This window comes from Dioscorea cayenensis, chromosome 1 (genome assembly GCF_009730915.1).
Source record: "Dioscorea cayenensis subsp. rotundata cultivar TDr96_F1 chromosome 1, TDr96_F1_v2_PseudoChromosome.rev07_lg8_w22 25.fasta, whole genome shotgun sequence".
NCBI classification, from domain to species: domain Eukaryota; kingdom Viridiplantae; phylum Streptophyta; class Magnoliopsida; order Dioscoreales; family Dioscoreaceae; genus Dioscorea; species Dioscorea cayenensis.
The window spans coordinates 26,758,769-26,830,857 of record NC_052471.1 but is presented as its reverse complement, the minus strand read 5'-3'; the positions used below and the strand labels follow the sequence as shown (position 1 = coordinate 26,830,857).

Here is a 72,089-nt window from a genome sequence, read left to right as displayed (position 1 = left end):
GAACAAAGAGAAATAAATAAATAAATAAATAAAAGGCATAAAATAAGAATAAAAACTCCCCTAAATGTCTTGACTTTCATCTATTCACTATCATCCTTTGGTGGTGGGTGTTCTTGGAAGGTTGGAGCTTATGAGAGCTGAACTACAAAATAAAATAAAATAAGATAAGAAAATAAAATAAAATAAAATAAAATGTTAAAAAATGCATGGGTTGGCTCCCAGTTAGTGCTTTTTTTAACGTCCTTAGCTCGATGACTCTTTTCTCATGGTGGGCTCCAGATGATTTTCTTTTTACCCTTGTCAAAGCTGAATTCCTTTCTCTAGATGAGTGACTTTCGCAACACCATATGGTAACATCTTATTGATTATGAATGGTCCATGCCACTTCAGCTTGAATTTTCCATGCCCATCTTTTGTTTGCTTTTTGTAAGTTCTATCATCTTTATAGCCTTCATTCCGAAACTCATCGAACTCATTCAATTGCAAAAGATTTTTCTCATCAATACGAAAGCAACATTCACATGCTTGAGGATATTTTATAGCATTAAAAATGTTTAAAGTCACTTCTTCCTCTTGGACCAGAAGACGCAATTCTCTTTTTACACATCAATAATCATTCTCCCTAGTATCCAAAAATGGTCTACCTAGTATAATTGATATGTCTTTGTCTTCTTCTATGTCAAGTATAATGAAATCAGCTGGAAATATGAACTTATCTATCTTGACATAAAACATCTTCAATTACTCCCCTAGGGTGCTTCAATGAACGATCTACTAATTGCAATATGACTGTAGTAGGCCGCGCCTTTCCCAAGTTAAGCTTCTTGAAGATTGATAAGGGCAATAAATTGATACTTACTCCCAAATCACATAGTGCCCTCTCAAACACCACATTCCCAATCGAGTACAGGATGGTAAAACTGCCTGGATCCTTGAGTTTAGGTGGCAACTTCTTTTGCAAGATTGCACTACACTCTTCAGTAAGTGCAACTCTCTCATAATCCTCAAGTTTCTTTTATTTGAAAGAATTTCTTTCATAAACTTCACATAGCTCTGGATTTGTTCAAGAGCTTCAGCAAATGGGATATTTATGTGAAGCTTCTTGAATACATCTAAGAATTTAGCAAATTGTTAGTCAAGCTTATTCTTCTTCAGGCGCTGAGGAAAAGGGATTCTAGTAAATCTATCTTGTGGTAATCATACTTCAATCTGAGCTTCCGACTTGTTGTGTTCAAGGTTTCCTTGATCATGCTTGTGATCTATAGACTCTGAATTTTTCTTTAGGGTCTTCAATTCCTTTCCACTCTTCAAAGTGATTGCATTGCATTGTTCATTATCACTTCTTTTTGAATTTGCCTCAAATGTGCTAGGCAAGTTTCCTTGTTGTCTCTCTGTTAGCATACCTACCATTTGACTTAGCTGAACCTCCAATTTCATGATTTGTGTAGACTGATTTTGTAGGCTAGTGAGAGTTTCATTCATGAATTGTGTTTGAGTTGTAGCCAACTGAGCCATTGCTTTCTCCAGATTTATTTTCTTCTTTTGTGGTGGATTACTCTATTCCTGGAGTTGGGGTTATCTTGTTACCTGTTGAAATTCCCCACATATTGAACTAGCTCTACTGTCATTTGTGAAAAAGAACTACCAGCTGGACATTCAAAGCTTTGATGAGGCCCATTACACATTTCACAAGCTAGAGATGTAGTCTTTATTCCATTTGCTGCCAAATTACTATACTATAACTGCTTTGAGAGAGCTGGTATCTGGGCCGAAAAGTTGGTAATGGCATCTATCTTGTGTACTCCAGCTATCATCCTTGGCATGTTTCACTCATTAGGCCATTAATAGTTGTTAGCGGGCATATCTTCTAGCAATTCATACGCCTCATCAATAGTTTATTTTCATTAAGGCACCACCTGTAGATGCATCCACTAGTGTTCTGGTGTTGTTGTTCAGGCCTTGGTAAAAGTTTTGAATTTGCATCCACTTATGCAACCCATGATGAGGACATTTTCTTAATAATTCCTTGTATATTTCATATGCCTCATATAAATTTTCGCCTTCATATTGAGCAAAATTATTGATTTCAATCCGCATCTTTGCTGTTTTGGCTGGTGGAAATAATTTGGTAAGAAATCTCTGAACAAGATCATCCCATGTAACAATGGAATCTGATGGCAATGAATTCAACCAGTTTCTTGCTTTGTCCCTCAAAGAGAAAGGAAATAGACGTAGATGAATAGCTTCATCCTCCACTCCATTGTACTTTACTGTATCACAAACTTCAAGAAAGTTTGCAATATGAAGATTAGGGTCTTCATTAGGTAGCCCACTGAATTGGATAGCTTGAATCATTTGAAGAGTCACTGGCTTTAGCTCAAAGTTGTTCACTTGAATTACTGGATGCCTAGTCACAAGTTGAATTCCAGCTGATGGCATCGTGTAATCACGCAAAACCATTGGTTGATTAACCACCATTAGATTATTAAATACTTGCTCATTTGTTGGTGTATTGTCCCTAGCTCTTGCTTCCTCAGGATTATCCATGCCTTCTAGTGATTGATTATTTGTAAGTCTTTTCTCCTTCTTGTTCCCGTGACACGTACATTATATTTTAGGGTCAAAAGGTATGAGACTTTTATTACCAAATTTTTGCATTCAATTTTAACAATTTTGATTAAAAAAAATCAAGAATAATGAATTATGAAGTAAAACCAGAATTTTTTTTATCTTGGTATTAATAAAGAACACAATCCCCAGCAACGGCACCAAAAACTTGTTTGTTGTGATTTTTATAATGCAAGTATATGCTATCGCAAACAAGTAATATAATGATAAGAGAGTATCATCCCACAAGGATTGAGTTTATTAATTACCAAAATCAATAGCCTTAATTCTACTTTACTAATGAGATTGAAGAGATTTAATCTAGAAAATCTAATTCAAGAACTAAAGAAAGATAGTTAGATGAGACGAAATCATTGTCAAGTGATTCTAGGGTTTCTGAGTTCACCTAGACTAATTCCACCTAGATCATCTAATTCAATCAATCAATGTTCGTTTCTTTTGTTGGCATTAAATTTCCCTAAATTACATATTGATCTTTCTCAAGCATCAATAGCATATTCCACTAGATAAGTTAACATCATCTCTGAGATAACTGTGAACCAATGAAACTCATTGAGCTCTACAAATTTATAATGATGCATACAACCTCATAAATATATCTGTTTTACGATGATTGTACGATATTTCAACCAAGACCTAATTCAATTATCACCTCTCGGTCTCAAATCAAATTACTAATCATGCAATTGGAGATCAGGAAATCACAAGCATTAAGTATAGATTAAAATATCCAATATAGTCTTGAAACAAGCATCTATTGAATTAAATAAACATGAATCTAGGTTTTCATAGTCGGGCTACATCATAAACCTTAGAAAAAGTATTTAGAACATAATAATTGCAAAGTTTGACATATTAATAAGGTTCATAATCAAATAAACAAAGAAAAACTAAAAACTAAAGCCTAGAAATGAATCCGCACCGAATCTTCGCTCCCGGTCTCTTGATCTTGAAATTCTCCTTCTTTTTAGTTCCCTTTTTGTTATGCTTGTTCCCTCATAGCGCCTAGGTGCCAAAGAATGTAGCGTTTAAGAGCTACACTTTCTGTTTTGCACATCTTGATGTTGTAGCACCTAGGCACTAGATTTTCTGTTTTGCTTGTTCTCTCTTTGTTAAAACTTTGCTCTTCTTTCTCCAAATTTGTGTTTTTTACATGTTCTTCCTTCAAATCATTCTCTTTCTTTCCTACAATACGTTAAGAATAAGATTAGAGGTAAAATTGATTCAAAATCATTCAAATTAAATTCATTATGAGTTAAAGAAGGTCAATATATTGAGAGCACATTATACTCATCAACCTCGTGTTGTGTGCAAGATCAGAGTAGTACGGTGATTGGAACTAGCCGTCATTAAAATGGAGTTTATGCATTGGATTCCCTTCATCTTCCATCTTCACCTAGACTCATTCATCACTGTTATACTGTCATTCAGTCTCATCATAAGTGGCATCATTGTCTTGGTCACTTATGTATGTCTCGTATATCGTCCTTTGTTCGTCATGGTGCTTTACAAGCTGTCTCTCCTCCTTCTGATATCATCTATTTTGGTTGTAAAGTTGGTAAGAAACTCCAACGTCGTTATCCTTTGATTGTGTCTCAAACTACAGCTCTTTTTGAACTTATTCACTCTGATGATTGTGGTCCTGCTCCCTTTGTCTCTAAAAGTGGTCGTCGCTATTATGTTTTTCTTATAGATGACTACACTTGATTCACCCAGTTTTATCTTATGCTTCACCATAGCCAGTTATTGTCTATCTATCGCTCTTTTTCCGCTATGATCCACACCCAATTCTCTACTTCTATTAAGACCTTTTGGTTTGACTCTGGTGGTGAGTACACATCTCACGCCTTTTGTGGTTTTTTGTCTTTTGAAGGCACCTTGCCTCAGTTATCTTGTCCCAGGGCTCATCCTCAGAACGAAGTCACTGAACGCAAACATCGTCACATCTTAGAGATGACACATGCTCTTCTTCTAGGCACTTTTCTCCACCCTCATTTTAGGGCTGAAGCTATTAGCACTGATTTTTATCTCTTTAACCTACAACCCTCCTTTCACCTTAATGGTCGTAGTCCAAGTGAGTATCTTCATGGGACACCTCCCCGCTATGATCATTTTTGTGTTTTTGGTTGTCCCTATTTTGTTTTTCTCTCACCTCGGGAGAGAACAAAGCTAATATCCCAGTCTGTTTCTTGTGTTTTTCTAGGATATCTCCTTCTTCCACTGAGTCCCCATCTTCCTCTGTCCCTCTATCCTTCCTTTTCCTTATCCCTTCAACTGATAATACTCCCCCTGTATCTTCCTCTCCTCCATCATTCGATCCTCCTGCAGAGTTTCTTTCTCACTCCTCTCTTGATAGCTCTCCTCCATTATCTGTTGAGTCTCCTGCAGTGTCTTTCCCTACTCCCTCACTTCCTCTTGCTCACCTGTCTACTCATTTTACATACCACCGTCAGGATCCCGCAGAACCTCCATCTCGACTGGTCATCTCTAGCACCTCTCTTACTACTGATCTGGCTCCTGAGGTACCCTCTCATACTTATTCTTTATGCAATCGCTCTACTTTACATCCCCCTATCTGTTATGCTTCCATTATCACCAGTGTTTCAGATGTCTTTGAGCCAGGTACCTACAGGGAAACAGTTCGATTACCTGAATGGTGGGCTGCTACGGTAGAGGAGCTTGATGTTTTGACTCGGACTTATACCATTCCCATCACCTATCACTGGATCTACCATGCGAAGACTTGTTCTGACGGGCCTCTCGAGCGCTATAACACGCGTTTAGTTGCTCATGGATTTCAGCAGGAGTATGGTCATGACTATGAGAAGACTTTTACTCTAGTAGCCCACATGCACATTGTGCGCACTTTGGTTTCTGTTGCGGCTGTTCGTGGTTAGGTTCTTCATTAGCTTGATGTGAAGAACGTGTTTTTTCATGGGGACTAAAAGGAGGAGGTCTACATGACTCCTCCACTCGACCTTAGGGTGTCTCTGAGGTCTGTTTGTCATCTTCATAATGCTCTATATGGACTCAAACAGGCTCCATGGGTCTGGTTTAAGCAGTTCAGTACAGTGGTTGAGGCTGCTAGTTTCACTCCGAGCATACATGATCAGGCAGTCTTCATTCACTCTTTCCCTCACAGTCAGACCATTCTTCTTCTATATGTAAATGGCATGATCCTTATTAGCGATGACTCTGCTCACATTACCTTTGTGAAGTAGAAGTTATGTGAGACAACTGATCTAGGTTTGCTTCATTACTTCCTTGGTATCGAGATCACTTCTCATCCTGATGGTTACCATCTCTCTCAGCAGCGTTATACTCACGATCTACTATCTCGCTCTGGTTTGACTGATTCCCATACTGCCGCTACACCGATTGAGTTATATTTATAGCTTTATGCTTCTGATGTATCTGATCCTTTATCACTATGGACATCTGGTTGGCAGTTTGGTCTACTTGGCCGTCACTCGTCCTAACATATCTAATGCAGTTCACATTCTCAATCAGTTTATTGCGGCACCACTTCTGTTAATTATGCTCATCTTATTCGGGTATTGCAATATCTTCGTGGCATTATATCTCATGGTCTATTCTATCCATGCCAGTCCACTCTCTAGCTGCAGGCCTATTCCGATGCTACCTAGGCTAGTTCTCCTGATGATCGTGTCTCTGTCACTGGTTATGGTATCTTTCTTGGATCTTCTCTTATTTGGAAGACCAAGAAACAGCTTACCATTGCCAAGTCTAATGCTGAGGCTGAGGTTTATGTGTTGGCTTCTACCGTTCTGGAGATGCTCTGGCTGCGTTCGATTCTACAGGACTTTGGTGTACCGATCACCTCTTCCATTCCTATTCACTGTGGCAGTACTGGAGCCCTTCAGATTGCTGCAGATCCGATCAAGCATGAGCTGACCAAACACATTGGTGTGGATGCACACTTCACACGATACCATGTATGTGCCCAGACTGTGTCTCTTCACTATCTTCGTAAAGAGGTCCAGATAGTTGATTTCTTCACCAAGGCTCAGACACGTGATTAGCATCTATTCATGTTATCCAAACTCAAGACGCACCGGAAGATCCGCCTTGAGTTTGAGGAAGGGTGTTAGATATATTGTTGTATTGTATATGTATGTATAGACATATATGTATACTTATCATGTTCTATATGTAGACCCAAAGGGTCACTCATGTTTGTTGTTCAAGGCATGTACACTTATTCCACTCTCTTTCTTTCTTCTTCTTCATCTAACAGATTGAACTTACCAAATCCTATCTATATTCTAAATTATTCAAGTATACCCATCTCTCTCTCTCTCTCTCTCTCTCTCTCTCTCTGCATATATATATATATATATATATATATAAGCATATATACATAACCAATGACTTATGACCAATCTGTGGAAGACCCTTCAAAGAAAAACTAGAAAATAAAAGGATCTTATTGCATATCTTTAAAATATAAAGATCAAAATGAAGAACATATCAAAATACATGAAACAAGAATCTACGTTAACCCTACGTAAAAAGAACACATCATATATATCAAAATATAAATGAATGGCAAATAAGTTCTGCCTACGTCATTCCTTTGACTAGCTCCTAGTGTTTGGCTTAAATTAATTAGAGCAAGCCAAAGTTTTGGCTAGACTGGCAAAATCTCGTAATTAAAAAACGTATATATATATATATATACAATTTTATAGTGCATAGAAAGAGTAGTATTGTGATTGGAATCGGCCAAGTAATTGAAGTAATTGAAGAATGCAACAAGAAGAGACAGCGAAGTGTCTTTATTAGCTTTGAAAGAAATTGCTCTTTGAATTAGAGGTATGGAAAGTGGATGGGTTTTTCCATGCAAGTGTCTAATAAGTGCACATATATATGGGCTTTAGTAAATAATATTAATCAAATGCATTTATGGCACATGTTGGTCAATAATGGTGGAGGATGATCATGTGATTACATTATTGCAATTCACCATTTGTCGTTTGCCAATTGCCTAAGTAATCTAATATTTTATTAGAAAATAAATATTTAATTTTTTTATTACTGTGACAGTTTGTCTCTTAACTGAAGCCAAAGCTTTAAAAATCTTAATCAGTGCTGTTCTGGATTAATATATTTCCATAATTTAAAAATCAAAACAAAAAAATAGAGTATAACTCAAGCAATTATGAACTTTTACCTTTATTTATCGGTGATTTTTTTATTTTACATAAACATCAAATCTTCTTAAATTTTCTTATTTTATGTTAGTATATTTTCATTTATTTCTTTATTTATTGTGACCTAATTTTAAAACTATTTTATTTTATGATTCTTAATTTAATCAGTATATATAAAGTTATTCCAAGTATATACAGAAAAAAAAAACAATTTTGTAAATAATTTTCTTGGCCTAAACAAGAATTTGCATTTGCCCTAAATCCCAATTAAAGAATTTCAAGGCTAATAAAGAAAAGGGTTAAAATCATGGGAAATAGTAAGTTTACCAATCCTAACGGTTGCTATCCGATGTACCAAAACAACAATATTATTGTTAAAATATTAATAAATAGAGATGGATTTAAAATTCCAATAAAAAAAAAAGGATAATGAACTTCATAAACAGAGATATCTTAACAATCATTTTGGAAAAAAAATAAATTAAAAACATAGAAAGAAAGGCATCCATACAAAATCAGTAAATGAGACAAATAGATAAATAATAGAGGAGATATAATAAAATCTCGACAACCTAAAACGTGCAAGTTATTGAAAAATAAGATCTCTAAGTTTTTTATTCTTGTAAAATAAGTTCATAACGTAAGAGATGATAACAACAACAACATTACCTGAACTTCAATAGCTTTGATCAACAAATCTTGTCAGCCAGAGGCTGAAAGTTCTCTAAATTCCAGCACTAAAGCAACAACTTCTCTGGAAAGCAAATTTACGAGGATTAGTACACAAGGCTATAAAAATTAACAATAGTTAAAAATATCCAAATAGAAACAGCAAGACACACCTAAATAGTGTTCAATATCTTGCACTTCTAGGATGTGGTGGTTAGCAAAATTTTAGCCTCATCTGCTTCAGGTTCCTCTGCATCTTCTCTAATCTATATACTTCAAATCATTAGTATAAACACACACATAGAAAACATTAGTATTCATACATAATAAACTCATAAAACATTTAAACCAACATCTAAACCAAGAAGTTGTTTGTAACCAAGGCTGGTGAGAACTCCTTGTAGTGCTTTATCATCTTCAAAAAGCCTGTAGATTTCCATTTAAGCAATTAAACATCAAGTTTTCATCAATTAAACTTGGAAGTAGAAAGGAGGTTTAGATGTACAGAGGATATATATACCTTACATGAGGTTTGGATCCAGAGGATTAGAAAGGATGCGAGAAGAGAGAGCAATAATTCATTATCAAAATAACTATTAAAACTTGCTCCATTCTTTGAATCATTTCATCAAACAATTTAAATGCAAGTGATATGTACAAGTATAAACAAATGTGTTCAAATTTGCATGCACTAAATAACATCAGTAATTACTACATACTCACCAAATAAAGTTACCCTAGCCTTATATGAGAAAAAGTAATCATAATTCGACCAAAAGAATCCATCATAATTGATTTTTATGTTTTAAGTTTTCGAAAACCCTAGCCACCGCTTTGCCTACTTCTGATTTAGTCTCGCCGTTTAAGAAAAAAATTAAGATCTATTCCCTCGTCACAATGTAGTTCTGGTGATGAAAACAAGGAACTCACCTCCATGGGTGCTTGATTTTCGAGTGTTTGAGGTAAGATCCGGATTTATTTTGTTTCTACTCTTTCTTATGCTTGTTTTTGGTGTGATTCTAGGGTTTGGTGAGAATGTTGAATTGTTTTCTTTGAGGATATGATTTAAAACTTTTCTGTTTGCATAACAGAGACCCCTCTTTAATTTTGGGAGACCTAGAGACAGAATTTGGAAGAGATCAAAATAAAAAAATTGTAGATTGAGGTCTTATTTAGCTTACTACCAAATTTTAGAATTGTTTTACAAGTATCATGTAAATTATAAGCTTTAAACCCAAATGACACGATCAGATTTTTGTGCAGCCTTGATCAGTTTTTGATTTATTTCATGATTGTAAGTTCTTATTTAGATTTATATTTATATAAGAAAGTTGTATAATATGACTTTATATTTATCTTTACCAAATTTTAGAATTTTTACTACTGTAATTTATGAGATATGATCAAACTTTTGTAGATGTGCTCAATGGTATTTCTGCAAGAAGCATGAAGATTGATTAGAGAATTTGAGGATCATAGAAGTTGAATCAGGACTCTTGTTTAATATGAAAGTTGTATATCTTGATGCTACCTAAAGACCTAAAAATATTCAGATTTATACGCTTGTATTTTATGAGATATGATTTTATTAGTAAACTATCTCGAATGGGATATCTGTGCAAAACATCAAGACTGATGGGTATTTTTTATGGTCATAAAGATTGAATTAGGTAAGGTGAAAAATATAAAAGTTGTTTATTATTAAGATATCTGATTCTTTGTAAAATATCACTAATTTTTTAGTTATAGATTGAGATATATGCATGTTTAAATGGGGTATATCAAAATTACAAGTCTGAAGTAATAGCCGGGCATTCAAATAAATGTTATACATTGAGTAGTGCTCGAAACCATTTTAATTTTGGATATGTCATAGCCTTGGCTGTCTAATATTCTTAGAATCTATAATTTGGTGATTTGGAAAAAGATAGACAAATTTATGTTTAATTTAGTACTCATGGGTCATGATAGAATTCGAATATGACCTTCAGAGTGGTTAAATGCTATTATAACCCTTGAAAATAACCAATATTTGGAAGAACAAAGTGATAGCTTGATCTTTTGCATTTGTATCCTTCTTTCAATTTTCTTGCTTGTATTAAAAAGATTTTTGATATCCTTGAAAATTATTCTCAAATATAGGATACTATGAAGAAACTTGTTCGATATGGGATTTGGAGTTTTTGGGCATTAATCAAATAATTACACACATATAAATTATATTATATATATATATATATAATATATATTAAACTTGTGAGAAGTGTTTAAGTTTCACAAGGCTTTATACGCTTTGCGGCAAGCCCCGAGAGCATGGTATGCAAGAATTGATGCATATCTCCTACACAAAGGCTTTATGAGAAGTGTGAATGAACACACGCTATAAAAATTGTTGGACAAAGAGAATAATGTTATCTTTATGAGCATATATGTCGATGACATTATTCACATGAGCTCTTCTTAACGCATGGTGCAGGTGTTTGAGCAGGAGATTGAAGAGACATTTGAAATGACAGACTTAGGCCTTCTTTATCATTTTCTCATCATTAAAGTGAAACAGAGCAAGGCAGGAATTTTTATTACTCAAAGATGCTACATTGTAGATAAATTGATGATGTTTAACATGCATAAAAGCAAGGCAGTAGGAACCCCAATGTTTACAAATGAAAAATTACAAGCAGCAGATACAAGTAGGGTTGTGGATGCTATGATGTATAGAAGCTTGGTGGGAATATTACTATATGCGACGTATACATGACCAGATATGTCATACGCAGTTGGAATTCTCTCAAGGTTTGTCAGCAGACCTAGCAAGCTACATTTTGATGCTGGGAAATGAGTGTTGTGGTATTTAAGGGTAACCTAGGATTATGGCATCTAGTATTCCAGGAGATCTGAGTGCAAGCTGGTGGGGCTCTTGGATAGTGACTAAGCTGGGTGTGCAGAGGACAGGAAGAGCACAACAAGGATGATCTTCAACCTCGGAACCAAGGCAGTCTCATGGGCCTCTAAGAAATAAGACATCACCGCACTATCCACCAATGAAGCTAAGTACGTGGCTGCGTCAACAGCTGCCTGTCAAGCTGTATGGCTGGTGGAGGATATTGGAGGATTATGGTATGAAACAACTTGGAGCATTGGTTGTGTGGTGTGACAACAAATCAACGAACATGATCTCCAAGAATTCGGCATTTCATGGAAGAACAAAAGCACATTGAGTTATGTTTTCATTTCATTCATGACATTCTCAATGACAAAGTTATAGAGCTTAAATATTACAGCACTAACCAGCAGTTAGCTGACATCTTCACAAAGCCACTTGGAATACAGAAGCACAGCCACATCTAGTCAAAGTTAGGAGTGAGAGACTTTGAGTCAATGGAAGATGTCAACGAGTGACTCAAATGTCCAAATTAGAAAAAGGAAGGCTTGAGTTGCAACTAAATAATGCTTGCAACTCTCTTCTATTGGTCGATCTGCAAAGTTTGAAAAGGAGCTGTCCTATGAGGTAGAGATTAGTCTTATCTTTATCATGTTTTGTGTGTTGAAAATTGTTTCTGTTTTGTACTAAGTTAGCATGCCATCATGCAATTGGTCCATGCATGCATCATGTTGTGTGAAAGCCATTATGGCAGTAATATGATGTTATGCCTTAAAACCTCTCATAGAAGAAATAAATGAATTAAGAGAGAAATCTATACAACTGGTTCTTTGACTCTCTTCCTGTTGGTTTAGTTCTTTCACTGTATTGAAAACTAGTGATGAGTGCATTTCATATATATATATATATATTTGCATACCTTTCATGTATTTATCTTGTCTTTAAGTGTGTATTTATAGTGATTCACTACTACTATGGGTATTATTGTCAATTTTTACAGGAGAACAAGTTCCTGTTGACAACGCCCCTTGTGTATGTCCCGCAAGTGCACGGGTTTATCGAGTAATAAAATCCTAGGTGAGTGGGTATCATATCCACAGGGAGTAGGGAGTAAAAATACTTAAATTGTTTCTTAACCAATTGAAGATGAATAATGATTGTGTTGAAAAATGTAATGTAAACAAGAATAAAAGAAGCAAGAAAGAAAAGCACAAGTAAGTGAGAGATAATGCAATCAATATAAATGGGGTACTCGGATATTGTTCCGCCTAGGACAATCGTTTCAAGTGCAAAACCGACTATTAAGCCTCCTAACTAATGCATTAATGAGTCGTGGAAATCCTTCAATACACGGTCCCAAATCTAAGGTCAACAGTGACTAACTCTATACCAAGTCCCAGAGGAGAAATTGATCAATCTCAACACCTCACACTCGAATAAAATCGCATGGAGTTCTAGGGATTCCAAGTGATAAACCCTCTTCCTAGATATAGACCTAACCCTTTGGTCCAGGTGAGAGGTCCCTAGTCACAATTAAGCCCTAGGTGCTAAAACCACTTCAACGCTTCACTCCGTTGTCTCTGCAACTGAGCCCCAGCGAAAGGTTATCACTTAGCCCATTCACTCTACTATGATCGCAAAGAACTCAAGGAATTGGAGGTAGGATAAATCACATCAGAAGAGAAAAGGGATGCTCCGCTACCTCTCGACTCACCCTCTCGACCCTCTCCATACTAGCTTTGTCTAACCCTCGTGGTATGTCACTCACTCACAAGGATTGCCAATATGAACTCTCAACCCTAGTATCACTCTAAAGGAGGATTCAATCAATCAAAGCATTTAAGATTGGAACTCAAATAAAACATCAATTAATGAAATCATAATAGAAGGTTTAATGAAACAAACACATCCTAGGGTTCACAAATCCAAGTACCCACTAGGGGGTTTAGCTCTCCATGGAGCTAGTTATAATCAACAATGAAATCGAAATATAAAAACAAGTAATCCATAAAAAATCTCCTCGATAGTCATGACGATGGTCTTGTGGAGAAGCCTCGTCTCCTCCAAAGGTCCCCTTGTCTAGCCTAGGACACACCTCATCGAATCGGTGCTGACGAAAGCTCTCCCAATAACCTTCTTCCAAGTGGAGTGTGATGTCAAACCAAAAAATTCACTCCAGAAAACCCTGCCAATAACTCTCAAAACCCTAGCCGCAGCCCCTCTCAAAGTTTGGGAAAGAATGGAGAAAAAAATGCTGAAATCGAGACTGAATCATGGCTTAAATAAGGCTGGAATCGGGGCTGAATCACGGCTTAAATAGGGCTAGAATTGGGCATCAACACGCCCCTGTAGATTTGCCACATGGGCCTGTGGAATTTTCCTCACGGGCATGGACAATTTTCACACAACCGTGTGGATTCTCTGGAATTTTCTTTTTCGGCCGACTGTGAACAATACCTGCTGCAATAATTTGCTACAGTGCTATAGTACCTACTACAGTCCGGCCCGAAACACTCCCGAATCCATGTTTTCATCGAGGTAATGTCAACGGGCACACGTTTACGTCGTAGATCGCTTTGCTTTTTTTCAATAACAGGCCTCATTGGTGAAGATCTTGCTATCAATGCACAAGCCGAGATACTCGAATGTGACTATCTTTGTGCCCCTCCAAACCATTGTTCTAGCTTGAATACATGGAGGTTGGCACACATTCTCGAATCTTGAACCCGACTTATGTCTTCGCGTTTGACCCTTCTCAAGATTTCCTCCAAATATTGCGCTCACGATCTACATTGGCTTCCTTCTTTAACATTCGGCTTCACAACCCTATATGCATGAAAGTAACACAAATGCATAAGTATTAGCGCTAAAACCTGATAAAAGTAATGCTCATCATAAGGAAAGAACACTTCGCATTCTTATCACACAAGCACTTATCAAACTCCCCCACACTTAAGTTTTTTCTCGTCCTCAAACAAAAATTAAAACATTAAAGAATAGATGAAGGAAATATTGGAAGTGCATGGCCTTAGGTTCACCAAAGCATACAAAGATAGCATTCTACAAGTAAAGGAAATTTCAACATTAAATACGAAAAATCAATACTCTAGCTAAAAATTTGAATAAAAAAGGACAACAAATCCGAAATTGTGTAAGTGTGTGTGCAAACTCACTCAAGTAAACCCAAAGTATGCTCCTCAAAGTTCTAAGTATAAAGGACTTATTTATCTACACAAAGTAACACAAATATAAAAAAAAAAGATGGTAGTAGCTTCACACATCCTCTAAGGTAGCCCTTTTCCAAAGCGGCTGCTAAGGTGGCTTTCACACTTTCGAGGTGGTAGCTCTTTCTATCGGGGTGGTAGCTTTCACTCATCCTATAAGATAGATTTTTCTCTCATTAGGGCATAACTAGTATCCGACTTATAAGAGTAGCTTCATACTTCATAGGTGGTAGCTCTTTCCACCCAACAAGCACAATTAAACAATAAAACTATTTTGTTCTTCCTTTTTTCCTTTTTCTATTTTTTTAATTAACAAAAGAAACAACTATAACTAGTCCCTTTAACATCGAACTTGAGTTTCCAAAAGAGTTTAATGAGCGAGTAGTGCAACAAGTGTCAATCGGACAAAAATTCCTAGAAATTCAAGCAAGAACTAGAGCATGAGAACATTAAATGTTAAAAATTCTCCTAAACTCAAGAATACAATCATTGTAACTAAGGTGAACAGCCATTGGCTATGTGAGCATGTATGTCAATCAAAACTAATATAAAAGACATGTGCACTATAAAACTCCCCCCCTCCCAACACAGACACTTAAGTTGTACATTGTCCCCAATGTACACATGTAAGCTCACTTATAATATATATCAATCGAGAGTATATATGGGAGAAGCAATCAAAATAATACTCCCCTGACTCCTAATGTTGCATTTGACAGAGCTGAATCCTTGGGAGTGATGTTCCGACGGGTTGTGAAGCACACACGACCAAGTGCAAAAGCACCTCGGTCGTGTCTATGACTAGTTCTCAATTCCCATACTGATAAGACCATCTGCACGCATACACGAGGGGTTCAGTGAAGCTCAATAAAACAAAAACAACTCGAGTAAATAATAGGTAAAGCAATGAATTCAACTCGAGACCACAAAATGAAAAATAAACTCAGAAGAAAAATCCTTTTTGAGTATACAAGTCCAAAATGAAATGCAAAAGTAATAAAGATGATGAAAAATAAAGTCAAGTGTCAGTGTCATCAGCTGTTGGCTCTGTTGCTACTACTAGATAATCAAATGGTGCCGGTGGATCAGGTGATAGTGAGGCCGGATGAGCCGGAGGTCGGCTAATCTATAACTGCTGTATCCTGTCAAACCGGGCCATCACATCGGTATACTGTGCTGACTGTATCGCTCAAATCTCGGTGATTTCAGACCATAATACACTCACAGCACTCTCAAGCCTCTCAATATGATATGATCTTAGAAGGAGTAAAAATAGGCACCGAGTGCCAGAGTTTCTCCTGTGCTGCAAAGGGTTCTCTAGTCCCCGTCTGTGCAAACTGAGGCTCGGGAACCTGTCGAGAATCCTTCACTGCATCCCTTCCACCCTCAGCGATCTCTACGGTGATCGTAGCTATAATGTATGCTCCAGGCCCACATTTATGCACCAAATCCATCATCCTAATCGTATCAAGTCCAAGATGGGAAGGCATGACCGTCCTCTCAGTACCTCATATAGAGTCTAGAAAACCCATCCCCAAGATTAGTCTAGTGACGTATGGACCAGCAAATAATACTCCCACTCTCGCAAATTTAGCCCTAATGCCTCAAAATGTCTGCCACTATGTGCCCCTGGTGAATCGGCACATTGTAGACCATGGAGTATAAATAGAGTAAGTCCTGCCTGCTGCGGAGTATAAATAGAGTAAGTATCTGTAACTCAGCCGAGATAGGCTGGTGGCCTTGGACACTCCCCGTTCATAATGGCAATGTCCACACAAAACTCAGTACGCTTACTACGGAGTCGATGTACCCAGAAAATCCATCAGCAAGCGTCCATACTCCTCTGTACCTGTCTGTCAATCTCGTCGTACAAGCCCATAGGAACCGAGAACTCAGTAACACTCATGCAAAATGGATGTCCGAATACTTAGAACTGTATAGTATCCACGGTGTCCGAACTCCCATATGACTGATCAAACTCGAAATACGCCAACACCTCTAGCATCAACGCGTGGAAAGCTGGCTCTTGGATCGTCAACAATCTTCTCCAGCTTCCCACTGCTAACATCTTATTAATCTCATCAGCTAGCTCGTCACCCCGCCGAATCTCTCCTAGCACACTCAAATCCACAACACGAGACTGAACAAACCTAAGTGCCGATAATCTCTCAAATCGAGCCTAATGCATGAGATTCGAGAATCCCATATATACTGGATCAAGTTAGGTCTCCCTGGGACGCTTAACTTCTTGCTTCTTTCGAACGAGGCGCCATATTTGCAAGAATTAATGAGAAAATGATCAATGAAGCTCTGGAAATAATACTGCAGAATTCCACATGTTCGTGTGGAAATTCAATAGGCCCGTGTGATCTGCGAGGCGTGAAAATCGCATGGCTGCATGTCAATTCTCTCAAAAATACACCTTCTCTTGGAATTCTCGCACATCCACACGGGCATGCAGAAATTATCCACACACATGCGCCTCCACAGGAGAGAGTCACAGGGGCAGATGCACGCCCCTGTGCGCTCTCGGGAAACCACTCCTCTATCTCTAAACGCAACTGCACGGGCATGCGGAAAATACCCACGCCTGTGTGCCTGACCAACAGGGGCAGACGCACGCCCTGTGGACTCTCTGTCCAGTCGAGAATTTTCACTAAGTGTTTCGCACGCCTGTGCGAAAATTCCGCACGACCGTGGATCGTTACTGGGCAGTTCACAGGGGAAAAGGCATGCCCCTGTGTATTCTCTGGATGGAGGAGAGATCTTCTGCAGAGATCCACACGGGGGTGCGGAAAATACCCACGCCTATGAGTTTGTCACAGGATCACCCACAGGGGCGAGTCCACGCCCCAGTGCTTTTTCTGGACGAACTCAGAGTGAAGATCCACGGGAATGTAGAAATTCCACACGCTCGTGCGTTTTCTCTGGATGGCTTAAAAAACTCTACTGGCTCTGCAGAAAATTCCTAAACATGTATACACACTTAGAGCCTGCCCTACTATGCAAAATACACCAGCGAAAACACGAGAAACTAGCTCGCACGACCAAAAACTCTGCCAAAACACATTTAACCATAAGATGACACCAAAAATTCACAAGAAAATCACAACAAAAGCATCTAAAAATCAAGACACTGACACTCAAAGTCTTATTCATGCAAACACTAAACTAACAACTAAGAAAACAGTAAACGCTTTGGGTTGCCTCCCAAGAAGCGCTTGTTTAACATCACTAAGCTTTACGTACCTTGTCTTACCTCACGGAGGCTCATAGATGAAGGTTTTCCTCTTACCCATGACTTGAAAGTATGATGAGCAAAGTCTCTTGAGGGTAGAGGGAGAGTTATCGGGCTTGGTACCACTTAACAAGGATTCATCCACCTTGTCTGGTTCTTACGCATCTCCAACAGCCTTCGAGCGTTTCTTGTGGCGTCTCGAATGTCGCATGTCTTCGGCGAGGCAGTATCTGAGCTTATCATCTCCAACCCTCAGTGTCAACTCCCCATCGTCCATGTCGATCAATGCCTTGGCAGTGTGCAAGAATGGCCTCCCAAGTATCAAAGAAACATCTATATCCTCATCAATGTCCAACACCATGAAATCTATAGGAAATATATACTTGTCAACTTTGACAAGCACATCTTCAATTATGCCTCTCGGATGTCTCACTGTTCAGTCCGCCAATTGCAATGTCATCCAAGTGGGACTAGGCTTTCCCAAGCCTAGCTTCTGAAAGAAGGAATATGGCATGAAGTTGATACTGGCCCCTGAGTCCGCCAATGTCATTTCTTCACCCAAGTTGCCAATGTTGCACGGAATGATGAAGCTTCTTGGGTCTTTCTTCTTGTTCGGCATATTCTTTTACAAGACTGCCAAGCAAGATGCATCTAGAATCACAGGGGCACTCTCTTCCAATTTTCTTTTATTGGTCAACAAATCTTTCAAGAACTTGGCATACCTCAACATTTGGGATAATGCCTTAATAAAGAGAATGTTTATATGTAGTTACCTAAACAAACCCATAAACTTCTTGTACTGCTCGTCCACTTAGTCATTCATCAATCTAGAGGGATAAGGGATTCTTGGCTTGTAAGGTAGGGGTGCCACCTCCTTCTCCTTGGTTTATCCCTTCTCAACCTCTACGACCTCCGGTGCCTCAACATTGGTCTTCTAACTTGGAAGCCTACCTTCAACCTCACAACCACTTCTCAAAGTGATCGCCTTAGCATGCTCTCATGGATTGGCCTCAGTATTACTTGGCAAGCTTCCCTGTGGTCTTTTCGATAGAGACTTCATAATTTGCCCCACTTGATTTTCTAGGTTGTGTAATGAAGCGGTGTGGTTGCAAAGTGTAGTCTCGACCGATTGGAACTGTGTATCTGATGATTGCACAAATCTAGTCAAGGCTTTCTCTAAGTCGATCATTCGGGTTTCCAAGCAGGACACTCTATTTTCCATGTTTGGGGCTTGTTGTTGTTGGAAACCTGGTGGTGCCATGCCTTTTGGTTGTCTTTGGTTGCTCTACGAAAAGTTGGGATAATTCTTCCAACCCTGATTGTAGGTGTTGCTATATGGATTACCTTTGTTCCTAATTGCATTACCCACAAAGTCGACTTTCTCCACCGAAGATACATCACCAATATAGATCGGGTAATCAGAGGGAACATGTCCTCCGCCACACCCGGTGCAAGTAGTCAAGGCCACCACTCTATTCGAAGTTAGAAGGTCTAACTTCTTACTCACTGATTCCACTTGGGCTGCCAAAGAAATGACTGCATCTATTTCATAGAGCCCGGCCACCTTTTTCCTTTCCAGTGCATTCCACTGATAACTGTTCATGGCCATGTCTTCTACTAACTGTCGGGCTTTTTTCGGGGTTTTACTCCCTATCGTACCTCCCGCGGTGGCATCTAGCAATTGCCTTGTACTTAGATTCAAACCATTATAGAAAGTTTGAATGATCATCTATTCGGGAAATCCGTGTTGAGGGCACCTCCGTAAAAGGTCCTTAAAACGCTCCTATGTCTTAAACAATGATCCAATTCCATCTTCATGAACGACGATATCTCATTGTGAAGCTTGGCCGACTTCCCCGGAGGGAAGTATCTAGAAAGAAAAGCTTCGGCCATCTCATTCCAAGTCGTGATGGATGCTTTTGGCAAGGAATGAAGCCACTGCTTGGCTCTTCCATTGAGAGAAAATGGGAAAACCCTCAATCTAATAGCATCATCAGATACACCGTTGATCTTCAGCATATCACTAACATCCAAGAGTTCTCTAAGTGGTTGTTTGGATACTCATCGGCCAACCCATTGAACTGCGCTGACTGCTGAATCATCTGGATGAATGTTGGTTTCAGTTCAAAGTTCAGAGTTGTAATCGGGGGTCGCACAATGCTAGATTGTGTCCCTAGTACTAACGGTCTAGCGTAATCAGATAATGTTCTCTGTTGTTCATTCTGCTCAGCCATGTTGTCATATCCTTCAACTTCCACTTCAGCTAAATTTGACGGTTCCTGCACAGGGTCTTTCCTTTTTCTTCGGGGTATACATTCGAGTCCAGGATCTCCTTCAATTACTATCAAAGGGTTCCCTCGGTTCATAACCTAGAGCTGTAACAAAAGAAAAAGAACAAATCAGAACGATGATAGAAAAAGAAGATGTGAAATAGAATGAATGAATGAATAGCTAAGAAAACAAAGTGCAAAGTATCTCTAAACATCTACTCCCCAGCAATAGCACCAAAAAACATGACAACACCCCTTGCGTATATCCCGCAAGTACACGGGTTTGCCGAGTAATAAAATCCCAGGTGAGTCGGTATTGTATCCACATAGAGTAGTGAGTAAAAATACTTAAATTATTTCATAACCAAGTGAAGATCCATAATGATTGTGTTAACAAAATGTAATGTAAACAAGAATAAAAGAAGCAAGAAAGAAAAACACAAGTAAGTGAGAGATAATGCAATCAATATAAATGGGGTACTCGGATATTGTTCCGCCTAGGACAATCGTTTCTAGTGCAAAACTGACTATTATGCCTCCTAACTAATGCATTAATGAGTCGTGGAAATCCTTTAATACATGATCCTAAATTTAAGGTCAATCGTGACTAACTCTATACCATGTCCCAGAGGAGAAATCAAACAATCTCAACACCTCGCACTCGGATAGAATCGCATGGAGTTCTAGGGATTGCAAGTGATAAACCCTCTTCCTAGATATAGACCTAACCCTTTGGTTCAAGTGAGAGGTCCCTAGTCACAATTAAGCCCTAGGTACTAAAATCACTTCAACGCTTCACTCCGTTGCCTCTGCAACTGAGCCCCAGCGGAAGATCATCCCTTAGCCCATTCACTCTACTGTGATCGCAAAGAACTCAAGGAATTTGAGGTAGGATAAATCACATCTGAAGGGAAAGAGGGATGCTCCGCTATCTCTCGACTCACTCTCTCGACCCTCTCCAATCTAGCTTTGTTTGACCTTCGTGGTGTGTCACTCACTCACAAAGGGTTACCAATATGAACTCTCAACCTTAGTGTCACTCTAAGGAAGGATTCAATCAATCAAACATTCAAGATTGGAACTCGAATAAAACATCAATTAATTAAAGCATAATAGAAGGTTTAATGAAACAAATACATCCTAGGGTTCACAAATCCAAGTACCCACTAGGGGGTTTAGCTCTCCATAGAGCTAGTTACAATCAACAATGAAATCAAATGTAAAAACAAGTAATCTATAGAAAACCCCCTCGATAGTCATGACGATGGTCTTGTGGAGAAGCCTCGTCTCCTCCAAAGGTCATCCTGTCTGGCATAGGACACACATCGCCTGATTGGTGCCGACGAAAGCTCTCCTAATAACCTTCTTCCAAGTGGAGCACGATGTCGAAGCCGAAAAACCTCTCCAAAAAACCCTGCCAATACCTCTCAAAACCCTAGCAGCAACCTCCTCTCAAGTTTGGGAAAGAATGGAGAAAAGAATGCTGGAATCGGGGCTGAATCGCGGCTTAAATAGGGCTAGAATCGGGCATCCACATGCCCATGTAGATTTGCCACACAGGCCCGCAGAATTTCCGCACGGGCGTGGATAATTTCCACATAACCGTGTGGATTCTCTAGAATTCTCTTTTTCGGCCGGCTGTGAACAATACCTGCTACAAATGCATAAGTATTAGTGCTAAAACCTGATAAAAGTAATACTCATCATAAGGAAAGAACACTTCGCATTCTTATAACATAAGCACTTATCACCTATGCAAAAGAATAGGTTTCAGCGCAATTACAGTGAGAAAAAAGATGAGAGTACAGTGTTCCTGGTGAAAGCACGATCTGAGCACGACCGTGTTTCTCCACTGATTATTCCAGGTGATTTCTGCAGCAGGAGAAGCACTGTTTCAGTAGCAAAATCACTATAGATGAGTATTATAGTATTACTGTAGCAAATCATTGTAGCACAAGTTTGGAGAAGGGACACGATTTGTGTGCTCTTAGCAAGATCATGCTAGGAACCGATGTAGGGCGTGTGGATGCTGGAATTATGTGATTCAATTATTTAGACAATCTAGTAATTTTCAACTTGAGGAACACCCAAACGCTCAGGGTGTGTCGAGCCTGAAAACTGCAATCCAGTAATATTCAATGGGATGAACACCCCCGTGTCCAGGGTGTGTCAAGCCTGAAATCTACTTTTTAAGTTAAATCTAGGGGCATTCTTTGAGGATATTCTCTTCATCCTCTCTTCTTCTTCTTGGGGGCGGCTATCATGGTCTTCCCTTTTACATTTCTGGGGCCTAACTAAACTTATGGTGCATGAGCGCGAGAAGAGTCAGAGGCACAAGAGAAGTAGGGCTAGCGTATGGAGCTCAACATTGGAGGCAATCTTAAAGAGAAGGGAGTAGTAATGTTTTCTTTCTTTAGATCTATTGTTGTTTTCTCCATGTTGTATCCATCCCTTAAGGGCTAACCGTCCATGGTGCCCTAGGATGTTGAACTTTGATGCTTTGTATGTTTTGAATACTTTCTTCTAATGATCTATGGAGTTCTTTTGGTTTATTGTGTTTAACCTTGTATTTGTATAACTTGATGTGTTTGATTTGTACAGTTGCTTAGGTAAAACTTGGTGTGTGGATTGCCATAGTTATAGCTGCCTTGTGTGATTGCAAAACTCGATGTGTATGAAACCACAGTTACCTTAGCAAAACTTGGTGTATTTGAGAACCATAGATGCAACATTGCTTTCGAGCACACACAAGAACCAAATAATGTATCTGGTAGGTATTAGAATGTATCTCGGCGCATTGTTCTCTTACTGTTGAAACACTCGATCCTAATCTACCTGATAATTCCACCTGCTCTATCTTTGCATTTCTCACCTAGTTCAGTTTCAACCCTTACCTGTCATCCTTCACTCCTTTACGATTCTTAATTATCATCTTTACCCTGAATTTGTGATCCGGTTAGACATTAGAAGATCAACTGCTACTTTGAGTCTAGTCCCTGTGGTTCTACAACCCTATCCTTCATAGGGTACTACCTTAGTACTTGTGTGTGACCCGTGCACTTGCAGAGAACACATCAACTAGCATTAACAATCATCATCCCGAGGAAAAAAAAACTCGAAATAAATTTTCTTTTTTTTAATATAATTATCTATATAGAGAGAGTCTCTCTGAGAAAAAAACAAAGAGAGAGAGACATCTTGAATAATCTGGCTTGGTTTATCAATCCAATTCCTTAGAAAAACCTCCATAAAAATTTCAGATAATATAATATTTTGACGCAACGGGGTAAGGTTGTGGACTTGTTTAGTCTAAGAATACCCAAGTCAACAATGTAGTGGAAATCTAAACCATGTTTAGTCTAAGAATGCCCAGGAATTTAGAGGAAAGACAAAGAACAAAACAATTTTATTTCAGTTCCAAACTGCCTTCATAACCCGAAAGCTTACAAATAAATAGACCAACAAGAAAACACTAAAAGAGAAATAAATCAAAATTTTCCAAAAATAGAAAATTCTCGATTGACACCATAGAATAAAAATTCAAAACCAAACATAGGGAATGCCAAAAACGACGTCTCAATCAGAGATTTACAGCCCAAGATATGGGATGGAGAAAATCTATCCATAAACAGGGTCCTCTGACACCAAAATTAGCCTTTTAGAAAAATTATGGAAATGACCCCGCCTAAGTCATCCCATCCCACTTGTCCATGTAGGCGTAAGCTAGCTCATCAATCTGGTCCGCATCATATTTTCATCCTCTCATCCAATCCACCAATAAAACCATAAAAAACGATGTTTGATGAAATACCTTAATCGGAATGGGACGCCGATGTCGTCAGCGCCAAAGACACCAGGCACTTCACGAGCGTCGCTATTCACTGGACACGGTAGGCGCGCTGGAGAGTGAGTGTGTGGTTTTTTTTTTAATTCAAAATTTAAGGGGTTTTATCAAACGGCCGCAAAGATTTATTTAGAAAATAATAGCACAATTATCGAGATGATTTTTTAAAAAAACCCTCTATATATCCGTTTCTATAAGTAAAAAATGATGTAGTGAATTAAAGTATAAACTTAGGCTTGTATTCTTGTGCTGATCAACTTACATAAACATGAAGCTAAGTAGAAATTTTATGTTACTTGGGTCCCTGTGATTCATTCACTCTCATTGTTGGGTTTGTGGTTTTGTGAACAAATCCATGAATTGTTAGCAATCATATTTTTGAACCAAATGCTCATATATATATATATATATATATATTACTTGGGTCCCTGTGATTTATTCACTCTCATTGTTGGGTTTGTGGTTTTGTGAACAAATCCATGAATTGTTAGCAATCATATTTTTGAACCAAATGCTCATATATATATATATATATATATATATATATATATATATATATATATATATATATATATATATATATATATATATATGTATATTTGCTTTCACCTGTTAAATCTCATTGTTATAAATTTTCAATTCTGTGCAATTTTGAAAAATTAGATTGCAAGAGTTTATATTGTTATTGGATGTACGAAGTCCTCAACTTGTGTATTTTGTAGGATTAATGTGTTATGTTCAATTTTTTTTTTTAATAATACATATAGGTGACAAGTGTTTTCCATTTATAAGATTGTCAAACAGATAGATAGATAGATAGATAGATAACTAGATAGATAGATACGAAAATAAATCAGTTACGGTGGTTTATGAACTTTCTAGAAAAAAAAATTTATCCTACAATTTTTAAAAGGTGAAATCACTATTTTTCTCACATGGGATTCACACTCAGGAGATGAATATTTTTAATTTTTAAACCTTAATATGTCATGATTACAAAGTAAAATCTTTGGCATATTATTTTATGGTATTTAGAAATCAATAAATAATATCAACTAATTAGTATAGAGCATGATATAAAAACAAATTCCACAAAAAATAAGCTAACTTTACTAAACATGTAAAAAAAAACTATTCAAAGCTTTAAATTCCCAACCTAATTTTTTTTTTTAACAATTTGAGTTAAATCGAAGTAATAATCTTACATAAATCCCAAAAAAACAAAAAAAAAAATCTTTGGATACTGCTCTATGTCCAAATGTATTTGTTAGAATCATACACATTCCACTATGTTTTCCAATGCTACAATATCTCCAAAGATGTCTATAATCTTGTTCAATTCTACTAAATATTCAAAGATACTAGTCCATCTAATTTCAACCTTGACACGTGGAGTTATTCTCTCTTTATATAGATACACATCTTGAGTTTTCTTTGAATGTCCATAGTGGTATACAAAAAATATGGAGCTTAAATTATGGTTTGTTGTGACAATTATTATATGCCTTTTTCTCGTTTTCTTTGAGAATGGGGTCTTGGCAATCACCCCCAAGGTATCATTCTACTCAATTTTTTACTTATTGACTTATTAATGAAATTTGATAGACGGTAATGCAACTGATATAAGTAAGAACATCACAAATGACAATTATAAATTTATATTATATATGTTTTTTTGAAAGAGCATGTCATATATTTTTTAAAATGTTTTTATTTTATTATACATAAAAATATATAACTAATTTATGAAAACATAGATTCATTCATTTATTTTCAAGATTAATAAAGAAAAAATAATAAAATAATTTAGTCTTTTTTTTATTAAATTTTTAGTTAATATTTTTATTTAGAATGATATATAAATAAATAATATTTTATAAGCTAGATAAGCCAATATCATTTGTAGTTTATTATAGTGGTGCATAAATTAAAAAAAAATTACTAATTATATAGAAGCTAATCTTGATATGGTTGCATTAATAAGAATTTTGTTTTTAATGTTTCATAGTGAGCAAGACATGAAAAACTGAAAAGGTAAAATAGTAAGTTTTTTTTTTATAATTTGTATTTTTATTCCAACATATAAACATATTAATAGGAAGAAAAATAATGAAATAAAGTTTACTGTGGGAGGAGATGTTCAAGAATCAAAGTTATGCTTCACAGAAGGATGACCTTGATGATTCAATCTCATATGTAAGTTATTGGACTAGAAAATTGTTATGATTTCAAGATCTCATACATCATAAAGGGCAAACTATAATTATAATTATTTATTTATTTATTGATGTTGAGAAATGTGGACAAAGTGGTGAACATCATTTTGGTAGTAATTTTTGTTGGATATCTCAAATCATTTATTTTAAGATTTTGCAATAATATTGTTTGCATCCCTATGACTTCTTCTTGTCTTGTTTATAGAAAAATTTTATATTACATTTTTCAAAAGTAAAAATTTTCTTTGAATTCATAATTTATATCTGTATATATCATTTGTGATATCCTAAATTGTTTTTTTTAAATAGAGAGATGGATAAGTCAAGAACATCCATTTTTTAATATATAGGCTTTTAAAAAAAAATTGATGGATCTTGAACCTGACCCAAGGGGCATAAAATTAATTATATTTTATAATTATTATTTTCACTTGTTTTTCAGTGGGCAATGTACATAGCTCCTAGTGGTAAAAGTCAAATGTATCATGGGGCTAAGGCAACGTTTTCAACTTATACGGTTCCAGAAGTTAAAGTTACCCAATTAAACTCGACATGCATTTGGATTATTAATGGACATAGTTCCTAGAAGTCTTATTGAGCAAGTTTTAACTTATGGTGGACCACAATATAATATAACAATAAAAGTTTATAAGGTACACTTTTTATCATTTTCTTGCTGAATGAATTCATACATATTGTAACCGGATCCTCCTCAACAACCATGTAGTTGTTAGGCCATGTTTATGATGTATTTTTTTTGTTATAATAATTTTAATATTGTAAAATTATAATATGGCATCTTTTCATGTCATATAGTTGTTGTAGTAGTTAGTAAACACCTCTATATGTAAATAGGAAGTTAGGGAAGTTATGTTGCATCTCTTTGTGCAATAAAGAAGTTCCATGTAGTTAGAAGACACCCCTTTATGTAATAAAAGGAGTTAAATAGTTATCATGCATATTTTCATGTTTAAGGAGTAGTTAGAACATTCAGATCTGAATTTATATAAGAACACTTTAGTGTTGCATGGAATATATAGAAGATAGAATATTTGGAAGACTTCTCTCTAAGTGTAACAACAAACAATTCTTCATTCTTTAAGGCTTACTTTGTTGTGTGTGAAATATAGTAAGGGGATTCTTTGTATCCTAAAGGCTTAGCATTCACCCTTGGCACACAAAGTAAGGGGCTAATTCTCTTTTATAAAAGTGTTTCACGCCTAAAATCTAAAGTGTGTCCTCTCATTGTTCAGTGTTGATAAAACCCTTCAAAGTTTTCAATAGCCACAAAAACCTAAATCCAACATTTTTAGTATATGTTCCCATCTTGTTATTTTTCCTTGTCTTAACTATTAGAATAATTTCCTTTCATTTCAACATGAAAAAATATATCATGAAAAAAAATATAATTTAACATGGTATATCTAAAATAATAACAATAGAACTTGAGGTTATTAAAATGGTTAATGTCCTTTTTGTTTTCATTTACTTATGCCAGTGACAAAATTTTATGAAATTGATTTATTAACAAGACTCCGCTTCTGGAAATTGGAGGTTGTATTATGGAGCATCTGGTCCCTATAATGAATTAAATATTATGGATTATTGGCCGAGTCTCTTTTTACTAGTTTGGCAGATAGTGCATCTGATATTCATTTTGGTTGAACTGTGGCATATCTTGCAAATGAACAAGGCCCTCTAATAGATAGTGGTCATTACCCAGATGAAGGAGAGGGCAATGCAGCAGCCTTCTATAAAATTCAAGGTATGGATAAAGGTGGCAATATTATGTATGCTTTGAAAATATCAATACTATAGAAGATAAAAGAAAATGCTACCGTGTTAGTAACTTTAAAAGCAATAGTTTTTTCTATGGTGGTCCGGGTCACTGTATTAACTAGATATATATATTTTTCTTAAATAAGATCTTCAAATAAATTTTTTCCTATATTTAGCTTGTGCTTAAATAGTTAAATATAATTTAGTTTATATTTGAATTAAGATGTGAACTCATGTTTTTGATAAATCCACTCATTAAGTTAAAAAAAGATCATTGTTGGCAGTTAATTTTGTATGTCTTTTGCTATTAAGATATTGTATGAAAATGTAGGTGAAGTTAGACCAAAGAGTATGATTTGTTATATTTCTTCTGGGTTGATACTATTCATTTAAGCTGTAGAAATAAGCTTATATTCTTGTGCTGAGACGTTTACATGAACATAAAGCTAAGAAGAAACTATATGCATTCTTGGGTGGATTATACCCAATGTGCTATTCACTCTTAGGGGTCGTTTGGTTCACGGTAATGTAAAAAGATTACCATGTGTTACGTGGTAATCTGAAAATATTACCACATTTGGCATTGCATTGATGGTAATCTAATTGTAATATCACATTACCAACATGAGAACATTACCAAGAAAATTGGTAATCCTAAAACCACCAAATTTGGTGTCTATCTTGGATTACCATGGTAATCTCATAACTTTTTATATTTTACCAAATTGATTGCCATGAACCAAACATGGTAATGAACTATTACAGGTAATAAGAGTTCCCAACTAAACATGGTTATCAAATTACCATAATATTCTCAACCATATAACATTCACACCCATATTACCATGGTAATCTCGTTACGTAGTAATATATTATTGTCATGAACCAAACATCCCCTTATTGTTTGGTATGTGGTTTTGTAACAAAGTCCTCAAATTATGGAATTTTAAAAATCAGATTGCAAATGTTTATAAATGTTATGCATGATCAAAGTCCTCAAATTATGCATTTTTAGAATTGGTGTGTTTGGTTTTTTTTTAAGACAATTTTAATACTATCTTAAATTAATAATTTTTTTAAAAAAAATAGATCTTGAGAGTAGTATAGAAAGGTATCAATGTATCCAGGAAAAATACAATGCTAAAATTGAAATCCATGTAAAATTCTTAAGACTAAGCCCGTCACATCCCAAACTTAGTCTAAATTTGTTAAACACTTATCATTTGATATTTAATCAAAAGATTAATCATATATATTTACAAATTGTCATTCATTTATTTCAAATAATGATAGTCATAATCTTAATTATTTTAATACATTCTTCTGCAATTTTTTTTAAAATAACAAAAACAAAATTCTTACATCAATAAAAAAATTAAAATTACAGAATATTTTCTAATATAAAAAATTACATCATTTAATGTAATTATATTATTCAAATTGTTAAATCGAAAAACACAATTTTTTAAAATTTTACAAGCTATGATTACAAAATAAAATCATTTGTACGCCATTGCATTTGTATTTAGAAGCTAATCCATATGGCAATTAATTAGTACAAAGTAGGATATCAAAATTAATATTAAAAAATTAATATTAATAAACTTATTGAGAATAGATAAATTAAAAAATATTCAAATATTTAAATATTAAAGGCTTTAAACTCCTTGACACATTGCGTAGAGAAGATAAGTTTTTCAATTTGAGTTAAATATGAAAAAATCTGCACTAAATTTAAATCTTTGAAGTAATAATATAAACAATAGAGTATATATATATATATATATATATATTTATATATATGGAATATGTAAACTGGGGACGTTAATAGAACATCTCTAGTTTTTCAAAAAAACAAAAGGAGAGAAATAAGATGAGAGAGATAGGGAGAAGTTGGTGTGCAACAGTAAATGGATTGTACTAGCAATGAATGGGTAGGTGTGTTGTTCTTCTGGTTTGTTTAGCTTTAAACTATAAGTCTAGTAGAAATAGAGTTCAACGGTAGTGATTGATTGAGTTTATTGTGCTAAGTATGATTGAACGGTTTAAATCAAATTACTGTACATCCAATTTTTCACTGTGCTACTTAAAGTACTTCTCATAAACCTTCTATAGGAAATTTGTGCATTGCTAATTAAAGAGCTCGAACTCGAGACCCCTCAAACTTAAGGCAAGTGGAGTACCATGGTCTATGGCATGGTTCTCTAAATTAAAAAAAAAATACTAAAATTAGAAATGTGCCATTAAAATATTGAGCTCCGTTGAAATGGTCATTTGGATGCACATACTTTTCAATAAGTTTATCACCAAGAATCTCAACTGCTCTATTGGCTATCACAGTATCACTTGTGATGATAGAAAATCAGTGAAAATAAAATATTAAAATTAATTTATGTAAAGATATGCTTCTTAATCAATACAAATTAAATATTTGTTTATTAAGTTTAATAATATTATAAGTCACTCTAAGTAATGTATCCAATTGTTTATATGGAATTTTTTAATTCTTAATTAGGAATTTATTATTAAAGTAAATAATAATAAATAAGATATATTTAAAACAAAAAATAATTAAAATAATTTTAAAAAAAAAGAGAGGGAAAAAGAGGGGGTTTGAAGTTCAAAAAAATTTAAATTTTAAAAAAAGGATAACAATTTAAAAAAATTAAATTTTGAAAAGAAGAAATCTCCCAACATATAGGGAGTTAGAAGATTTGGTGGAACAAAAAAAGAAAAAAAAAACAAGAGGAGAAAAGAAAAATACAGAGGGTTTTGAAGAAAAGGGAGAAGGAGAAGAAAAGAAGAAGAAGAGAGACGGAGGAAAATACAGAGAAGAAGAGAAGAAGGAAAAAAGGGAGAAGAAGACCGAAGGAAAATAGAGAGAAGAGTAAGAAAAAAACCGAGAGTTTAAAAAAAGAAGAAAAGGAGTGAGAAAATAGAGAAGACCACGGAGACTTTATTTTGCTTGACGAATGACAAGAGAAGGCCTATAGGAAACAACCGGATTAATTCCGATAGCAGAAGAAAGGTACAACATCGGTTATTTTCAAATGCTTCCAAAAAAAAAAGAAATAAAACAAAAAAATAATGAAGGGCCTTATTTTGCATGATGAGCATGCCCAAGATCATATATGCATTTATATTCAGCAGATCCCACCTCCTTCTTTATGCTTTTTTTAGTTTTCATGTGCATTCTTCTTCAAATTCCATGCACGTAATTAACTCCAATGTTAAGGATAGCAATCATACCATGCTGCCATGTTTGAGATGCAAACTAGAATATTTTCCTATATATAATGTCTTGTGTGTGTGTGACTCTCTCTCACCCACTAAACCCTATAAACCCTCACGAGAGTTTGAGCTCCATCTCTGACAATGCATTCCATTGCCGTCGGAGCCACCGACACGGCAATTTCTGTTAGAATAGTTAGTAATATTATATCAAATAAATATATGAAAGAAGTATGATTAAATTTTATTTCAAACAATAATTTGGATTTTGGATAATCTTTTCTTTTAATTAATTATTTATTATATGTTATTGATAATAACTGTTTGATTTTTTAAACAAAAAAAAAGGTTTCATTTATCAGTTATCATTTTGATAATGATTAGTTTTATATTTCAAATGTTGCAACGTTTGAAGAGCAACAATTCAAGAAAAGTTACAACTTTTGAGAAACAACGATTCTGAAATGTTGCACTAACTCAAAGGAAAAATCGTAACTTTTGGAGAAGCAACAATTCAATATCTATAGATATTGGCTAACATTCTAAAAATAAAAAAACATAACTTCTTTCTCTCTATTTTAACTTCCTTAAAACATTTTTGGGTGGGTTTCTAGAATTACTATCTAGAAATCCTATTTGGCTTTGTATATCCTGAAGGTATCTGCCACAAACTCATCAATAACATAGTGGGGGCATAATTCCTTAAGGATAGTGAATACACGTACAACGCCTAGCAAGTTTTCTCAACAATCTTAAGGAATTATTCACAATGGAGGGGTCAAATTCGGATTCTGTTTTCAACAAGATGTTTAATCCTGATGTGTTCAAACTGGAGCGTTTTAATGGCATGAATTTCACTCGCTAGAAAGACAAGTTGTTGTTCCTACTTACAGAGTTGGGTATTGCATATCTATTGGTTGCAAACTTGCCTCTGATTCCTAAACCAGATGATGCTGACACTAAGACAATAATTGCTACACACAAGAAACATGAAGAAGATGAAGTACATTACAGAGGTTTTATTCTAAACTCCTTATCTAACCGCTTATATGATCTTTTTCGTCCTATAAAATCTCCACAAAAGATTTGGAAGGCCTTGGAAAATAAATACACATCTGAAAAACAAGGCACTGACAGATTTCTAAGCATGAAGTTCTTTGAGTTCAGAATGTTTGATAATAAATCTATCATAAATCAAGTAGATGAATTACTTGTTTTGGTATCCAGAATCAAGGATTTAAAGGTTGATATTTCTGAAGCACTACAAGTGGCTGCTGTAATTGCAAAATTGCCTGCCACTTGGAATAATTATAGAAAAAAAAACTTTTACATACTTCAGAGGACTTCACAATCGATCACTCATGAAGCATATACGAATTGAAGAAGAAACTCGCAATTGTGAGAATAAATTATCTTTGGAGTTTGGTTCTACTTCGAAAGTAAATTATATTGAGTCTAAAAGGGTTGGAAACAAGTTTGGAAACAAGGCTGGAAAACTCAATAATAAAAGGAAACATACTGATATTTCTTATGACAACTCTGCCATCAATGGTAAGAAAGATAAGTCATGTTTCTTCTGTGGTAAGAAAGGTCATTTTAAAAAGGAATGTAGATTTCATAAGAAGCTGAAGTTGGAGGAAAGTGTAGGGCAAAAGAAAGCAAATGTTGTGGAAAGTAAATCTGTACAAACTGGTCCTACAGATATAATTACCATGATTGAAAATCTCACTATTTCAATGATATCAGAATGCAACATAGCCAATGAAAAATCTGAAGATTGGTGGTTGATTCTGGTGCTACTGTGCATGTTCGCAATAATAGAAATTCATTCAAAAATTATAAAATTGGTGCAAATGATGAGAAAGTTTTGATGGGAAATCATGATACTGCCAAAGTGCTTGGAAGAGGGACTGTCGAACAACAATTAACTTCTGAAAAGAAATTGATTCTAATGGATGTCTTTTTATGTACTTGATGTGAGAAAAAATCTGGTTTCTGCAAATCTACTGTGCAAGAAAGGATTGAAGGCTGACATAGAAGTAGAAAAATTAATTTTATCAAAAAATGGTGTATTTGTTGGACAAGGATATTTATGTGATGGAATGTTCAAATTAAGTATTAATAAAGTTGCTATTTCTATTTACATGCTTGAATCATCATTTAATTTATGGCATAAACGTTTATCACATGTTAATTATGGAACAATTAAATTTATGTCTAAACAAGGTTTGATTTCTTGTGAAAATGTGCAACCTAAAAAATGTTAAATTTGTGTACAAGCTAAGATGACTAAGAAACCTTTCCCAAAGAACGAAAGAACATCTCATTTACTTGAAATTGTACATTCTAATATATGTGAATTAAATGGTCATTTAACTAGAGGAGGAAATAGATATTTAACATTCTAAAAATAAAAAACCATAACTTCTTTCTCTCTGTTTTAACTTTCTTAAAACGTTTTTGGGTGGGTTTCTAGAATTACTGTCTAGAAATCCTATTTGGCTTTGTATATCCTGAAGGAATCTGCCGCAAACTCATCAGTAACATAGTGGGGGCATAATTCCTTAAGGACAATGAATACACGTACAAAGCCTAGCAAGTTTTCTCAACAGTTTCCTCGCCTCATCCTTCAATTTTCCATCGAAAGTTGTGCATCTCTGCATCGTTGCGCTGCCCATGAGATTTCGTCTTTGTTTGATGCTCGATCTCTAAGGTCTACAAGTATGGCACCATTGACTACGAGAATAAAAAGGCGTTGAAATGGAGCTCGTTTTACTATTGGATTGCCATGATGGAGGACCTTGAGGCTGGGACTATGGGTGTGCTCCAAAGTTGAGATGGTTGAGGAGAATATTCTTGGCAAGTAGGAGCTCTGTCGGGTTACCAAGGAGCTTCACAAGTTCAGTGGGTTTAACTTTTCCTTTGAGGTTTATGAATAGATAGGTACCCAAGGAATTGGATTTAATTTTACATCTAGTATCTTGGCAATACAATTGGATTTAATTGTCAAGGTACATGGCATTTCAAGAGATGAAGAATATGTCTTATATATAGCTATCAGAAGGTCTTCAAAACCAATCAAACCTTTAGTACTCTTGTAAATGTTTATGGCAAAGCTAGAATGAGAAAAAAGCAGAAGCTGTGGTTGATATAGTCTTCAAAAAGCTAGTTGCATAGATAACATGAGCTGCTACTTCAATATGGCTTGTTCCTCTTCTTAATACTGCTGAAAACAAATGATGATGATGATGATGATGATGATGATGATGATGATGATGATGATGATGGATAGATATATAGATGGGTTCATTAGATTCCATGTTGCTTTTAAGGTCCTCCTATATAATGACACTTTCATTAGTGAGCTCTCATAGCAAAAAGATGCAGTTTCAGGAGATGAGAAGATGTTATGAATCAAGAGAACATACTATCAAAATATCACTTTACCTTATAGTTTCTTTTGAAATCATGTTGATAGTGTTATTTCGTGAGCATGTAAAAAAATGATGAGTTTATTTGTGAGATTATTTTTGTAATTTCCACATGACCCCCTCTTAGATTTTTAGTTTGAGAGTAAAAAAAAATAATAAAAAATAGAGGGATGAGTTTATTGATGAGGGGAATTTTTGGTAAAAAACTGAAGATGAAAAAATGAAGGAAGAGTAAAAAAAGAGAGAAGGGGAAAAATGAAGAAAAAAGAGAGAGGAAGAAATGATTAAAGGTGAGTAAAAAGGGGAAAAAAGAAGGAAGAGGAAAAAATGAAGAAAGATGGAAAAATGAATGAAGGATGAGTAAAAAAAAATAAAGAAAGAACAAAGGAGTAGTAAAAAAGGAGACGATATGAAAATGAATGATGGATGTATTTATTGAGGGTATTTTGGTAATTTTCTTTGCAGGGTCTCCTCTAGAAAAATTCTATGAAAATTCTCTGATTCCATCTTGAAAGTTTTGACTTTCTTGGGGTAACGGAAAAATTTTCATAAAATTTCTCTAATTTCACCTTGAAGTCTTGACTTTCTTAGGGTAACGAGAAATTTTCATAAATTCTCTAATTCCACCTTGAAGTCTTGATTTTCTTGGGTTAATGAGAAATTTTCATAAATTCTCTAATTCCACCTTAAAGTCTTGACTTTTCTTGGGGTAACCAGAAATTTTCATAAATTCTCTAATTCCACCTTGAAGTCTTGACTTTCTTGGGGTAACGAGAAATTTATCATAAAAATTCTCTAATTTCACCTCGAAGTATTGACTTTCTTAGGGTAACAAGAAATTTTCATAAAATTCTCTAATTTCACCTTGAAGTCATGACTTTTTTGGGGTAACGAGAAATTTTCATTAAATTTCTCTAATTCCATCTTAAAGTCTTGACACTCTTGGGGTAAAGAGAAATTTTTCATAAAAAAAAATCCTCTAACTCCACCTTGAGATTTAGACACTCTTGGGATAAAGAGAAATTTTCATTAAAAACCTTCCCTCCAAGCTCACTTTGATGTTTTTTGACACTCATTGGAGTAAAAGAAAAAAGGTGGAATGAAAAGAAGAGTAAAAAAATTTCTTGAAGTGAAAGGAAGAGTAAAAAAAAGGGAAAGAAAAAAATGAAAAGTTCACAAAAAAATATCTCTCGTCGACACTCAAAACAAAAGAGAGTTAACAAAGATTTTCTTGAAGCCCATTATGAGGTCTCTTTAAAAAAAAATGAATTAGAGAACTCAACTGGTGACTTAATTAACGGAAATTAAGTTCATAATTACAACTTGAGATCCATTTTAAAAGCAAGTCAAAATTATCAAGTTAATGACATAATCATGTTAAAGGTCATGACTTAAAGATCTAATGATCAAGGGTCAAAAGCATTGAAGAGTCAAGACCTAAATGCATCATATAAATGACAAATGCAACTCTGAAGTTTCAAGACACCCAGAAGTCAAAGACTTAAGGAGTTTCACAAGTTAAGAAACTGGAGATTTTACAAGCACAAGAGGCCAAAATCTTCAGCTATAAAAGAAGCAAAAATGACCAAGTAGGCAATTCATAAATGTAGAATGGCCGCAACTTGAGAACTAAGCGATGTGTCAAGACACAAACCCATGTAAAGGAAAGAAGAAATCGAGGAGGGCCATATTCACGGAGCTAAAAGGATCTTCCGACATACTTTCAGTAAAGAAGCTAAGAGCACTAGCCAAGCAAAAAAAAAAAAGTTTGAAAAGCATGATAAAAATAGCTCTCTTTTAAAAAAAAACTCTCTTGTCAAGCTCTCTTAGAGAATAGCTCTTACGTTTGTAGTCTCGCCTATGATCATGTGTTCATATGCATCTTTGAAATTAATAAAAAAAATTGTTATGTTTACTCAGTTGTTTCTCATTCACACTTATTTTCTTAATCGGAGGTGCCCATGACATTGTCTAGAGTAATTAATGTTAGGGGCTTGCCCCTAATAGAAGTCATCAACCTACAGCCATCTGAAATATAAAAAAAATTAAAATTTAATTTGTGATCCATATTTTTTTACGATCAATCCTAATCAAAGGCCGGATAAAAAAAAGGAGCCCACAGCAATCTTAAAATCAATCATACATTTTTTAAATAAAATTATGATATTTACTAAAATTAATTATATAAATAATATTTAATGAGATATTTAGTAATAATTTTAGTCAAATTTAAATGGCAGATGACAAGTAAAACAAAATTATATATATATATATATAGAGTAATGCTATACAAACCGAACAAACTTCACGAATTTGCTTCACGAATGACGTGTCATCCATATCATCAATGATGTGGCATCCAACTCACCCTGTTTACCTTCTTCTCCCTTCACCTCTCTCTCTCTCTCTCTCTCTCTCTCTCTCTCTCTCTCTCTCTCTCATATGTTCCTCTCCATCCCCTTTTCTCTCTTTCATATGTTCCTCTCCGTCCCCTTTTGCCCCTTGGTGTGAAGTCTTCGTCCTCCCTTTCTCTTCTTCCCCTGACCACCAGCCACTCTCCACACCGATGAATCTAGAGTCACCAGAATGAAAAAGCCTATCATTATCTCCACCCTCAGACACGGTTTCTCCTCTACATTGCTCCGAAAGCTCTATCCATCCCTGAAAACCAATAGATCTATTGCTTCAACACAGAGGAATGGCAATGGAGGTGGAGAACTCTGGGCTAACAGATATGGTCCAGAGCAGGAGATTGGTTTAAGAGGTCAGTGAAAAAGGTGTGGATTCTTGGAGCTTCAATCTCTTTGGTGCTTGTTGTGGCAATTGGCCTTGTTTCAATGAATGTGAATCAATGAAGAAGAATTTTTGTGTAGATTAGGGTTTTGATTTCAGAGAAGATGGGATTGAAGAGAAGAGTTTGGAGAAGAAGAGTTGGGGCTTTAATCTTTTGATGTTTACTTTCATTGCTTTTGTGAATTCAAGTGTGGAGCTATGGAAATGGTGGTTAGTTTTTAATAATTCTGTCATTCATTTCTTGTTTTATTTTTCTTGAGTTTTTAATGAATGATTATAAGAATTTATTGTGATTTACATTAATATTTTTTCTTCCTTTTGATTTGTGTATGATATGGAATGCTTGCAAATGAACATTTGATATTGTCAGGTAACTGCAGACTGTCATAAAATGCAAACAAAGTTAGCAGCAGAACTTTTTTCAAGAGTCTTAGGTTTGTTTGATATCATATTTTGTATGTGCAAGTCATTTTCTACACATTAAAGGGACAATGAGAGAGACATAGTGATCATAAATGCATCTTGTTGGATTACATGATTCTCTGTCATTGATTTGATTAGATGTTAAAGATGGACCAGTGCCAATATTGTTAAAGGTTGAGCAAGGGACTGAAGAAATGCAGATTTTTTAGGTTACATGATTTTCGTATTCACAAATTTTCGTATTCTGTTCTGCATTCAAGATTTCATTCAGAGAAATTTGTAATATTATTCTTTTGGCTTGTTGAAAGGTTGAGCAAGGGACTGAAGGAAGACAGATTTTCTGGGTTACATGATTCTCGTATTCACAAATTTTCGTATTCTGTTCTGCATTCAGGATAACAAACATAAGCAACACACAAACATAAGCCATGGTTCATCTTAATATCAAACATAAGCACCACAAAAATATTATTACAAACATAAGCCCTGGTCCAATTTCAAACATAAGTACCACAAAAATATTATTACAAACATAAGCCCTGGTTCATACCAATTTCAAACATAAGCAACACACAAAATTTATAACAAACATAAGCCCTGGTTCATCTTGATATCAAACATAAGCAACACACAAATTACTTCAACTAATAAGCAACACACAAACATGAGCCCTGGTTCATCTTAATATCAAACATAAGCAACACACAAATTTCTTCAACTAACATAAGCAAAATTTCTGGTTCATCAACATATATAAGTAACAACAAATACGAACACAAATATATTTCCTTGGTTCATCTTCAACAAAATTTGTGTTTTTACTCCATGAGCATGACGACAAACTTGCACCACAATACGATTCCCTGAAAAATTGAAATGGATACTACATCACAACTTCAATGGATTGTAAATACAAAATTTGCACCACAAATCTTAATCACTAAGTATTAAATACAAAAATAAATATATACATCTTGCAACTCACCTTAATGGATTGTAAATATAAAATTTGCACCACAATACATTTGGAAACGAGCTTTTTGTGGGCTAAGTGCATGATTATGCTCCAAATTAACACTTGAAATGGTAAATCGCCCATCATTGCTAACAATGACATTAATCTTTGCCGGACAATTTACTTTGGTGGATAGCCTTGGGTTGAATGAGTTTTTTTAAGTATATATTCGTTTGCCACCTCTTGAACATGCTAGTGTGTAATATTTCAATTTTGCCATCATCACCTAATCTCGTGCTTTTTTTGGTGATGCCAAACCCTTCATCCCGCACATACTTGACATACAATTTATAAACTTCTTCTTCGAAATCAAGTATCATACCGGCCTCCGGCACAATATTTTCAACTAAATCCAAATCTACCGATTTTTCTTTGGCATGTATTTCATAACTTGAACATCCAACTTCCACATCATCTTTTCCTTGATCATTACACCCAAGTATCACTTCTTCCATATTCTTGCTTTAACTACACTTCTAAACAAAAATTAGACAAACAATAAATTTACAAATTACACGAACAATAAACACTCACATTTTTTTAACTTTTGATCAAAATTAGCAATTTAATCACCCAATACTAATCAGAAATTCTTTTGTAATACAATCTTAATCATCATGATTTCTTTATAAACCAAAATATTTGTACCTAATTGTGTTTCCTGCACAATACTAATCAGAATTTTTTTTAACACAATTTTAATCATTATAATACTAATCAGAAATTAGCAATTTAATCACCCAATACTAATCAAAATTTTTTTTGTAATACAATCTTAATCATCATGATTTCTTTATAAACCAAAAAAACTTGTACCTAATTGTGTTTCCTACACAATACTAATCAGAATTTTTTTTTTAACACAATCTTAATCATAATAATACTAATCAGAAATTATACCTTTGATGTAGCGGCCGGGAGCGGGGGAGTGAAGCGGCCGAGAGCGTCGACCGGGAGTGGTGAGGGACGCGGCGGGAGCGGCGACTGACCGGGAGTGGGAGAGGGAAGCAGCTTCGACGGCAACCGGAGAGGAAGCAACGGCAGCGACCAGAGAGGGAAGCGACGGGAGCGACGACCGACCGGGAGTGGGAGAGAGGGAAGCAGCGACTGGGAGTGGGAGAGGGAAGCCGCAAAAGCGGCGACTGGAGAGGAAAACAACGGGAGCGGCGACCGACCGGGAGTGGGAGAGGGAAGCGGCGACTGGGAGTGGGAGAGGGAAGCCGCAAGAACGGCGACTGGAGGGACTCACGTGAGAGAGAGAGACCGGTCTCCCTCTTTTTACATTTTTATTTTAAAAAATAAAATAAAATAAAAAGTTTTTGACACCCAGCCACATCATTCGTGTGCCTCATGTAGCATTACTCATACATATATGTCAGGCCTGGATCAATCAGATTCACCCTCTCGGCTCTTCCTTCCCGACGACGACAACGATGATGCTGACTTCGTCCCTGACCGCTTTAGCAGCGCCAGCGCCAGTAGCAGTAGTAGCGCCACCAGCATCGGCGGCGAGAGCGACGTGGATTCCAGTCTCCTCTGGACTCATAAGTCCCGTGGCCTCCTCCGCCCTCTGTCTTCTGGTCTGTTAATCTTGTTTCTTGATTTTGAGGGTGTTGATTTGATCCTCTTTCGAATTTTATTCTTGGAAATTGATTCAAAGGCGTGCATGTTGATCTTGTTTCTTTAGTTCGAGGGTGCTGAACCATAGTTTTTGGATTGGATTCTTGAAATAGATTCTAATGTCTGCATATTGATCTTGTTTCTTGAATTCTAGGGCACTGAATTTGATTCTGGTTGTTCAATTTTTGTTTTTCTTTTTCAGATTTTTGGATATCCATTCTAATGCGTGGTCTGGGCTTGAAGAGACTGCGGCTTCCTCTTCGTCCAAGCATCACATTGGAGCTGTATGACTTCTTACTAATTATTATATTTTTTTATAACACTATTCAAAAGGAACCAAATTGTTATTTTATTATTCTTAAAGATTTCCTAGCTATGGAATGAATTATGTGTAGCATAGATGTGAGATTCTTGAAAATAGCAGAAACAACAAACTCGATTTTAGGTTGATGGTGGTCTTTTTCTCAAAGTTCTAATCCATCTTGTTTGAGCTTACATGCTATCTCAAAATTTTTTATTAATGTCATTGTAGCATGCTGATCTCTATGTTGTGCTTAGTTATTTGATGCTTGCATCTTTAGTTCCTTATGATAATTTTTCAGGAAGCATCTGCAGAAAGTTTGGATCAGATGTTTGCCTTGTCCAAAGCAGTGGATGCCATGGTGATGAGCTTGGAAACTTCCTCTTTTAAACATGAGGTGGCAGAGCAGTGACAATATGGACACAAACAGGAACAACATCAGAGCACTTCTACAACAACAGATTGAATGTCTGATGTGACTACTAAGCCTTCAGAAAACTTTGAACTCATAAAGTCTCAGGCATTAATCAGAAGAGTGGAAAAAATATGATGATTCAATTAATAAATATTGATAACATATCCATGTTAGGAGACAATTCGGTCAATCATTAGAGGAAACTGGTAATTCTTTTTGCACTTCTCCCTGCCTATGTGGCTGATATGCCAGAAGATGAGAAGAAGAAACATTGTTATCTGAAGGGCTATGACAGTCAGCACCATGTTGCTTTGAGACTCTTAGCAACATGGCTTGATATCCAATGGATAAAAGCGGTTTGTTCTGAGTTTTCTTTTCCCTTATTTTGATAGGCTAAACACTTACTATGGTGCATGCATATATCTAGTTGCACACATTTCACAAAGTGAGACTATCTTTTCATTTACATATTTACTTTTTTTAGTTTGTCTAATACTGTTCCATAGATAATGCAATATGATTTCATCTTTCTTCCCATTGGAACATGATTTTGGAGAGGTGGTTATCTTGCTTTATTCAAAGCTTGTCCATCTTTGTCTACACACCTTTATCTTGCTGCTAATATAGTCACATTTGATCGAAGTAGCCCAGAAGAAATAGTAGTATCTTATTTTATCATTTCTAATATTGGTAAAACCACGCTAGTAATTTCATTAGCTGATATTTCCATTAAAATGTTGTTAGAAATAGTAGTATCTTATTAATGTATTCATGTATACATCTATACATCTCATAAGGACAGACAGTATGACGATCATTATCTTGGATTGACCTTTATGCAAATGTTAGCACTTTGACAAGGTCGAAAACATGATAAATAACTAGATACTTACATTTTCTTTTCAAAATTGTTCTGAGAAGCCATTTAGTTCATACTGAAAAAGTTGTCTTACTAGGAAGCTATGGAGATAATGGTTGCTTGCTTTACAATGGCTGCAGCTATAAAGGAAGAAATACAATCTCAAGAAAATGAATCAGAGAAAAGCAAATGGGCCAAATGGAAGCGTGGTAGAATCATTGGTGCAGCTGCATTGACTGGAGGGGCTTTGTTGGCTCTTACTGGAGTTGAAACTTAAATGAGAGAAGAAATGTGAATTGTTTCTTGTTTTCTACTTATAAAAGTTTAAACTAACAGAAACCAGCATTTCCAACTCTTCTTAACAGGTCTTGCTGGCCTGGCAATTACTGCCGGTTTTGGTGCTTTGTCTCCTACATGCATTAGGAACTCTAGTCCCAATTGTTGGGGCTGGTGGTTTTGCTGCTATGGCAATTGCTGCAGGATCAGTTGCTCGTTTAGTTGTTGTTGCCTCCTCATTTGGTGGAAGTTTTTAAGTGGGTGGCACAGTAAACAACAAACTTAACCATGTCTTGTCCAACTGATTTTCTTCTCTTTTATCTCAAGTTCTATCTTTCTTTTTTATCCTGTCTGGTAAGTTCATTTAGATAGCTTTGTAAGCTTTTATTTTATTTATGTGTTTGCCAATAGTGTTTATCTTTGGATAACTCTCTGTCATATCTTTTAAGGTGTTATTCTATGAATGATAGAAGTGGGTTGTTTGCTTTCGAAATGGTGTAGTAAGTTCCAATAATCTATCAATTAATAGATTGTTGCTGTCAAGGGTTTTATAATAATTGAAAAATGGAAGGGACCATTCTTTGTTATTACTGTGTGTAGGTTATTAGATTTTTGTTTTGAAATGGAAGAAACTCTAAATCATGTGAAACCATTTATAAACTAAGAAGAATCTTTTTGAAAGTTTAATCAAATAGCCAGAATTCTTTAATTAAATTTATTATGCTTTATTGCAGGACACCGGGCCCTGCTGTTGTTTCTGTATGTAGTAATCCTGATGCCTACCAATCTATATTTATGTCCCGACTTAATGCTTATCCTCTAATACTTTCTCCCAACAAAAAAATATATATATATATATATCTAGATGTAAGTTGTGTTTTAGGCTTAAAGGAAATCATATTTCTTTTTACTTTATTTTCCCTCATTTCATAAAGGATGACCAAGAGGATATAAAAGGCCATCCTCTTATTACCCTCTTGTTTGTTTTTTGGAGCTAGACTATGGATCTTTTCATCAAGGCTAAGTTTCTTTATGATCATGTAATTGCTATCCTGTTCTTAATGTTTCTTTCTCAATGGCCTTATCTTGTGAGCATCTCATTGATGAGTTTTCCATGTCATATTATGTGCATGAAGATAAGGTGAGCTTGTTGATTTTTTTTTTTTTGGCTTGTACATGATCTGTTTTCTGTAATTTCTTATTTTATTGATGTGCATGTTGGCCTTTATTGGATTTTTAAACGAAAGTTTGAAGAATGCTTATGTTTTCTTTAAAAACAAAGAAGATTCTGAGTAGGCTTGAGTGATTTCCTACCTTGGTCAAGTCATGATGTTGGGTGTACTTTGCTGCTTTCAATTTGTGATATGCTGGGTCAATTAAGCTTTATTTTATTGTTTGGAATTTCATCTTGCATTTGGGTTTCAAATTTAGCTTTAGGAAATACTTCAATGGCTGAAAATTGTTGAACTAGTCCTTTAGAGTAAATGTACTTTTTATGTTGTTTTGATACTTTAGTGCTTCTCAAATTTGCATTTGTCTAGTTGGTTTAAACTGTGATTATACATCAAGTTTGAAGGAGGCAACATTTTGTTGTTTTTTCTGGCCTACTTCATATTTATGATTTATTTATTTATTTTTTACTAATTTGTGCGTGTAATTTTCAGCGGCTAGCTGTTGGTATCTTGATTTCGGGTTTTGTTTTCGAGGAGGAATATTTCTTAAGGCCTTGTGAAGAGCATGGATAACCTAGAGAAGTGCATCAGTTTGTCTAATATAGCTGCATAATTGTTGGTTATGAAATTACATTATGGTTTTATCCTTGAATACTGTATATCTTGGTTTTGCTTTGTCTCAAGAAAAATAGCTGTCGGAGAAGTGGTTCATTTTTAAGATCTTCCGTGTACATTTCAGTTTTATATGTTTTCTAGAGTTTTATATATTGATGTAGATCTACCTTCAAGCAGTTGCTGGTAATCTATATTGTGTTGCGGTCCTTTATTTTTATTCTACAGTATGTGTTAATTTGGCACAGAGAAAAAGAGAGGTTCACTTGTGCATTCTTTGTATGCCTATAAAATAGATATAGTATCTGACTTTGTTTCATCTCTCCAGTGGGAATTCAAGAATTTTGATTGCTATCAGCACTGCAATCCAGGATTGGATCACATCAAGTAATGTAGCAGAGATGCACTTAATTCCCAACAATTATGACTTTTGTCATGGTGTTACCCTTTTCTCCTGCAGAACTTATGATGGGCGTGATGCCATGATGACTGTGTTAGGCACTCTTGTTACCGTCTTAGCTTGGCCAATTACATTACTTGCCGCTACTGACTTCATCGACAGCAAATGGTCTATTGCTCTTAATAGGTGGCATTTATAATTTTTTAAGTAATTCCATGCTAGGATGAGTACCTTTTTTTCATCAAATAAACAACTTAGTAGGTATTGTTGTTGACGTTTGGCATGTACCAGATCAGAGAAAGAAGGAAAGCTACTTGCTGAAGTGTTAACAAAAGGCTTGCTGGGATACAGGTTTATTATTCTCATAATATTAGTTCAAGAAAAGTAAATTGTTAGTCTGATTTATTAATTCCTTTGCTGCCTTATATATGTATATCCCTTTCAGACCAGTTACCCTTGTTGGGTTCTCATTAGGAGCAAGAGTTATATTTAAATGTTTGCAGAAACTTGCTGCATCGGGAGACAGTGGTGTTTCTGTGTCCTCGTGAACACTTGTTACACTTTATTTTCATAAATTGATTTGTTAAGCTGACATACTGTGAATGGTGCAGAGGGGATTGTGGAAAGGGTTGTGCTTCTTGATGCACCAATTTTTGTGAACAGTGAAAACTGGGAGTCTGTTAGAAAGGTAATGATGTTTAATGAAGGTTAAATCTTGATGATGTCCAGGATAGATAAAGAAATATGTACATCAGTTAATGTTGATATTGTTTCTAATGAAGAATCCTTAACTGAAACGAAACCCATTTTACTTTTCTGAACTAAGTTAAATGCCTTCACAGCAATACTGTTGTGTAAAATGGTCGTTCAAATCATCAGCTTTGTGTTAGCTCGTGCTTGGTTTATTTGGAAGAGCCGTTGAGATGCTATCTTTAATAACACCCCTCCAAATTATTATGCTATTGTTAGCAGAGCTCTTGCTAATGCTAGGGACCATTTCAACAGCAACAGATGCCTCCTCTGCAAGAAGCTCATTTTATATAACTTTTATGTTTTTGGACAAGGAAGCAAAGGCTAACAAAAGAACAGAAAAACTAAACTAACAACAAACACTAGAAGTGGAGTTTATGGAGCTCACAGAGCTCATCAATCCAAAAGGGATGCTCCATGCCTCTGAAGAAAAGAGAAGGCTGCGGATTAATTCTCCCAAAGTTTGCAAGATGATCTGCGAAGCTGTTAAGATCTCTAGGGATGGTTTCAATTGCAGCATTAGGGTACATATCTAGGTTCTTCCTCATTGTCTGAAATTCAACAGTAATATGCCAGGCAATGCTGGCATTGAAGTGTTTTAGCAATTCGGCCACACCCGGGCAATCACAGAAAACACGATCCGGGGTCCATCCATGAGTAATGCAAGTCCGAAAAGCAAGGTTGATAGCAATGAGTTCAGCTTGCATTGGCGAGGAAGTACGGGTGCCCATCGAACCTGCCGATAGAATACAATTTGATTTAGTAAGGATTAAAAAACCAAGACCAGCACACAGAGTGCTAGCAGACCAAGATGCATCCGTAAAAATAAGAATGGAATTATTGTTTGCACAAAGGAGCGCCCGATCTCTAAAAGATTTTTTTTCTGAAATGAATAGAGAGACCAAGCCCGGGGGATGATCACATAAGGATTAACTAGCTCATTACAAAAGACAAAATTGCATCGGTGTTTCCAAATGAGCCAGCTGATTGTTGCGATTAGGGCCTTAGCCCAAGGGTCCTTAATTTCTACAAGCCATAAAACCTGTGCACAGAGAGTTGAGCAAATATGAATTTAGACCAAGCTTATTAAACAGATCATGCTAGCAATGCAATATTCTAGGACATTTCCATATTATATGCTCAGTAGTTTCAGCCTCCAACCTACAAAGAGGGCAAGGATTGTTAGGACCAATATTAAGATTGTAGAGATCAGCATAAGTAGGAAGCTTGTCGTGAGCAAGTTTCCAGAGATACACTTTGATGCGAGGCATAACAGGTAGTCTCCAAATTTCAAACCAACCATCCCAGCAATCCTGAATGTAACTCTTTGTATTAAGGTGGTTATACACTGTAGAAGCAATAGATGCACTACAGGAAGGGTTGTTCCATTTCCAAACCTGAGTATCCTCATTGTTGTATTGGATGTCATTGATGTGGCCTTCGTTAATAGAGCTTCCAAACAATCTTTCCAAAGCAACAGGGCAAAAGCCATCCAAAGAAAACAAATCCAAAATTTAATTTCTTCCAAATTCAGAGAAGTGTTAAGTAATGTGGGTTTCTAAGAGATTGGAAGATCGAAAAACAAGCATCGTTCCAGATATCAACTAGATCAGGGTTGCAAGAAAGAAGTTTAATGTTCGATCTCAAAACTTTTGCTGAATTACAAATGGATTTATAAAACCAGGAAGAATTAGATATGTTTTCCATATTCCAAAGATGCCAACCTCTGTATTTGTTTTGAAATATGTTAACCCAGATTTTATCTTCAGAGTTTAAAATAGAAAAAGCATTTTTCGCCATGAGAGAGTAATTCACAAGCCTAAGGTTACAAATACCAAGACCCCCCTCAGGCTTACAAAGTGTAGTAACTGTCCAACCGATTGAGTGGAAACCCCTATTACTGCTGCTCCTACCCCAGAGGAAATTGCGAGCATACTTGGAAATATTGTCCAAAATAGTAACAGGAAGATTCATGACTGAAAGGATGTAATTGGGAATGGCAAAGGCAATGCTATTAAGAAGGGTTGTTCTGCCAGCAAGAGAAGGGGAAGAATGGTTCCAAGAATGAATAATTTTTTGAACTCTATCAGGGGTGATCATTTTATATAACTTAACAGGAGCTGATGATCACTTTTTACTCACTCATGTGATTCTCAATCGTAGCAGCCAAGTAAGAGCTATCGGTTTTTTCTTATCTAATGCTAATTTCATTGTTTCATTTGTAGGTTGCCTTTGTCAACCTGCAGATGATAATTCTTCAGACACTTTTCTTGCCTTGAAGTCGCCCTTCAATTTGCGTTGGACCTCCAACTTCCCATCAAGCATATTTTCAGCGCCCATCATGCTATCATGTTGATTTAAACATGCTGAAGAGTTCGGATCACATTATCACTTGGTGATTAAACACTCAAATTTCCAATATCAGATTCCTTCATATGACTGACAATGCTCACATTCATGAGACTCCTCTTTCCTGGATGACTCCAGCAATCAATCTAGCTTCTTATGGTTTCTTGCATCAATCTCTTTACCTTTTCTTGTTTGGCAAAGATTTACCTTACTGGATTATGAAATCCTTTATTAATTTTGGTTTTGCCTTTTAATTCAGTTTGTTGTCAGTTGTAATTTTATTTGTATCTTGGAGTTTGTTTAGCATTTCGGTTTTTAATTCTTCAATAAATCAGCTTCTCTGTTGAGAGGTTCTTTATTAGAATCACACCAAAAAATTTGACCCATGCAACAATTCACAACTTAAAAAATCAACAGCAAATTCATCAAATATTAACCAATTACGCTTTAAAAACATCATCCTGACTTCAAGTAATCATGCAATCCCTGCAATAACACCAAACAGAAAGAACAAACACCCCGGAATAAGCGTCCTCTGGTGAACCACCTCCTCCCCCTTCCTGGGCTGACATTGCAAGTGCAGTTCATAAGCGTCCGGTATCGTCGGCTCCTCTGGATGATGCAACGCTTGCCAAGCTCAAAGCTTCAATCTCTGATACGGTTTGGGTGGATGGGGAGACGAAACTGTGTGCTCACCGGAGATTCCAATTGGCATTATATGGAAAGCTGTTCGGTAAATCTCCTCCCTTTGAAACGGTAAAATCCATTCTTATGGGGTTGTGGAAACCTTATGGGGTCTTCCACCTATCTGATATGCCGAATGCTTATTTGCTAATCCGTTGTGAAACTGAAACTACCAAACAGCAACTGCTCTTTGGTGGTCCTTGGACGGTGAATGGTCTTACCTTGCAGCTGGTACCCTGGCAGCCATACTTCGAACCAGCTCATACCAAGCTTACAAGGGCAATCGTGTGGCTTCAACTCCACAATTTGCCAGTTGAACTATGGGACGGTGAATCTCTTGAAACGATTACTGAGCCTATTGGTAAACTTTTAAAGGTTGATGAGTTTACATTATCTTTGTCAAGAGCCAGGTATGCTAGAGTGTGTTTAGAATTGGATCTTGCTCGTCCTTTGAAGAGGGGATTCTGGTTAGAAGATGGGATTTTTAAAGTTTTTGTAGTGATACTGTATGAGCATCTGCCCACTTTCTGCTATCTTTGTGGTATGGTTGGACATGGATCTACCGGCTGCAGCAGCCGACTTGGAAGCTCACCGGAGGACTAGGTGATGGAGGATGCCACGGTAGGTGGCAACCCTACTATCATTCCTAGGTCAGAGCCGGAGGGATCACAAGTCAGGCAGGTAGCAAATCGGCAGTCTATTGATCCGGGTTTTACTCGGTGTGATGAAGCAACGGAGTTTGGAGCTTGGATGTTGGCCACTCGTCGGAAAAGCAGGGGGCGGAGCCGCGGTGGTGCTGGTTTCTCTTCTGCACGTGGGTCTCACATGGGACAACGGGGTAGGGTTGATGGGGGTACTGTTGATTTTGCATCCCGAAATAAATCCAATGGCCCTGACTCGTTTGATGGGAGACAGGTAGAAGGTCGGGGTCTTGGGGTGTGGCACGTGGAGGGCATAGCGTCCGTGAAGGAAGGCGTGGGGGCCTCTCACATCATGTTGCCGACCGTTCGGCTCTATCTCCCCTTTCCAATGACATCGTGACAGTCCTTGAGCGTCCCGCCCTTCAAATCTCTGACTGTTCGAATGTCCTTCCTCTTTCCAATAGTGAAATTTCAACTTTTGAGAACAATGCGGTTACTGTTGCGCGGGGTTCCAAGGAAACACCACAGCTGGAGATCCGTGAGTCCCCTAGCCCTTCAAAGCATGATAGAAAAGGGAAAAAGGTCTTAATTGAGTCGTCGGGATCTGTTTCAAATCAACTTTTCCTGGCTGGCTCACTGAGGAAAAAGGAGAGAGCTTCGGGTTCGTCAACCCTTCTTGTTGAACCTGAGCCTTCTCCCACTCTTCTTATGGGTATTGATGAACCGCATTCTACTTCGGACATGGCTCTTGACGTTCATCAACGCACGGTGGAAAACCTAGAAACCATTCTCTCTGACGAGGAGGAGGATTCAGAATATACTGGTGAATCAGAGGACGGCTCTGATGAATCTGATCAAGACATGGTTTTAACGGATGAAATAGAGGATTCAACCACTCTAAGCAGTTTCCAAGAGGGAATTAGAAAGGAGATTTTGGCTCGGAAACGAGTTTCTTTGCAGAGGTTATCTCAGAAAAAAGGGAGGTTAGGGGACAGTGACGACGGGGATCCCATCCGGATCTCTAGACCACAGTCTCCTGCTGCTTAGCTAATATTTTTACTTGTTTTTATGGTTTGTTAAGCCTTTTTTGTTGAGATTCTGGTTACTTATTTCCTTTTGGTATCTAATGACAGGGAAACTTAATTTTCTTGGATGAAATTGTAGGGGAACCACTAGCAAAGACAAGATTAACAGAATTCGCAGGATTACCATGGAAAACCATATTGACATCCTGGCTTTGGTTGAGACCAGGGCTAATGGAGATCGAGTTGTTCGTTTCTGTAATCATTTTGCTAGGAACTGGAATTGGGTAGCCATCCCCGCGGATGGCTACTCTGGTGGGATTATAATTTTATGGCGCAAACAAATTGGGAAAATTTCTCCTGTTGTCCATTCTCGCAGAGCTCTTCATCTTATTTTCTCTTCGTCTGCAGATCATCCCTGGATTATCTCGGTTGTCTACAATGCACATCACATCAAGTTACAAAAGAAACTCTGGAAAGAACTAACGTCGATCACGAAGTTGAGACTGCCCTGGATTGTCCTAGGTGACTTCAATGCGATTACCTCATCTTCGGAACATAAGGGCAGTAACTTCTATTACTATGCTAGAAAAGCGTTCTTTTTCTCTAAATTTATTTCTACTAACGCTCTTGTGGATGCCAGTTATTCGGGTGCCTCCTTTTCTTGGTGTAATGGTCAACGTGGACTGGCTCGGCGTTGGGCCCGTCTCGATAGATGCTTGGTGAATGACATGTGGTTAGCCAGCTCTAATTCTATTCATACTAAATACCTCCCCAAAATTTTTTCTGATCATTCACCTATGCTCATCAATATTGCAAAATTTAAAAACATCAACCGTGGCATTTTTCGTTTCGAAAATTATTGGTTAGAGCATGCTAATTTTATCTTTGAAATCCGCAAAGCACTTATGGGGAATGCTCACTCTAATCCAATGCATGATTTTTACCATATTTTGGCTCGTATTAGAAAAGGGGTCTGTTCTATTAGACAATTTGGTTTGGATGATCTGGATAAAGAAATTAAAAACTTTGGAAGTTCAGCTCCAAGCTCTAGAGGTTGATGATAGATTAAGCTCTAATACTAGCCTGGATTATATCAGGAGTCTTCAGAACAGATACAGAGCTTTGTTGAGACAACATCACAGTAGGTGGGCTCAGAAAATCTAGATTGAGTTGGATTATGGGTGGGGATATGAATTCTGCTTTCTTCCACAGAAGTGTTAGAATTCGTAGACACCATAATTCCATTTCTTTTTTATATGATTATAATGGCAGGTGCTTTAATGATTCTTATCAAATTGATCAGGTTCTTGTTGATCATTTTTCAAATGTGTGGAAAAATCCTAATCCCAAGCCCCTTGAGTGGTTCTTGGATGCCCTTCCTCCTGATCTACCTACTCTATCTATTAACCAACAAATCTCTTTGTCCCGACCAGTTACTGAAGATGAGATTTACCTTACTCTTCTTTCTTTGTCGGAGGGGAAGTCACCTGGTCCTGATGGCATGAATGTTGAATTTTTTAAATTCTTTTGGACTGATATTGAGAAGCATTTAGTACCTGCCATTATATATTTTTTTCAAAATGCTGTGATGCCTAGAGCTTGGGGCAGAACTTATATCACATTAATTCCGAAAAAAGATCACCCCAAATATGCGTCTGATTTCTGCCCTATTTCTTTATGCAATGTGGCTTATAAGATTATCACAAAAATTCTTGCCAATCGTATTAAAGATGTGATTGTCTGTTTGGTTGGTAAAGAGCAGTGTGGCTTTGTGCCTGGTCGTTCTCCTATTGACAACACTATTGCGGTCCAAGAAATGATTCATTCTATTAATCAGGAGAAAACCATCCCCCCTAGGATGTTAATCAAAGTGGACATTGAAAAGGCCTATGATACCCTTGATTGGAACACGATTCTTGCTACTCTTTCCATTATGAACTTTCCTGGCATCTGGGTTGCTTATGTGAGAGCTTGTCTTGAAGCTTCTTCCTTCTCAATTATTGTTAATGGGAAACCTTCTTCTTGGTTTCAATCTTCTCGGGGTGTTAGACAAGGGAATTCTTTGTCTCCTTATCTTTTCATTTTGGTGGCTCAGAATCTTACTACTATCTTAAATAAAGCCAGACTTCTTGGTCTTATCCCAAGTTTTTCCAATAACTTGAAGCATAATTTCAATCATCTTATGTATGCAGATGACCTCATTCTTGTTATAGCTGCTTCTAGAAAATCTGCTAGGAACATTTGCTTTTGCTTGAAGTTATATGCCCATCTTTCTGGTCAATACCCCAACCAAAACAAGTCTGAGATTTATTTTCCGAATTGGTTTAATAGCAGGGTTTCTACTAGAATTAGTAGTAGTCTTAATTTCAAACCGGGCAAAATTCCTTTCACTTATCTGGGTGTTCTCATTTCTCCAAAGCGCTTAGCTATTTCCCATTTTGATTCCATGATCAATCGTATGAACACTGCAGTTACAGATTGGGGTAAGACTAAATTATCAAAAGCTGGCAAATCTGTTATCATCAATAGCATCTTGATGGCCATCCCCACCTATTATCTTTCGGTTTATCCCATTCCTGACTCGGTGCTCTCTAAGCTTTCTAAAATTGCTAGGAAGTTCCTTTGGGCTAATAATGACCAGGTTTCTAGCATGCCGTTAATTAAGCTGGGACATTGTCACTTCTTGTAAGACTGAGGGGGGTTTAGGCATAAGAAACCTGCTCAAAGTTAAGCATTCTCTTATGGCTAAGAATCTTTTGAATTTTTTGAATAAACATGACTCACTCTGGGTGGACATCATGTATTTAAAATATGGAGACCATAATTTCTGGACCATGAAGCCCCCGGTAAATTGTTCAGCTTTTTTCAAAGGTCTGTGCATCAATGCTAATGTTTTAAAGCCTCATTTATGGATTAACTGTCTCAATCCAACTGCCACATCTTTACTTCATCACCCTTGGATGTTTGATATTCCTATTGCTTTCAAACCAGTGTTTCTCAATATGGATCTTATATTGGATGATCTTACAGTCTCTATTTTGTTAGATAATCTATCTTGGAATCTGGATGCTATAAATCTCCTTTTTGGCTTCAATTGGGTGTCTCCTATCACTTCTCACGGGAAAATTACTATTGATGGAGATAACAATTGGAGTTGGTTCCCAGCTACGAAAGGTAACAAAATCTCTCCAACTATTTACAAATTCCTGAATAGCAGCATGTCTGTGGATGTTGAGTGGAAAGGCTGGGCAAATATCTGGAAGCTACATGTTGCTCCTAAAGCCAAGACTTTCATCTGGATGCTGAATCATGGTAAGGTTAAAACATATGAGTTTTTATACCATATGAATCTGGGTCCCCCTGATCCGTGTGTTCTCTGTGGACTAACGTTGGAATCTTCTTATCACCTCTTCTATCAATGTCATATTAGTGCTAGAATCTGGAGGTTGGTAGAAGATATTGCCAATATTAAGATAAATCTTCTGGACCTTCTTGCTGGAGGTCAATGGCTGGATTTTTATATTAATGGTAACTCTGTTTATGTCGCTTCTTTAATTGCTGCAACTCTTTGGTTTATTTGGAAAGGCAGGTGCAACTGTGTGTTTAGACAGGCTAACATTGACATTGTTAAATGTGCAAATTTGGCGGTGGCTCATGTGAAAGATTTCTCCATTGATGCCATCAATCTCAAAATGCAAGGTTATTTTATGCAAAACAGACCAAAACTGGGCCATCTGGGCATTTTCAGTGCTGTGGCATGGAATGAGGCTACTGGTATGGCTGGTTTCGGTTTTATGATGATCAATACTAATGGAAAAGTATGTTGTGCAGGACTGGGGCCATGCTCTTATCTAGGCAAAGTGGAAAATGGTTTAAATGCATTGTGTTTGGCTCTTCGCCATTGTTTTGAGGCTAGTGAGAGATGCTCCAACATTTATTTCAGTTCGGAAGAAATTTGGAAGACAATCATGCACTATGAGGAAGCAACCTGCTGGCACAATATGGAGTATCTGGAGACTTTGTGGAAGCTACTGGGTTTCTTGAATCATCCTAAGATTGAGCTCATTCCGTCTCATTGGAATCGTATTACCGAGGGTGCTTGCTGGTCATGGTCTTCGGTCGACGCAGCTATCCTTATTTCACATGGGCATGGAGAAACCGAAATGGCTTATGAAGATGATTAATCTGGCGGGGATTCGATTTTTAATTAGATCTTTTTCCTCTTGATCCTTGACTGTTTCTTTACTTGGGCTTGAGTTTTGTTGTTTGTGTTGTTGTTTTTTCTTTTGTGGCCTGGTGTTTTTTATCTTATTTGTAAACTTCTTTTCGTTTAATAATATTTAGCTACTCTGGTAGCTCTTTCCCCAAAAACACCCCGGAATAAATATGTATTGATTCTTAGCAAATCAATTACAAATCAACATACCAAGTTTATAAGCCCGGAGATCTCTAATTTCTAAGGACAAGAGCAAGATGAAGAAGATGAACAGGTGATTCTAATGTTCAGTTCTGGATCTCAATAATTTTCTTCTTTTCCCAAGGTTCAATTATTTTATATTTCCCTGATTGAAGGCTGCCCACCCACCCTTTGTCTTCATAATAATTCATCAGCAATTGATTCCAATGTATCCGCTCCAAAAGACAGAAATACCTCAGCCCCGTAGAGTAAAAACTTAATTATGGAGAGTAAACTTATGTAATTAAGATGCCCCGGAGATCCCTCCAAATTTGAACATAGTGGAATGACCACAATGCCCTTATCCTTTCAGTGTACCAATAGTAAGGCCCTGGGGTTAACTGATGTAATATCCCTTCATTTAAACACATTGAATTTACACCTGTGCCCTTCTCATTGTACTTAACAGAATTAACTGTTAGGGTCATTTGATGTCATTTGCTCCCTTCAGTCAACCTTCCAGACAGTGTGCTCTTCTTTCTTTCCTCGCTCATCCAATTCAGTCTTCATTTACTTCAGTTATTCAGCTATTACTCTCTACTAAAGGCTTGCAACAAGTAATCAAGCACAAGCACAGACAGTGAGAAAAAGAGTGAAACTGTACCATGAAAAGATCAAAAAACAACATCAGTCTCCATTGGAGGATGGATCTATGAACGAAGGGATGGAAGGATGTTTAAAGAGATAAAAAGGGTTAATTTCTCTATACGATGAGGTTTTCTAAGTGGGGAAGGGGGAGAGAGTGTGTGAGTGAGTGCTGGAGAGAGAGAGAGAGAGTGTGTGTGTGTGTGTTTGTGAGAGAGTGAGTGATTAGTAGAGGGGTTTTGTTAAACCGGCTGGATAGCTTAGTATTAAAAAAAATTACATGATTATTGAGACAATTTTTTAAAAACCCCTCTATATATGTGCTTCTAAAAATTAAAAATGGTGTAGTGCTATAAACACATTATTCTTGCAAGTTGTGCTACAATGGCTACTAAATTGAGCCTTCATGCTGAAGCTTATGCCATGGTGTTGGCACTGAACATGCGTAAATGCAGAAGACTTAAACAACACATTTATCAACTGGCATAGCTTAGTGTGGAAATCATCATGGAGGAATTCAATTCAACACTATGGGGCATGGCAATGAAAGAGGAGATGAATTCAATTCAACGCAATGGGACATGACAATTGATGGAGCGGGCAACTGAGAAGAAAAAATTATCAACTTGAAGTGGATTTTTAAGACAAAGTATAAGGCAAGTGGAGAAATTCAAAACTTACTTCTAGAATTGTTGCAAGAGGCTTTACACAACAAGTGGGCATTGATGTAGATGATGTCTTTGCACCAGTGGCCGTTTGAAAAACAGAGAAGTTCCTATTTGGATTGGCAGCTCAAAGAGGTTCAGTGCTTGTTCCATTTGGATGTAAAATCAGCATTTCTAAAATGGAAAGATAGCTGAGGAGGTGTATGTGGAGAAACCTATGGGTTTTGTGATCAAAGGGAAAGAACAGATAATGTACAAGCTCCATAAAGCTTTGTATGGGTTAAAACAAGTCCCAAGGGCCTGGTATAACAAAATCGATAAGTATTTTGCAGTTCAGGGGTTCAAGAAGAGTGATAATGAGCACACACTCTATAAGAAGGCTGAAGAGAATGGGGATATTCTCCTTGTATGCGTCTACGTAGATGATATAGTTTGCTTGAGTTCTTAAATCCAATTGATTACAGAGTGGAAGCAATTTGAAATATCAGATCTTGGTAATCTGAGTTATTTCTTACGTGTGGAAGTGAGCCAAGATGAGAAGGGAGTGTTTATCTCTCAGAAGAAATATACTTTGGATCTTTTGAGACAGTATAACATGCATAATTGCAGGGCAGCTCCTACACCAATGTGTACCAACACAAAATTACAAATTATTGATGGCTCAGGAGATACAGAAGCAGGAAGGTACATATGCTTGATTGGAAAGTTGATTTATTTGACTCACACTCGATCCGACATTTCATTTGTAGTTGGAGTGTTGTCCAGATATATGAACAAGCCTTCCAAGATCCATGGAGGTGCAGCAAAACGTGTCCTCAAATATCTCGCAGGTACATCCGATCATTGACTCAATTATTCACATTCAGTAGAATCCAAATTAGAAGGGTTTTCGGATAGCGATTGGGATGGCAGTTTGGATGATCGGAGAAGTATCTGTAACATTGTGTTCAAGAGGCAGGAGGTTATAGCACTCTCTACAATTGAAGCTAAGTATATAGAAATTTCTGCAGCTGCCTGTTAGTGCTTGTGGCTCAGAAACTCTGGTGTGATAGCAGGTCTATGATTGCTATAGGGAAAAATCCTCACATCATGGAAGAACGAAGCACATTGACATAAAATTCCACTTCATTCGTAGCTTAATTGACAATGGAACTATTGCAGTAAAGCACTGCACTACTAATGAGCAACATGCTGATCTACTCACCAAAGCCTTGACTGTAAAGAAGCATGACATGTTGAAAAAAGGTAGTTAGGAGCATGCAATCTCCAGTCAAGGGGGAATTTGTTGGAAGTTGACTGAAGATCAGAAGTTGGTTGCTGGTTGACTGGGCATGGTGTGTGTAAGGCTTTGATTTGACCTGAGAGTAGTAGACGAAATCCGGATGAGCTGAAGAAATATCATGCATTCAAGGATGAGGGATGCTGATATGAAGAAGTTAAAGGTTAAGTTTGTACAAGCTATGGTTTAGTTGTACTGTGTATCTTTAGTCTCGTTTTGACTGCCTTGTTTCAAAATATATGTAAGGATTGTAATACTGTTATGAAGTTAAGATGTTAATGAATCTCTGTTGATAACTTCTTTGTTTTTGCATATTCTCTTCATATACTACGCTGAATTATTAGAACAGATAAAAGGAGATCATGGAGGATTTGGAGCATAATTGATGAGGAAATTATTGCTTTGATAAACCGTTTCCTTGGAGTTAACGTGGAAAACATAATTTCAATGATTTCGTGGACTTTCTAGACAACTTTGCAAGATCAAGTCCAGTATTATTGTTGTTTCACAAGGGAATGGACCTACTACACTGGTAGGGGTTGAACTCAAAGCGTGAAAATTTTTCCACCTAATAAAGTAATCATATCTCCAATACAAAAACTAATGCAATGGTACAACCACAATTGGAATACACCTACCAGAAAAAATATAACCACCTCTTGAAGTACTACTATTACCGATGCCAAACATGCTAGATATGTGACAAAGAAAGTTGACTACGTTGACCTAGAAATCTATCCTATTATTCATCCACTTTAACATATAACAGGTAACTTATATTTACCATCCCACATCAACAATTTAACTTTTGTTTCTTCTTAAATTTTATAATATTTATTTATTTTTTATGAATTTTATTAAAATTTTGAAGTTTCGTTAATTTTTTTTAGAATAAAAAACTTTTTAATTACTAAAATTCTTTATAGATTTAGTGACGTTATTTTTTTTATTATTATTTTCAAATTCCTAAATCCTTTATAAATTTTATAACATTGTTTCTTTTTTTTTATAAATTTTATTAAAATTTTGAATTTTTAAGTAATTTTTAAATAGAAAACTTTTTCTTAATTCATAAAAATTCTTTTATAAATTTGAAAAACATTTTTACTTTTTTATAAATTTCAATTAAAAATTTAAAATGCCATTATTAATTTTTATAAAAATTAAAAATGGAATCTAACCATTGTTGCAAAAACGCAAGATTCCAACATGCATGGGCTCAAATATTAGTTGTTTCATTTTACCTAAAACCTTAACCCTCTTTTTTTTTATTTATTTTCCGTTACTTTCTCTTCCTTTCCTTTTCTTTATTTTCATTGTTATTTTTGGATCCAAACACTATATAAGAGAAAATAATTTCACTTTGTGCATGATTTTTTTTTAAAGATGTAGTCATTGAAATATTGTTATATTTGTATATCTCTATGGCTTAAAATCAATTGATAAAAATTATTTCTTTCCTCATGTTTCATATATACAAAAATAAAGGGTAATTTGAATTTTACTTAAAAATATTTAATTAATTCTTAATCAAATGGGAGATAGTGAATTACCTTTGTATGTGTAATGGGAGATTCATAATGGCACATTTGTATATATAGCCCTTAAAATTCATTTAATTGAGGGTATACTTTTAAAAATAATGTTATTTGTATCGATACACATCTATGCTACATATACTACTGAAATATATTACAAATTATATAAATAATGATTTTTTAAATAATAAAAATTATATTTTATTTGAAGTTTTAAATTATCGGGCAATGTTAATGCAATCAATGAAATAAGTTTAATTTTATTAGAGATAATTTAATAATAATAATTATTTAGGGTATATATACACAAGTCTTTCATCATTTTAATATATAATAATATATTTTTAATGCTATTTGTAAATGGGAGGGGTATATATACAAATAATTCAAATTTTAACCGTACATATATAGCATTTAGGTTTATTAAAAGGTATACTCAATTCTATTTGTATTAATGTGTTTACAAGCTCCTAATATTAAGGAGAAGTTTTTCTTCAGTTTTTTTTTTAATTTGTAAAATAGCTACACACAACAATAGCTTTGACACTAACCAAATAACTGAGTTGTACAATAGAACTATATAACATCGTCGGGCCATTTGGTTGGGGACTAACTAGTATCATCTTTTGAAAACATTATCAAAATATTCAATAATAAATATTTAACAAAAAGTAAATTAATAATTAAAAAAGTTTTTAATTTTTGTGATTTATTTGAAATTATCCTAAATGGTTTTAAAAAAATTTTAAATTATATTTGATTTAAAACAAAAAGAAAAACAATTGTGCCAATATGATTTGAACTCAAGACTTCATCACCTATTAATATCACCACTCCAGCCAATCCACCAATAGATTTTGCTTTGACAAAAATGCTATACTAAAAGTTACAACCAATAAACAAGTCTTATGCTATTGTAATGTAGTCTCCATCGGCTAACTCCAAAAAGTGTATAACAACGGCCTATAAAAGTAGTCATACCCACAATTGTTGGTTGTTATTTTGTTTTGAATATCTTGTTTTTATATTTAAAAATTATATTGATAAATTTTTGAAATTTATTTAAAAATATTTAAAATTTTTGTAAAACCCAATAGACGCCCCGTGGGAACCCGGGGGTTACAGCCGCCTCATCGGTTTGGCACTATGCGAGCCGAGTCACGGGTGCAGTCGGGTTGGGCACGATGGGCAGGTTATGTCAACTGCATGCCCATCTCTATTAAATATATATATATATATATAGATACTAGTGGTTGGGCTTATTATTATCCCACTAAAAGGCATCGTTTGAATACTTCACAGATATTTAACAACACAGTACATATCACTTATTTTATATTCAAAAGCGGAGTTAAAGTGTCCTAAATATGTTGATGACTATTATTGTTATTAGTAATATAGTGACAGACTTGTTTATAACTCTTGGTTACTTGAGTCAAAATATACGTAAGTTATTGTACTAATACTAACGAGAGAGATGGTGCAACTACTTTTATTCAAATATGTGTGGACTATGACCAAGACTTACACTTTGTTGGTGGAGAAATATAACTTTACAAATATAGAACACAAAATTTTTCATGTATTTTCTCATGTCTTCTCTGAAAACCACACCCTCTCAAAGCCTCCATCGAGCCTTTTGAGACCTCCAAATCCATCCTCAACCATCCCGAGTCTCTTGGGCTCGTGTTGTGAGCTCTTCTTTGATCCTCCTCCTTTTGATCTCCTCTGCCTCAGCGCATTTTGACAAAAGTGAGAAATTTCAACTCACTCTGTATTTCCATTGATAAGTGACCAATGGTTGATGGCGAGGATAAAATGCAAAGGCGCTCTCTATGCCAAATTCTTGGGAAAATCCTTGCTTTAGATCAAGTGAAGCTCACACTTGTGCAGGCGCTGAAAGGTCTGTGAATTCATTATCTCCGACTTACCTAATGGCTTTTACTTCATTCGCTGTGAACCTATTGAAATGCAGACAAAACTCCTATGGGATGGGCCATTGGACCATCGGAGTGCAGAATCCTTCAACTTTTCATAATGGCGTGAATCATTCTAGCCCGCCTTTGAAAAGCTGGCTGGTACTGTTTGGATACAACTTCACCGTCCTCATGGAGCTTTGGCATGGAGATCTATTGGCTTGATTGCCTCCCATTTTGGAAAAGTCCTTAAAATTGATGAACGTCACTTGAACCTGTCTCGATCCAAATATGCCCAATTTGTATTCAATTTCACCTTGATCTTCCTCCTGTAAAAGGAACCCGGGTTAAGTATGGAAAAGTGCACGTCTTCATCTTAGCTCTCTATGAAAAACTTCACATCTTTTGTTACGGATGCGCGTGCGCATGGGTCATGGGGAATCAAAGCGCTCTTTCGGCGACCGCTGAGATCGGACTCTGCTCCTCAGCCACTCGCCGGCTCCTCGGAGTGGGTGATGGAGGTAGATAAGCTCCCTTGGTCTTCTGGCGTGGCTTACTGAGCGAGGAGGATGGATTCCACTATAGTACGATGATCTAATCGAGATCCTATTCCTAGGATTGATGAGGACTCTTGATTTTGAGGGCACGTTGAAACCCGGAACCGTAAAGGCGGCGGCGTGGCCCGTGGTCAGGCGGGTGGCATGTGTAACCCTAGCCGGGACAATGAGCGGGGACGATGGCCAAGATTCGAGACCGTGGCATCGCGATGCTGGAACGTCATCTAGTTTTTCGATACGTGGTGGCACTTCATCTGCTGTGCTCTACGCATCTCTTACGTCTCTTGAGTAAATCAACTTTCCGTATCTCGAGAAACGTCACGCCATAGCTAATCAGTCGTAGATTTAGGGGAATCGTCTCCGTCCAGGAGACATTCATTCCTCATCTCCGGGTTCGAGGAAGATTGGAAGCCCAGCATCCTGATTGACCAGCCTTTATCACTTGTTTACTCTTTGCGAGATAAGCCTTGATAGCTTTGAAACTCCACCCGCTTCATCTCCATCACATCTTGTCCCCCAACCGTTCACCCTCCATCCATTCCCCAACCAACTCGACCTTGCTTCTCACTTCAGCCCTTCCCAATGACATTGACCATTCCCACTGTTTCCTAGTGGATCGAGTTGTGAATGCTCTTCATTCCTCTCCTCAACATGATCTTCATATGGAGGATTTGGATGACTTGGGTGATGTGGGATCATGGTAGGCTCACGATGGATCCGGTTCACCCTTTCGAACGGGATGATGATATATTCTTATCTAACTACCAAAAGGCGTCAAAGCTGGAGGCCCTTGCGGAAAAGGGCACCCACTAAGAACAAGACTCGCTCTAAAAAGGGAGATCTTCCACCACTTCTTAGCACTTTCTTTCCTGCGATCTCTCTTATTATTTTATTATGTTGTCTCATATTAAGATTCTTTGTTGGGCTGCATGTGGGGACTTTTAACCCATGTACTATTGATCGGATTAATGATCTCATCCCATTTGTTTTCAAACCTAATATTATCTGTCTTGTTGAGACAAAAAGCTGATCACTCTTGCTCTCTTTTGGATTACGTAATAGGTTTTGCTAAGCATTGGGGAGTGGGCGGCCATCCCGGCTCGTGGTTTTTCGGGAGGCATCATCACCCCTTTGGTCTCGTTGCCTCGGCGGGGTGACCCCAGTTCTGACTACTTGCATGTCCCTTAGCTTAGTGATTACTTCCATGGATGGCCCTGGATACTTTCTGTGATTACAACTACGGATACTAGCCTTTTCAAAAACCCTTTTGGAACACTCTATCTAGAATTAATGGCATTTACCTTCCACTGGGTCCTTGCGGGTGACTTCGATGCGGTTCTCTCACGAGCTTGACTTTTCGTGGTGGCAACTCTCATTCCTTCTCTTCTAAATCTCAGTTTTTCTAATTTTGTTAATCGAAAGTGCCTTAATTAATGTTGATTTTGTGGGATCGCGATTCACTTGGTGCAATAACCGAGCGAGGATTGGCTTACCTGAGGCCCGTCTAGATCGGGTTCCTTGTGAATCATGAGTGGGACTGCTCACTTCTCCTCTATTCAAAACCGCCACCTTGAGAGCTTGTTACGACCACTCCCCCTGTCTTTGGAGGCTTGCTCTTACTCATTTTTCAAAAACCCTATTTTTTCGCTTTGATAACTCTTGGTTGGATTATCATGGGTGTCATAGAAATATTATGAAAGCTTTTAAAGATCCTTACGACTCCTTTTTCTTCCATGCATTTTTCCATCTTTGAATTAATCGTGCTAAAAATAACCTTATTACTTGGCGTGATGCAAGTTTAAGACCTATTGATACGGAGATTTCAAATCTAGAAGCTAAAATCAATGCTCTGAGAGGCGTGAAATCTTGCTTCGGGGTCACGTGGAATCTTCTTTGGCTCCGATCCTTGCGCAATCGTCATGCTGCACTTTTGCGACAAAAAATTCCATCTTCGTGCTTTCGGTAGTGAGCGGTTGCGGTGGCTTAACGAGGAGATGTCAACTATCGTTCTTTCATCGTGTCAAAGTCAGAGGCCCGTCGAGGTTAAATCTAAAATTTACTCCCTCGAGAGATAATAATGGTAATATCCTTACTCTTAAAGATGATATTAAGAATGAGTTTCTTACTTATTATCAAAATCTTTGGGCCTCTACCTCCTCTCTTACTCTTGATTATGTGTTGTCCAGTCATCCCGGGATGATCTTCCCTACGCTTACATCGATTGACAAGGATGATTTGATCAAACTTGTCACCAAGGGGGAAGTATTCCGAACCCTTAGGTTCATGTCGCGAGGAAGATCTCCGGGACAGGATATCTTTAATGTTGAATTTTTATCTCTTTTCTTTGGAATATTTTTGGGAGATCACATTTTTAAAAGCTATTGCTCATTTTTTAGCACTACTAAAATTCCTAATTCTTGAGGGATAAACATTTGTTGTTCTTATACCAAAAATTGAGCATCCTCAACAAGTTTTCGATTTTTCATCCTATATCCCTACTGCAATGTTTGTTATAAAATTATCTCTAAAATTCTTAGCGGATAGACTCAAAAGCTGTTCTCCCTAAATTAATTGGCCACGATCGGGCGGGTTTTTCTTGTGGGTAGATCTCACAGTTGACAATATCCTTGCAGTTCAGGAGATTGTCCATTCCATGGAAAATGATAAATCTAGCCACCCTAGGATGCTTTTAAAGATTGACATTGAGAAGGCCTTTGATACAATTAATTGGAACCTGATTCTTGCAACCCTCCATAGAATGTGCTTTCCCGAAATTTGGATTAAATGGATTGAGTCCTGCCTTACCTCTACCTCCTTTTCTCTTCTTATCAATGTCCGCCCTACTAGATGGATCACTAGCTCTCGGGGTGTTCGTCAGGGTGACCCATCCCTAGGTTTGATGCTCGTCTCACGCGGAATATCAACCATCTCATGTTTGCAGATGACCTCATCATTATCTCTAAGGCTTCTAGGCAATATGCTAGAAACATCCTCTTTTTGCCTAAACTTGTATACTACTATTTACGGCGGAATCCTAACCTTAACAAATCAGCTTTCTTTCTTCCCAGTTGGTTTAATTAGAAGATTTCCAAATCTATTGCCTTTATTCTTAACATCAAAATTGGGAATTTTCCTTTTACCTACTTGGGAGCTCCTATCTCTCCCTTTAGTCTCCCTGTTAGCCAATTCCAATCTCTTGTCAACAAAGCGATCTTTGTATCAAGGCTTGGAATCATTCTCTCCCATTTCGTGGTGGTCGCATTACTCTTATTAACTCCAGTATTTTTCTCAGCTTCCAGTCTATTATCTTTCCATTTTCCATCTTTCGGACTTCATCCTTGACTCCATCTCTAAGTTGGCTCATGATTTCTAATGGGTAGGCGGGGAGGAATTCGGAGTTTCCATTCTATTAGTTGGCATGTTACTACTCTTTCTAAATCGGTGGTGAAAGTGGGCTTGGGTCTCGCAATCTTAGAGCAGCTCATCTTTGCTCTTATGGCCAAAACATGCTTTTTCTATAGCCAACAATTCGAGATAAAATTTGGGTTTCAATCTTTCTTCATAAGTACAATAATTGGAGCATTTGGAACAATTGTTCTCAATCTTCTGTCTCTAGTTTGCTAGCAACGTAATCTCAAAAGCAATAGTGTTCTCAAACCAAACTTCCATCTTGCTACTTGTAATCCAAACCATGTTAATGTTTGGGAGGATCATGGATTAGGATCTCCCTCTCAAATACAAGGCCACCTTTATCAATATGGATGTCATTGATACCCTTGCAGTCATTTCTTTTATCTTTGAGGGTACTTATAATTTTGATGCTTGTTCAGAGCTTTTTGGGAGAACACGAGAAGAGTTGTGCTTAATGATACCATTTTTGACACCAATGTTTCCAATGATTGGGTCGAGTGACCCATCTCATCCAAAGCCACTCACTGACTCTATGTTTATGATTTTTTGTTAGTGCGGGGAATTACTCGAGATGAGTTAGCTGGTTGGCAATCCATTTTGGAAATTAAAGGTTGTCCCAAGTGTTAAGGTTTTCATCGGAAGCTTGCTCATGGGAAGCTTCCTCTTTGGGCTTATCTCTTCAATCGAACATTGGGCACTGCCTCTCTTTGTCACTTTTGTAATATTCACCACAAAAACTCTACTCACCTATTCTAGGAATGTAGAAATCATTGTTAGTTTGTTGGTTGGCGCTTTAAAGCTGGGCTGGACCACTCCTTCCTTACTCAACTTACTCATGGCACTTGGATCACTTGCAACTTGCATTGTAGCACTAGCTGTGATTTTGCCAAAGCTTTCGTTAATTCTGTGGCTCACCACATTTGGACTGCTAGATGCAATTTTATCTTTAGGCAAATGCCTGCAAACTTCAACTTGATCCCTTTCAAAGCTTGGACAGCTGTTCATGACTACTTCTTTGTTCATGGCCTTTTTCATAAGCATACCTCTAATTTCTCCAAGCCTGCCCAACTCTCTATTTACATCTCAACCGAGTCTTTGCTTGGGACCTCGTTCGGTATGGGCTGGGTTGGGTTTTATTATCTTCACTAATCATTAGTTAATTACGCTTGCAAGGGCTGCTTTGGTGATTTACGTGCATCTTCCCTTAAAAATTTGAATTACTTGCTATCAATTTGCTCTCGGACCTATGCTCCTAACTATGGGCTGAACTACATCAAATCTCTACTTGACTACTGGATCGCCATTCAACTTCTATAGAGTTTTAACAACATCACTTTGCTTGGAGAAACTCGCAATCATTCACTCCATCAACCACATTGCGCATCGTAGCCTGAATTCTTCTTTGATCATATCAACCAAGATTTCAACTACATTGCAGATCAACTTGCTCACTTGGTGGCTCAAATCCTCAAGTTTCCCTATTACGCTCAAAGGTGGTATCGACCACATTGGCTTGAAGACTTATGCAAAGACTACTGCTTTTCTGTCTAGTTGTTTTGCCTGTTTTTTTTGTCTCCTTCTAAGCTCTTGTAGCTCCTTTTGCATAAAAATAAAATAATCATTAGAAATAAATTCTTTTAATATTAGAAATACATTCTTGATAAAATAGAAACCAACAACTAGTTGGTTTTCAAAAATTAATTTAAATAACTTAGTCGAAAGATGGAGCCATGCCATTTTTTTCTTGAAGAGAACAAATAAAAAAAGTTGGTGAATTAACCCTCCTTTTTCCTATAAAAATTTAGCTATCTAAATAAGCGTTCAACTCTTCTTTTTATTTTTCCTTTTCTTTTCCTCCTTTTTTTCTTTCCATGATGGTATTTTTTTAGATCCAAACACTATGTAAGAAAATAATTTCACTTTGTTCATGATGGTGATATAGTCATTGAAATATTTCTATACTTGTATATCTCTATGACTAAAAATCAAATTATAAAAATTATTTCTTTTTCCTTGCTTTATATATTGAAAACTAAAAGATAATTTGAATTTTACTTAAAAAATCTATACATTCTATTAAAGTAGATGTATAATCTACTCCGAGGCGTTTTTAAGGAATAATTTTAATTTTTTAATAGCATTTAAATTTTTATTTATATTACTTATAATATTAATAATTTAAAAACATTAATTACACCTAATTATTTATGCAATAAATGTCCATAAGACCTTTGAAATCAAGGTATAAAAATAGTTTCTATGGTGGGAGTTGTTTAATTATATTATTTTAATATATGATATTGCCTCAAAACTCCTCACAAAAATTTTTAAAAAAACTACGATGCAAAGCACTGGGAGAATGCCTAGTATTTAATTAATTCTTAATCAAATGGGAGACTGTGAATTCTCTTTGTATGTATGATGGGAGATTCATAATGGCACTTTTGTATATGTAACCTTTAAAATTCATTTAATTGTTGGTATATTTTTAAAATTAAATTTATTTGTATTGATACACCTCTAAGCTACATCTACTGTTGAAATATATTACAAATAATATAAATATTGGTTTTTTAAATAATACAAATAGAATTTTACTTAAAGTTATAAATTACTAGGCAATGTTAATGTTTATGTAAAAAAATTGCATATCTGATTCAAATCAAATAAAAAAATTTTTAAAAAAATTACATACGAGTCAAATCATAATCGAATTAGGACAACATGTGGTTAAAATAAATAAATTTCATTATATTTGGATATATTCAAGATAAGTCTAGAAGACATTTTTTGAGATAATCTAAAAAGTTAGAATTTGAAGATCGGTAGGAAGCGACTCTGGAGGCTATCTAAAATATCCAAATCATAAGATCGACCTAGAGCACATATCTCGGGGTGAGCTAAAACATTTAAATCGTAAGATCGTCGAGGAGCACATAACTCGAGACAAAATATAAATTACAAAATTGCCCTTGAGAATTTATCTCGAGGGCATAAATACAAATTATGAAATTGCCCTTGAGAATACATATCTCGGGGGCAATCTCAAATCTTAGGATAGCTCAAAGTCGCATCTCGGCGATCCTAAATTTCATATTGCTAGCTGAATACATATCTCAAGGTAACTTGAGAAATGCAAATCTGAAACACCAAATACACATCCGAGAGCAAATTGGGATTAATGAATTCTAAAAAGATAAATAATAAAATTAAAAATAATAATAACAAAAATAATAAAAATAATAAAATAAAATAATAAATAAAATAAATATATAAAAAAAGATTTAAAATTTGAAATTTGAAATTTGAATAAAAAAAAGGTTTGAAATCTAATCCTCTCTGTTATGGCTGCTTGAGTGGTTGAAATAATCGCCCTAGCATGCCATCTAGATCGCCATCGATGCCACTCATCGTCATTGTTACTTGAATAGGGTGAGATAATGCCGATCAAGTATACCCGATCTTTTGTTGGTGTCATTGCGTAAGCAGCGCCATTACTATTACTTCTTTGATTGTTGCCCAGATGTTGTTTCTTTTAACATCATCGCTGAGCGGATCTAGCTCTTGATTAGAGTTTGTAAAGATTGAGAACCCAGAAACTAGAAGATCTTTGTGAGGATGGTGGAATCAAGGCATGAAGAGGCTTTGAAGATAGGCGAGCTTGAGGTCTTTGTTGCCATCGCCATGACATAGTGCGCTTGTCATCCATGTCCATTACTGCGGTCGTTCTCGACGACGTACCCACAAAAGCGGAGGCGGGAGAGCTGAAGATAAAAAAAGAGGAAAAAAATGAAGATTTCAAGAAGAAGAAAGCTCGACCATCATCATGACACGATTCTTTGCTACTTACATCGATCAGCGTCATTACTACTTTGCCATTGTTAATCGCCTGCCCGTCGTTGCGGCGGGACATGTCTGATCGTTCATCTTTGTGACTAGATCTTGAAGGAGATGGCCTCTGCCCATCAACTATTGCCATCGCGTGGCGCTGACCACGGTAGTAAGTGCCACGCTCGCTATGAAGACCACCAAAAGCGGATCCGTATTTACGCTGAGTTGCTTGTAAAGTCCGAATCTATTATCCCGTTGATTACTTACGAGAGCGAGCTCCATAACTGGTATAAGAAGATGATTCCAAATCAAAATGAAAAAAAGAATCATCACAGGGCCGGTTTCTATTTCTCCCGGCAGTCCATCCCTTTGAAGACATCTCTCCGGCAACCCTTCTCCGATCTCTCATCACCCTCTCCGATGACATCGATGACTTTCGCTCTGAGACCTTCACTTGCCCCATTGATGTCGGAGTTCTCAGTAGCTTGATGGCATTCATGGTGTGTTGTCATGCCGTTCCTTTTATTCCAACTCCGATCCCGGTCCAGCATCGCCAATTGGAAGAGTAAACAGATCTCTAGATTTCAAAAAGAATCCCAACTCAATGATATCAATGCCTGATTTCTTTGGAGTTAATGACGGATCCTGTCACGCTCTCCACTGACCAAACATACGACTGTTTATCCATCAAGAGTTGGCTCGACTCTGGTTGCCTCACTTGCCTGGTCACCAGCCGGAAGCTCACTAATGCAAATATGATGGTACCCAACTGGTGGAGCAACGTTTCCTAGAAAACAACATTTAAACCAATGAAGCAAATAATAATAAAGATATTTCTCCAAGACAATGAAGCACAGTGGCTCTGCCGCCGTCATAGTGATGAGAATGACTGTTGCATACCTCATCAACATGATCTGAGACTTCTTGAGTGAAGAAGTTAAAAGCTAAAACTATTAGGGATTATGCCCTCGAGATACCAGCGAGGATACTTGTATTAGGGCATTTCATTTGTATTATACATTCTTATTTAGTAGGCATTTATTTTTGATGTTCATATAAATCTTGTGATGGCATTATAATTAGTTTTTGAATATCATAGTCCATGTGTATTAAGTTAAATATTCTACTCTTTGTGGGATAAAGAGAAGAGCAATAGAAGAGTTTGGTACTTATACACTTAAATAGTTTACAAATCAGAGTATCTTTAATTGGGCGTTAAAGGTTCGTAAGGATTTGTATGACATATACTTTGATAAAGAGTGCTAGTTGAACACTATGGAATAGTGTGAGCATATGTCATAAATACATCATTGGGAATTGGTGTATTCTAACATGACTCGCAACAATCCAATCACATGGGTTTTACTCTTTGACAGTAAATGATTGGGATTGTTGGTTATGATCTTATGAGTGGACCTTAGACACGAGGTATCATGATCACAATGTACTTGTGAGCGTCTGATGCATTACTAGAGTTGTTAGGCTCAGTTCACCTTTTGGTAGGACCGACCTCGAAGTACGACTATGTCGGACAGGAAGTAGTTGTGAGTGATCACAAAGAAGGAATTCGTTCTCGGAGTAAGCAGTCGATATCCTGTCCGACTATAAGTATGTGAGATTAGAATACCTTGGCCAGAGGCGGTCAAACTAATCCTATGGGACCACGAAGGGTAGTTTGGTAATCTCACCCCACTATAGTTATTTGCATATATGATCGAGTTCAGTGAGTTTGACAATTACCATGGCTCTCACTCAGTTGAGATACAAAAGCGAAAGGTTTATACACATATGGTAATCATAATCGGAAAGGTTCGTAATGATCTACTTATTACGTGTTCAATTGGAGCTCTGACGTGGGGCCCACGGGCTGGAGTGTTACCCACGTTCTTTGGTATCCTCCATTGCCAATCGAAAGCGAACCTAGGGGAGTCACGCTTAAAGGGATAAAGAATCGAGTCTCGTTTTGAGTGCGGGAGGGTAAAATTGTCAATTTACAATTTTACTTCATGGGATGAGTGAAATTGTAAATTAAACTAGGATTTTTGTCTTAAGTTTAAATTTTGATTTAAATTCGATGGAGTCAAATAGATAATCAAAATTATGAGGACTCAAAGATAAAAGTGGTTTTAGTTAGATTAGGACTCATATTTCTAATAGAACTTCTATGCTAATGTTTATCATATTATGAAGGTTCATATTTTGAATAGGACTTCATAATTGAATGATGTTTATTATGTTATGAAGGTTCATATTTCGAATAGAACTCATAATTGAATAATGTTTATCATGTTTTATGAAGTTTCTATAAATATGACTCCTCTCCAACTATAGAATTAACTCAATTAATTCTCTAGTGAGAAAATCCCCTAGCTCTCTCTTCCTCTCTAACCCTAGCCACTATTTGGAGAAGAAGAGGAGATTGTCTCTTAATTCCGGCGTGTGATCTAGAGGCGTGGAACTTTCGTTAGGCGCTAGGAGATCTACGACAATCCGAGAGATAAGTTCAACGCATCAAAAGAAAGAAAATCATCAAGAGGTAATTTTCTAGGCCTTCTAATTAAATTACGGTGCTCATTAAAACAATTAGAATATATATCGCAAATATATTATTGCTTCCGCATGCCCTTTTAATGTTATTTGATTTTTGCGATATTACCCAACAAAAGCTGCATATGAAATTCGGCTGTTAACTAAATCCAATTTATTCAACCGAGATTGCTCTGTGCAATCCGGTGCAGTCCCTTGGCTACTGAAACTTTTTTCTTCATCCAATCCTTCAGCTCAAGAACACTTAGTCGCTGCACTTCTCAACATCTTTAAAGTGGAGCTTGGCCGTATTGCTATCTTCGAGAATGGTGGTCTACTCTCATTGCTCAGAGTATCAAGGTTGAAGCTCGACAGAATACAGCTGCTATCCTTTTCTACCTCTTTTCCATTGATGAGTATCAAAAAATTATTGGAGAAGCACCGGAAGCCATTCCGGCATTGGTTGATCTTCTAAAACATGGAACGTACAGAGAGAAAAAAGAATGCAGTTGTGACACTGTTTGGCCTTCTCATTTTTCCTGGAAACCTCCCAAAAGTTATTGCCACCACGTGCATTATAAAGAAGAATTTAAAAAAAGAGCCTTGTTTGAAAAAGGCAAGCCCAACATTGTCCAAGCAAAATAAATGAATAATAAAATAAGTTATAATAAATTATAGTGGGTTCGTTTTATGTTGGCCCCATCTTAAACTATATATTTATCATATATAATCAGATGGATTGTTTTTCAGGATTTGTGCATGTTTTTTTCCAAATCCTGTTAGGTAGTGTTTGGATAATGGGATATTGTATTCCAATGAATGGGGATATCCATGGATGAAATATCCATGGATGAGAATATCCATGTTTAAGTGTTTGGTTGAAGGGATTTAATAGTAAGGATAGAGATTGTTTGGTGTTTGGTTAGAGGGATAAGGATATGTAAAGTTTTGGATATCCATTTTTGAATGTTTGGTTAGGTGGATATGAGAATGGTATGATAACCTCATCCATGAGGGGGTGAAGTTACCCTTTATTTAATTAATAGTTTTTTAAAATATAATTAATTTGTTTAATTAAATTCAATTATAGTGGATGATTAGAGAAATTTATTTTTAAAATATTTTAATTAAGTATTTGGATTAAATAACGGATATATGAATTTTTTTTATCTATTTAGCATGAAAATATTTTTAAAAGGATTATTAATAAATAGCATAGCAATTTATTATTTAACTTGATTTTTTGAATTGAATTGAATTTGTTTAAAATATTGAGATAAACATTTAAATTGTAGTAATTAATAAAATCATAATGTAAAGAAACAAAAATTTAACTTAATTATTGAACCTAGAAACAAATTGATTATGGCTTAAGACAATGAAAACATTAGCATTACAACAATTC

The 72,089-nt window shown here is 36.3% G+C and overlaps 4 protein-coding genes and 1 non-coding gene across 5 annotated transcripts; all 5 read left to right on the top strand.

Annotated features, from left to right (window-relative positions):
- The first annotated feature begins 1,993 nt into the window (after nt 1–1,993).
- Nucleotides 1,994–2,100, top strand: LOC120267085. The gene has a single exon (XR_005538397.1). It is a non-coding gene; the product is annotated as a small nucleolar RNA R71 (small nucleolar RNA).
- A 38,088-nt stretch (nt 2,101–40,188) lies between these two features.
- On the top strand, nt 40,189–42,632 carry LOC120258184. Its single transcript, XM_039265544.1, has 4 exons — nt 40,189–40,396; nt 40,639–40,720; nt 41,039–41,508; nt 42,109–42,632. Exons 1-3 carry the CDS (start codon nt 40,189–40,191, stop codon nt 41,100–41,102), a joined length of 354 nt encoding a protein of 117 aa, XP_039121478.1. The 3' UTR covers nt 41,103–41,508; nt 42,109–42,632.
- Nucleotides 41,398–45,262, top strand: LOC120258175 (uncharacterized membrane protein F35D11.3-like). The gene is made up of 9 exons (XM_039265532.1): nt 41,398–41,508; nt 42,109–42,276; nt 42,377–42,536; nt 43,022–43,046; nt 44,532–44,657; nt 44,763–44,822; nt 44,917–44,999; nt 45,083–45,159; nt 45,254–45,262. The coding sequence occupies exons 1-9, from the start codon at nt 41,398–41,400 to the stop codon at nt 45,260–45,262; spliced, it is 819 nt and encodes a 272-aa protein (XP_039121466.1).
- A 2,394-nt stretch (nt 45,263–47,656) lies between these two features.
- Nucleotides 47,657–48,857, top strand: LOC120258165. Its single transcript, XM_039265521.1, has 2 exons — nt 47,657–47,729; nt 48,100–48,857. Exons 1-2 carry the CDS (start codon nt 47,657–47,659, stop codon nt 48,855–48,857), a joined length of 831 nt encoding a protein of 276 aa, XP_039121455.1.
- A 6,488-nt stretch (nt 48,858–55,345) lies between these two features.
- On the top strand, nt 55,346–60,584 carry LOC120258156. Its single transcript, XM_039265510.1, has 6 exons — nt 55,346–55,406; nt 56,091–56,310; nt 56,392–56,456; nt 56,511–56,642; nt 56,788–56,871; nt 60,337–60,584. Exons 1-6 carry the CDS (start codon nt 55,346–55,348, stop codon nt 60,582–60,584), a joined length of 810 nt encoding a protein of 269 aa, XP_039121444.1.
- The last annotated feature ends 11,505 nt before the right edge of the window (nt 60,585–72,089 follow it).

Excerpts from the sequence above, each read along its gene's own strand:
- LOC120258184 (XM_039265544.1), top strand. The coding sequence starts at position 40,189 with ATGTCAGGCCTGGATCAATCAGATTCACCCTCTCGGCTCTTCCTTCCC. Across the intron at positions 40,397-40,638 it reads CCTCCGCCCTCTGTCTTCTG|ATTTTTGGATATCCATTCTA; the intron begins GTCTGTTAATCT and ends TTTCTTTTTCAG. Across the intron at positions 40,721-41,038 it reads CCAAGCATCACATTGGAGCT|GAAGCATCTGCAGAAAGTTT; the intron begins GTATGACTTCTT and ends ATAATTTTTCAG.
- LOC120258165 (XM_039265521.1), top strand. The coding sequence starts at position 47,657 with ATGACTGACAATGCTCACATTCATGAGACTCCTCTTTCCTGGATGACT. Across the intron at positions 47,730-48,099 it reads AATCAATCTAGCTTCTTATG|CGTCCTCTGGTGAACCACCT; the intron begins GTTTCTTGCATC and ends CCCCGGAATAAG.
- LOC120258175 (XM_039265532.1), top strand. The coding sequence starts at position 41,398 with ATGCCAGAAGATGAGAAGAAGAAACATTGTTATCTGAAGGGCTATGAC. Across the intron at positions 42,537-43,021 it reads TGCCTCCTCATTTGGTGGAA|GACACCGGGCCCTGCTGTTG; the intron begins GTTTTTAAGTGG and ends GCTTTATTGCAG. Across the intron at positions 44,658-44,762 it reads TGGTCTATTGCTCTTAATAG|ATCAGAGAAAGAAGGAAAGC; the intron begins GTGGCATTTATA and ends GGCATGTACCAG.
- LOC120258156 (XM_039265510.1), top strand. The coding sequence starts at position 55,346 with ATGGCTACTAAATTGAGCCTTCATGCTGAAGCTTATGCCATGGTGTTG. Across the intron at positions 55,407-56,090 it reads GGTGTTGGCACTGAACATGC|AGTGGAAGCAATTTGAAATA; the intron begins GTAAATGCAGAA and ends AATTGATTACAG. Across the intron at positions 56,643-56,787 it reads AGAAATTTCTGCAGCTGCCT|TAAAGCACTGCACTACTAAT; the intron begins GTTAGTGCTTGT and ends GAACTATTGCAG.